The 72089-nt window shown below is 43.8% G+C and overlaps 1 protein-coding gene across 1 annotated transcript; it reads left to right on the forward strand.

The window, feature by feature from the left end:
* Positions 1-17506: 17506 nt before the first annotated feature.
* LOC120920542 (embryonic protein UVS.2-like) lies at positions 17507-44484 on the forward strand. Its single transcript, XM_040332681.1, has 13 exons — positions 17507-17667; positions 18145-18172; positions 20214-20279; positions 23413-23547; positions 23630-23747; positions 25321-25496; positions 25580-25661; positions 25760-25887; positions 28928-29043; positions 30053-30278; positions 32058-32176; positions 41600-41810; positions 44297-44484. Exons 1-13 carry the CDS (start codon positions 17587-17589, stop codon positions 44302-44304), a joined length of 1494 nt encoding a protein of 497 aa, XP_040188615.1. The 5' UTR covers positions 17507-17586; the 3' UTR covers positions 44305-44484.
* Positions 44485-72089: the final 27605 nt, after the last annotated feature.

Consider the following 72089-nt stretch of genomic DNA (forward strand, 5'->3'; position numbering starts at 1 on the left):
TTATTAGTGTTTTTGACATCACGTGGATGAACTGTGTGTTTAGATTTCTGTGGATTTACAGTATGTATGTTGGTTGAATGCGATCAGCTGGTGAACCAGAAGGCATATTGTGTGCATATTACTATAAAAAATGATTGAAAATAAATGTTATGTATTTAATAATTTTTTTATCTGAATCAAAATCTGTAGCCTTAAAATGTATGCCCCCCAGAGAGATTTATCATCTACAAAATAATTCTAGGACATTCAACAATCAATTATTTTTTTTATTTTTTATTACCACTTCAGCTTTAGCCGAGCACTAGAGACCAGCCCATAGTATAATGCTTGCCTTCGTCTCCATTTACAGTTTTGCATCATCTGTGGTAATTTACATAATGTTTATTTCTCTCTCTTATTTTTTTTTTTTCCTTTCTGCAAGGTACTTTTTTCTTAGAAGTAGTTCGCTAATACCTTCTCTTTACTGAAGTTCTACATAATCAAACCCCAAAACAGTATTACCTTCCACCCCACTCACCCCAACCTCCGCCCCCCCCCCCCCACGTCGTGACTCCCAGGACTCTATAAACATTCTAATACAATTAATTCCGTATGTATTATTATTGTTATGTTTTGCCGTTATGGTAGCCCTATCCAAAAATGTTCTTAGTTGAATGGGCCTGGGTCGTTATATTCTCAAAATGTTTCAACAACCTACCCTCAATTTTTCCACGTAACGCTATGTTTTTTTATACTCTTGCCACTTTTTCCATTTTTCCTTAGTGTCTTTATTTATCTCAACAACACTCTACTTTAACTCTTCCATCCTATGGGTTTCCTCTACTGCATCGATCCATTCCCATATCTGAGGGCTTTCAGCTTCCTGACACTTTTTTGGTATAAGACTTTTCGCAGCGTTAAGTAAGTGAGGTGTGAGGGACTGCTTGTACTTTTTAATTCCCTCTTGAGTTCCATGAAAGAGGACAACCCAGGGATCTTTTTTGATCCCTTTTCCTGTGATCTCTTTTATTTGGCTTAATATGAGATCCCAGAATTTTGGGATTTTCGGGCAGGTCCACCACAGGTGGGCCATCGTTCCCCTGTCTGGGCATCCTCGCCAACACTCAGCCGGCTGACCTGTTCTAAACTTGCTGATTTTGTCAGGTGTGGTATACCAACCCAATATACATTTGTAGTTTGTCTCGGAAGTACGCATATCAATAGCAGAGGAGTGGGTCAGTTGCATTAATCTTTCAAAAGTGTTTTTCCTTCTACCCATACCCAACTCCCTTTCCCATTTCTGGACAAAAGGGGGTTCACCCCGTGCCTCTATCTTTATAAGTAATTTATATAATTTTGAAACAGTTCCCTTTGAATTTTCTGTTTTACATAATTTCTCTAATGGTGTCAACTTCTCCCCCGTCCTTAATGGGCGGGGGAGGTGTCGCACAAAATGCTGTAACTGGGAGTACCGCCACCTGTTGAGATTCCAGATATCGGTACTAGATTTCAACTCTTCATAGGTCCAGATTTCACCATCTTTTATTATATCACCCAAGTGTAATTTATCTTTTCTAATCCAGTTCCCCCCAATTTGTTTCCCCCCCCGTGCAAAATAAGCATTATCTTTTAAATTAATTAATGGAGAGTTGAATTTCATATCCAATTGTGTCTGTGTCCTATCCCACAGTCTCAAAGTGTCTCGTGTTAAATCGAAATCCTTGTTATTCAGTGCCCTAAATTGTGCAGTATCCAAATTATGTTACTTAATTGTGCATTAGCTTGTGCTTTTTCTATTTGTACCCATCTTTTCCCTTGCCTATCCCTGGCCCACTCTTCCACTCATGACAAAATCTATTCTATCCATTCTGGCAGTTCTATGGTCGGAATGCCTAATTTATGACAAAATGCTTCAAGATCTTCAGGAAATATTAATCTGGCCGATACTCATTCTTTCTTCCCGATGAGGCAAGCGGGGAAGCCACATTGGTATTCAATCCCCAATAACTGCATCTGTACCAAAAGTGGTTTCAGATGTCTCCTTCGTGCCAAGGTTTCCCAAGCCAGGTCTGTAAAAATCGGAATTTCTGCTCCATTATAGCTCAGAGGTGTTTTTCGTCTTAAGCATGACCATATTTCAGCTTTGTCTTCGTAAAATCTAAATATGACTATTATGTCCCTTGGCCACTCGCTCTCTCGGTTCTTTGCCCTTCCTATACGGTGTACTCGCTCTATTTTAAGATGGTCCTTGGTGTTGTTTTCCAAGATGGGTAGAAAAAGGGTGTTCATAATATCCCTCAAATTTTCCCCTCTTTCTTCTTTAATTGAGCGTATTCTTACATTTTTCCTTCTATTACGATTTTCTTGATCCTCTAACCGATACTGTAACCTCCTCTGATCCTGTTTAATTGCGAGATATTGCTCTTTTAATAGATTTAATTCCAAAGCTTGTTGTTCAGACCTTGCCTCCGCCTCCTCTACCCGTGTTAAGAGATGACCTATATCTGCTCTCAGTGCGCTAATTTCCATTTTTATTGCCTCTTCTAGTTTCCTTAGCATGACACTCATTTCTCCCTTTGATGGAGCTTGTGTATCTGTTCTTGATGCCTCCATGTGGCTCATGTCTTGTATCCCTTCTGTCGATGTATCTGTATTAAAGGGGTTAAGTTCTCCAGTTCCTTTTTTAGTCGTCCCCTTTTTTTCAGTTTTTTTAACGGTGCCCGGGCTCTAAGCACTCCCCTCCTGGGTCAAGTATTGTCTTATTGTGCTAGTGGGGGCCTTATCCTGGGGGATCTTTGGGGCCGAACCCCTTGTTGTCTTGCTCATATTATCTTTATTCCTGGCTCTTATACGTTTCCCCAGTTTTGAAAAAGTTTAGGGATTTATTGTATGAGAGCGGGTGGAAAATTCCAGTGCCCCGCGGACATATATTAGTATTAATTGGTGGCAACGGGCTTGCTGTAAGCTCTTATTGGGGGGCACCAGGGTGTTGTTTTCCCACCCCAGGGCCTGGGGTTTCTCCCGACTATGAGGGAGCACTTCTCTACTCGCCGTCTTAGGGGCTTCTGATCCCTATACAGACCCCCCGCCCCAGAGTCCTTCTGACCCAGGGTCTCTGCTGTGGTCCATATTTTACCCCACACCCGGCATATTACAGCTTCCAATCAATAGTCCATCAAAACAATGGCCCCATGGGTAGAAAAAACCGAGAGAGACAAGAAAAAGAAAAGAAACACTTGCACTTGTCAGGGCTTTTTGCTTAAGCCACCTAAGAGAGCCGATAGAGGTACATACAGGGGAGGGAGCAAAACACAGAGCCAAACGTTAAATCAATGAGCAGCATTAATATCCTTGGTCCTCATATGTTTTTTTTTACAATAAAGGGTTAATGAGGGCTCTTCCATTATAGCCCAACCTTGAATTCACAATAGAGAGCAAGACGATATTGAGCCTAGGGAATGCAGGCAGCGCTATAAAACACCAACAGCCCAGTTAAATAGTTAATTTCATGCATGTAGCCAATGCATCCATCCGCTAGTGACAGTCAGAAACTCATATCTTAATCAAAGGAAAAACACATCGGACCTATCATATCCATCCATCTTAAGAAACACTGGGCCTAATCCACAAAGCAGATGCGCCGACTTAACTCGAGATACGCGGCGTAATTGAAATTTGCGCCGCGCGTATCTTTGCGCCTGATCCTCAAAATGAGTTGCGCATGAAATCCAGGTTTTTCCGTCCTACCTAAAAAAATTACACCAGCACTTCTTCGCGTGCAAATTACGCTAGACACGCCGCTGTTTTGATAGGCAAAGATGCAAATGAGGGAGATAGGGCGATCCACAAAATTAAGTGTGTGCGGCGTAGGCTACGCCCTGTGCGCTTCTGTTAGTTTCCCGGAGCAATTATCCACTTTATAAAAGCTGCCCTAATTTTACACCAGCCGTGTAAAGGTCTGCTACAGCAACACCATTAAGGAAGAGCTGAGCACACACACTTGCCAGACTACAATCTGTCTGCCAACATGCCAGGGCCATCCATGATCATAACTGCACTAGTGACTTTAGACGCGCAAAGAAGGAGGAGGGAACAGAGGAGGAGGATGAGGGCACAGGAGAGGGTTTACCGCAGACGCCTAGATGTGTTTGGCGTGACTGCTTCTGAGGTGTATGGCACCTTCAGATTCAACCGTGAAGCCATCCTGGAATTAACCACAATCCTGCATGATGATCTCACCAGCCCAACACAACGCTCACATGCAGTGCAGCCACTGATCAAGGTAATGGCAACACTGCATTTCCTGGCCACTGGCTCTTTTCAGCGCACAAGTGGAGGTGTGGCTGGGATGGCACAATCCTCCATGAGCAGATGTGTGCACCAGGTTGTCCCTGCAATCCTCAGATGCATGGCCAATCAATTCATCAAACCCTCCCAGGAGGTCCAGCGAATGGACACAATGACCGATTTTTTCCAAATTGCTGGATTCCCGTGCACCATCGGGGCAATTGATTGCACCCATGTGGCACTACAACCCCCCCATGAGACAGAGCACATGTACCGAAATAGGAAGCACTGGCATTCAATCAATGTACAGGTGATTGTGGATGCCAAATGCCTCATATGGCACGTCTGTGCCAAATTCCCAGGATCCAGCCATGACAGCTATATATTCCATCACAGCAACATCTCCAGAGAATTGGAACAGAACATGTATGGGGACAGCTGGCTGGTTGGTGAGTGACATGGGTGTCAGGTATGACTGTCCCCCCCATGATGCAGACATCACGAGGGGCACATGCATGACTAACATCCTTCTGGCTTTTCCCTTCCAGGTGACTCTGCATATGCACTGGGACCCCATCTAATGACTCCATACCGGAACCCCCAAACCCCAGGAGAAGAAAGATACAATGCTGCACACATAAGTACCCGTGGAGTGGTGGAACGCACATTTGGCCTCCTGAAGTCACGTTTCAGATGCCTGGATAAGTCTGGGGGGACCCTGTTGTATTCCCCAGACTTTGTGTGCCAGATCTTCGGTGCATGTTGTATTCTACACAACTTCGCAGTGAGAAGGGGCCTGGAGATTGACATATGTGATGACCTGACCCCTGAACCAGACAATCCCCCCCCCCCAACCAACTCTACCCGGTCTGCTGAGGGAACAGCAGCCAGGAGACGCCTCGCAGAAGGCATCTTTGCACAGTAAACGCACATTAAACATGTCACAATGAGAATGTATCTTTGCAGAGTAAACGCACATTAAACATGTCACAATGAGAATGTTTCTTTGCACAGTAAACACACACATTAATTATGTCACAATGAGAATGCATGAATGCACACCACTGTGGTCCCTAGCACAGACACATCACATGCACATCGAATTGGATTAGATCCAAGTACCCCCCCCCCCCATTGGTACTTTGGAGCCGTGGCGGGGCGTTACTGCTCCCATTATGTCACTGTGCATTCATACACCATTCAGGGACCTGGGATCACTTCTCCCTGGTCCTGGGGATCCCTTCTCCACCAAAACTGAGGATGACACCCTTATTTAATCAGGAATGCCACCCCCCCACATTCACACATCATTCACACACATAAACCAAATCATAAGTACAGTATACCAAACAAAATCATAAAAATAAAAAACAAAAGTACCCCTGCAAAATTAATAGCGTCAGCGTTTGCTACGCCTGGGCCGCCCACGGGCACGGCCACGGCCAACCGGAGGATCTTCATGGGGGGGGTGTTAGCAGGGGAGGGAGTATCTTCATGGGGGGTGGGTGAGCAGGGGAGGGATTATCTTCATGGGGGGGTGGGTGAGCAGGGGAGGGAGCATCTTCATGGGGGGGTGGGTGAGCATGGGAAGGAGGAGCCTCCCTTGGTGACTGTCCTCCTGCTGGCCTTCCCTCCAAGGCCACTGCTATCCTTGTGAGACACATTGTGAGGGCAGCCGTATTGGCCTGGCCAGCCCTGGTATTGTCCTGCACAGCATGGGTCAGGGCAGTCACCTCCTGGGCCACGCCTGGTGTGGCGGTTTGCAGCTCACACAAGCATGTGATGACCGCAAATGAGTTTGTGGCCCCATCACTGAGTGACTCCTTCATTGCACCCAGGCTGTGCTCCATCTGGGTCAGAGTCTCTTTTATCTGACCCAGATGGCGGGTCTGCCGGGCATTGTCCCTCTGCAGACTGCCCGGCAGACGCTCGGCCACCCCCTGGTCTCCTGAGTCGCCATCCTGCCTGCCGCTGAGGCTTGTGGCCCTGGAGGAGGGGAGAGAGTGACCCTTGTGGGTTGAGGGAGGAGTGGGAGGGGCTACCCCTGATGGTGGCCTGACTGCTGCCAGCCTCAGGGGTAGCCTCAAGGGTAGCCTCAAGGGTCGCCTCAAGGGTCAACCTATCCGAGGCCAAAAGGACTTCCCGGCCAATCTGCAGATCTTCTTCCTCCACCCCCTCATCCTCCTCCCCCTCATCCTCCTCAAGAGGGGAGGGTTGGCCACTCCCCTCCCCTGGGGAATCCTGCCCTTCTTGGGACTCATCAGCAGCCTCTTGTCCTTGGGGTGGTGCAGCAGCCTGGCCTGATGGGCCAGCAACCTCCTGGCCTGATGGGCCTGCAATCTCCTGGTCATCTGTGGAGGACACAAAACAATCACAGGTTTGAGGATCCACACACTTGGCACATCTTCCCTTCCCCCACCCACACATGCTAATCACCAGATAGAAAAAACAAAAACTTACCTGGCCTCACAGGAACATCAGATTGATATCCACGCAGGCCCACCACCTGCTCTGGCTGGAAACACTGGGCCACTGCCCATTCCTCCTCACTGAGCCTGATGGGGCAGGGTCCCCCTCCTCCAGTGCCCGTGGTATGGGCATTTTTTTGTGCCACCTTGTTACGGACCACGCTCTTTAGATCGTTAATCTTGTTTTGAATGCCAGCAGGGGTCCTCGTCTCCCCCCCCCGCGCCGCATTGATCTGATCCGTAATCTTTTTTATTATCGCCTTCCTTTGGGCCGGGGAGGTGTTCCGGCTATCAGGGCCATGCAAATATCGCCCATATAGGACGATGGCCTGAGCAAGAATTTGCTTCTCTATCAAAGAAAAATTTAGCTTCCTGCGCTTGGGTGCCATCACAGACACCACTCAGCAACAAGAATAAACTCACAGGACAAACAAACAAAAATACACACACAACAAACAAACAAAAAAACTCACAGAAGAAACACACACAAAAATCAAAACACACAAGCAGACAGCTACTACAAATTCAAAAACAAACACGCAAAAAACAAACACAAAATACAATCAGAAAAAAACAAACAGAAAATACACTTAGCAGAAACAAACACCAACTACAATCTAATACGCCTCCAACACTTTTCTATCACACACAACTCACCAACAAACACCAACAAACGTTCAGAGCAGAAGCAACTTGCTCTAGGAAGGGGAACTTTTCTATCACACACAACTCACCAACAAACACCAACAAACGTTCAGAGCAGAAGCAACTTGCTCTAGGAAGGGAAACATTTTGCAAGGGAAGTGTGTTTGTGTGGGGCTTTTTATACACAAGGCGATCCTCAAACTAAGTACGCTTGGCCTTTTACCTATGTCACTGATTGCGCCAAGCCAAGTTCTGCACATGCCCAGTGAGCAGCAGATTTGTGCGCGCATGCGCAGTACGGCCGGCCCTTCATTTGCATGGGGTCACGGCTCATTACAATGAAGCACGCTCACTTCCTTCCCACTTGCAATAACCCCGCCTTACGCCTCAGGATTTAAGTTACGCTTGCGCAATTTTATGCGCCAATGCGCTGTGGATACGGCACTTACGACACCAAATTAGGGCGCCGTAATTTAAATGACATAAGTTTTGACTAACTTAATTTGCGCCGCTGTTTGTGGATTAGGCCCATTGTTTAAATTGCACAATTCTGTACTTTCTCACCACTCCACTGTTCTCGTCTTCTCTGCGTGTGGGACATCCGCATGGGCTACTTCTTACCCAGGGATCTGTGAATAGACTGTGAGTAGGTTACCTGGTCTCTCCGGAGTATGGGGGGGGTCTGGAGAGTCCGATGGGTGCGAGTAGGTGACCGCTGATCCTTGGTTTCCTGGCTCTGAATCCGCTCCTGGCAGCGGTAGATAGAAGGAAGGAGGGTGGATTCCGCGTTGGTACTGCGGGTGGGCAGCGATCAAATGTCAGCGTTGCAGCCTCTCACGCTGCACTAACGCCGCCGGCTTACCATAGCTCCGCTCATCCGGATCGCTCCGACCTTCCTTCCCTGGCCTCCAGCGTGGCGCGGTCCAACCCCCTCCCTCAGCGTGCGTGCATGCGTCACATGCCGTCCTCCCACATTCCCACCCCCTCAACAATCAATTTTAATGCTGTGTACACGCAATTGGAAATTCCGACAAGAAAACCATGGGTTTTTTTCCGACAGAATGTTGGCTCAAACTTGTGTTCCATACTACACGGTTATACAAAATTCCGACCGTCAAGAACGCAGTGACATACAAAATTACAACGAGCGAAGAAAAATGAAGTTAATGATTTCAAACATGCTGCAAATTGATTCCGAGCATGCGTCAAATTGATTCCGAGCATGCGTGTTTTTTTGCCTGGCAGAATTGCATACAGACGAAAGAACTTTTCCCATCGGAAAAATTGAGAACCAGCTCTCAAATTTTTGCTGTCGGAAATTCCGACACAAAAAGTCAGGTGGAGCCTACACACGGTCGGAATTTCCGACCAAAAGCTCTCATCGGACTTTTCTTGTTGGAAATTCCGACGGTGTGTACGAGGCATAAGGGAATGAAAATTACATTTTTACATAATGTGAATTATAGGGCTTTGAAATCTACAGATCATGTCTTATATTTCACACTGAGTACAGATTTAAACTTCCCACTAGGAGTATTCCATTTAAAAGAACTGCACTGCGGTGAACATAGCCTAATTGTAACCACTATTGGGGAAATGCCAGCTAAAATATTTCCAGTCCTAATTATTATAGCAGTTTATCAGCCTACTCTTCATTAGTAGGGATGAGATTAAGGTTTGAAACGATGGAAAATTTGATACAAACTCTAGCTGTTTAAAGTTTACCAAATGAGGGTACTAAGGGCCTGATCCACAAAAGGGATACGCCGGCGTATCCCTGTTTCTATCTATGGAACTGATCCACAGAATCAGTTTCACATAGATAGGCAGAAGATCCGACATGTGTAAGGGACTTACACTGTCGGATCTTAGGATGCAGTACCACAGCTGCCGCTGGGGGCATTTCTCGTTGAAATCCAGCGTCGGGTATGCAAATTAGCAGTTACGGAGATTCACGAAGCGTTTACGCTTCGTTTTTTCTCCGTAAGTATTAGTTTGCCGTTGCAAAATTAGGGCTGCTTTTACAAGGTCTAAACTGAGGGCGGAGCCACGCACCGAACGTCATTGCGTTTTACGTGACCCCGGATGCACGGGCGCACGTTTTTTATTTGTATCTGTTTGCTTGTTTTAGCCGGCAATTTTAAATTATATGTACCGCTGTGTATATGTTGCACAATTTTTAATAAATATTTGACGGTACTTCACATTCTGAGCCTATTTCTTCCCCTGGTTCGCCGGATGGACGTGGAGCCGTTAAACACATTGGAGAGGATATTCTGCCTGTCAGCTGTGACCGAGTTTTCTCCATGACCTGAGTGGATCGACACGCTTTTTATGATCGTGGATCTGGTAAGAGCACACCCTTACTTACCTCTCGGTGGGAATATATGTTTCTTCTGACCAGAGACCAGAGGCTGTTCAATATTTGGATCATTTTATTACTCTGCAACTGTTTTTTGCCCATCTATTTGGACATTCATATGTTTTGGGGTTCTGCTGTTGATTTCCCCTCTCATTTTGGACTGCCTAACAATTGATTAGTATGCAATTCTAATGGACTAACAAAGTTTTTTAAGCGTTTGGTCCCAAATAGCAGATTGTTGTAATTACCCCGAAAGGTTTTTCCCATGACTGTTTGGGCATCATCCCTTTTTTTTTGCTATTTTTTGCACTAGCACTTTATTCATTTATTCATTTATGCATTTATTTATTTATATTATTTTCGCATTAAGTTGCGACTCCTAGCGCAACTCATCTTTTTTCTTTTTACTTTTTGCGTGTATATCACATGTTTAGCGTTGCTGCTGGAATTACTCACTATTTATTTATTCACTTATCCATTTGAAATTCATTTATATTCATTCTCCTAGCGCAAGGAAAACCCCCCCTCTTTCCTAAACTGTTTACACCTTGTAAAAGTATACCCTTCTATCCCGCGTCGCTGTCATTTTTTTTTTTTTTTTTTTTATTTCCTGCCGCAACTCTTTTTTTTATTTTACGCCCGTTGCGATTCTCAAAACCCGGCGCAACGTAAAACCGGGCAAAACACGTTGGGAAAATAACGTCGGGAGAATGCGCAGTACGTCCGGCGCGGGAGCGCGCCTAATTTAAATGGGACTCGCCCCATTAGATTAGGAACGCCTTGCGCCGGACGGATTTAAGTTACACCGCTCAAAATTTCTAGGTAAGTGCTTTGTGGATCGGGGACTTAGGTAGAGATTTTGCGGCGGTGTAACTTAAACGGGAAAAATTAAGTTACGCCGGGTTTTTGTGGATCAGGCCCTGTATGTCCAGCTTTGGCCTGTTTGCCCAAGCCAAATCTTTAGCCAGAAGTCATTATATTTTAAACTGGGCTTCCAGATTCCAACAGTCCCTCCTCGCAGGCCCTCATATCCATCTGTAGCGCAGGCATTTTTGCCTTTTAATATGTTAATGTTGTGCAGAGTTGTTTCATGACTAATGCTATAAATTGGTATTTGGCACCATCTAGTGGCTAAAACGTGAAATGGACTTTTTCCAGAGCACAGTAAAATATTATGCACCTACCCATGAACACTCGGGCTGAAGTGCATGCTGGGTAGGATATAAAAGGCCTTGTTGTGGCCATCTTGGGTCTCTTGTGCCTGGGACGCATGGCCTGCCAGCAGAGCTCTGTATGTGTGTGTGTTTCATAGAGCTCGGGCCTACATCGTGCGGAGCAGAACAGCAGCCTGTGATTCTGCTTTACACCACAGCATGCTGGATTAGCAGTGTGGTCAAACCAGAGACCCTTGAAGAAAGTAACTGAGGACTCCCGGTCGTCTGTGAAACCACAGAGACCAGCTTTATCTTTACGCCGGCATATCTCTAACGTAAACGGCGTAACTAATTGCGACGGGCGCACGTACGTTCGTGAATCGGCGTATCTAGTCATTTGCATATTCTACGCCAAACTCAACGGAAGCGCCACCTAGCGGCCAGCGTAAATATGCACCCTAAGATACGACGGCGTAGGAGACTTACGCCGCTCGTATCTTAGCCTAATTTAAGCGTATCTGGTTTCCAGAATACGCTTAAATGTACGACGGCGCGGATTTGGACTTACAACGGCATATCTACTGATACACCGACATAAGTCTGAGAATCTGGCCCTTTGTCTCACAATAGCTAGCAGAAGACAGAAGAAAGAAGACCAGAGACTATACTGTATTCCTACCGCAAGGCCTTGCGGTGCTGTTCCCACTTACTAGAGACTGTAGGGGGAATATTGAGTTAATTATACTGTGATATATCATTCTTGCCGAATATTCTGTGCCGCATAGTGGGTTTCATAGTGTCTACATGGTGTGCTGAAAGTGGGAAGGTGCCCAGTGCTGAGGTTGTTGCCTGAGCATTAGTCCCACTTGGAGACACTCCTGCTGAAGCAATACAGGTGGCTCTCAGGCGATTGCCACCTACAATCTCTTGTCTCATTATTGTATACCAATTGTGGTTCCATGTTAACGATAAAACCTGTTCTAGTAAATTTACCTTTTGTTTTAACACAATTTGTTGTGAGGCTTGTTAATTCTCTAAACAGGTGTAGCAGTGTATGCCCGGGTAACAACACAGGTAAAGAGAATATAATCTGTGTCTATTCACCTGTCTTTTATTATTGAGCTTCACACCAGCATTGCACCACAGCTGTGTCGAGGGGAGTGAGACCAAATTATTGGGGGTGTTAAAGCAGAGTACAGGCCCAATCAATTATCAGCGGCTCCTTCGGGGTGAGCGCTACACATCCAAAAAGATGTGGGTGTAGCAGCCCGTTTGTTTGCATCAAAAGTCTCCCCTGCCGTTTTGTCATAAGAATTCATGGCCATGATGACTCCCCCCACCTCCTTCCTTTACTTTATACAATACACAAACTGTTAACTGATGCCAGGACCTTATCAATCCATTGATCAGTCACATAGACCTCTCCATTACCCAATCTACAATTTAAGTCTGGAAATCCTATTTAAACTCTCACCTTTGCAACCTTAAACAATCCAGAGAACTTACCGATACTGGTCGTAAATAGCTCAGTTGATGGGATGGGCCAATAATCATCTCTGCTAGACTGGTTAGCAGTTATAACTCTGGAACTTCACAGCATGTTTCATAACTCATTAAATAATAATTTCTTACTTTAATGTGTTTCTAAATGCAAGGATATATATATATATATATATATATATATATATATATATATATATATATATATATATATATATATATACACACACAGTATATCCAAACAAGTTCTTAGCGCTTATTTAAAAACTTAGGCAGCATTTCCCAAGATCTATGAATTTATTGTGATATCTCTTTATAGGCTCTGGTAATCCTTAAGTTTACCTGTATGATGAGACAGGTAATAATAGATGTTTCCTAGTACCATGTATACATTCACAGATTTTACTTTAGCTAGTAGCTATTACAGGCATGTAATCGCGTTACATGTGACATGGCCATTATGATGGTAAGGTAACTGAGTTCATCTATTTTTTGATTTTTTTAATGGCTTTGGGACTTTCCCATGTTATTATGTAACACTGTTAATATCTAGTTGCATTTTGTATGCAATAGAATTGTTTTTTTTCACAGTTGACATTTAATTACATGTTTTTCAAGAAGGCTATGAATAACATCTCTAAGCTACAGGGCAAGAACATTTTTTTTTTTCATGGAAATGGGAGTTAAAGAAAAAAACGACATGTAAATCTTTAATTACAGCAGAACTTCACTCTTTCAATCAGCATTGACTATTTTAAATTCCTATGCTGCCACCATTAATAAACAGGGGGGGTAATCGCGCTAAACCAAAATAGTTATTTCATAGGAAAAAAAACATGTGATGGGCATATAGCCCAAATTGTGTGTCGTATTAAGGTAGTGACCTTAATGGCAATCAAATGAAATTGATATATCACAAAGTGTAATAATGTCTCTAAACAGAGGGGGCCGCCACCACCCATCTGCTTAAATGTGAGTTGTTTACTTACTTGCTAGTTTTTAAATAAATCATCTTTGGTTTTATGCTATGTGGAGCATTTTTCTTCCATATACCCATGTTATTGAGCCCTATGTGAAGTCATACCCTGCTGTGGACACAACATTTCCAGTCCCTTGGCACGGACATATCAACATCTAGCCCCTAATGTGGAGTGAAATGCTGGGTTTGGTCCATTAGGACCTTTTCATCTGGTAAGCAGATTTTAACACGGTGGTGGATTCACATGTGGTGACTGGGACCCTTTACCAGTTGGATTGTGCACGGGTGTTCTTTCTTCATTTGAACCCTTCACAAACTGTTTTTGTATTCATCCAGACAAACATATGGACTTTGGTTTAATACGTCTGAATCTCTTTACATATTCACTCTTTGATTTGTGTTTTTATAATTTACACTGTTTATGATAATTTATTTGTGGATTTGTGATCATTCACTGAAATCCTCACAATAGTGTCTCACTTTGGGCATGCGAGTAATGCACTCACCCAATCACTCTATTTGGGTGGTGGCGGCCCCCTCTGTTTCGAGACATTATTACACTTTGTGATATATCAATTTCATTTGATTGCCATTAAGGTCACTACCTTAATACGACACACAATTTGGGCTATATGCCCATCACATGTTTTTTTCCCTATGAAATAACTATTTTGGTTTAGCGCAATTCGAACCTAGCGCAGTTGTCCCCACTCTTTTTTAACCATTAATAAACAGAGAGGAAAGTATATTGTATTTATTTGTTTGAAACTTTATTTATTTTGAATAATTTTTTACGTTTTTCATTTGCTTCCTGGATTCCAGGCCTAGGAAAATGGTGTCATACATCACAAGAGTCTTTAGAAGGGGAGGATTGGTTTTCTCAGCTAAGCAGGCCCTCCTGCCTGCATGCCTGAGATAATGGCAGATAGATTCTAGAAAGAAAATGCTACATCAATGATGTTTCCTTACTCAAGATGACCATGGCCAGAAATGCTAGGGGGCTAGATGGGTGCTTTTCAAAGTGATTTCTAAGCAAAATAAAGCATGCATACATGGATGGATGGGTGAGCTTGCTTAGTGTCTTATTGGTGAATCCATTGGAGCATTCTGTACCTAAGGAACTCCATGGTCAGAATATAACCCAGGCCCAAAAAGCCTTAGTAGGCTCTCTGCCCAACATGGTCCATGCTGATTTGAAGTTGCCACTTCATGACATACTATCCCTAGGTCCATGGTGGCTGTCATAAGGTTCCCAGTCATCCCCCTTACATCCTCATCTAGAAGAGGTGGTCTATGCATGAGTGGACTCATCCTGACAAAGTGTGTGTTCCACCAAAAAGGTTTGCATAGCTATACCCTATGCCTTCAGTGAATTCAACAATCTCTTATCTTAATAAGAGTCCTACCTGTACTGTGGATGATGTCCCAGTCTTTAAGGATCTAGCTGATAAAAAAATGGAAACGTTGTTTAAGGCATCTTTTGCTGTGGTATTGGATGCTATGCAGCCGCAAGTAACACTAATTGGCATCTACCAAAGCTTTAAGGGGGAATGTAGTGACTTTCTAGGAGAGTGTGATCTGAAAGAAGGTTTAGCCAACTTCATTTGGGGTCTTTGTTTTTTAAGGCAAACTTGAGAAAAAGAGAGACGTGCCCTTCAAATTGTTTCCGAGCATGCGTCGGATTTTGCGCGTTGGAATTGCTACAGACAAACGGAATTTGCAGTCGGAATTTTATCCGTTATAAAATTTGAGAACCAGCTCTCAATCTTTTGTTGGTGGAAATTTTGACAGCAAAAGTCTGATGAAGCATACACACGGTCAGAATTTCAGACCAAAAGTTCACATCGGACTTTTCTTGTTAGAAATTTCTGATCGTGTGTACCGGGGCATTAGAAGCTGTTGGCAGGCAGGTTTTCCCTTTCATAGGGAATATTTGTTTGGGCCAGGTTTGGTTTTGTATACAATATCCATAAGATATCAGGAGGGAAGAGTTATCGTTTACCTCTGTGTAAGAAGGGTAAGCATGCATCACAAAGGGCACCTATGCCTTCTACTTCTCCAGGAGACAGTCTTTTTGTCACTCACAGACTTTGTCCTCTGGGGGGAAAACTCTGGTTACATAAGAATTCTTGACTCCTGGGCCTCTAGACCAAAAAAGTTGGATGACAAGTCTCTCTCGCAATGAAGGGTTGCCCCCACTTGTTTGGGCAATGGAGCGTTTTCAGACATTTGTGGAAGTGTGGCAGGGGAAGAAACAAACGTATGTGTCAATTGTATGCTTGCTCAGGTTTATAGAATAGAATTCTGAGAATTTCCCCTTCGCATTTTATGCTTTTAAATGTTTATATGAATGTACAAAGATTGTTGCAATTAGAATTAGAAAGGGAATGTATAGTATGTAAATCACTTCTTATATTGATGGCGCAATCAGATTTTAATATAATAGTTAGTGTTGCTCACGAATATTCGTACTGCGAATATTCGGCTCGAATATGGCATATTCGAGTATTCGCGATATATTTCGAATTTCGCGGTGAATATTCGCTATTCCGAATATTCGCATTTTTTCAATTTTATTTTTAAAACAGATCACATCCTATCGACGTCTAAAAGCATTGCTGGTATGATTAGAGACCCTGGGCCGAGTAGCTAAGCTGAGGCGATCCTTTTATGTTGCCGAATATAAAAAAATAAAAATTGCGAAATTTCGCTAATGCGAAAATGATTGCGAATTTTCGATAACTGTGGTAGGAGAACTCTGATTGTCTCTGATGCAAAAGGGGGGGGGGCTTTGTGTATGTTTCTGTTATGAATATTTGTATGTTTGTTATTATTTTTTTTTGTAAGAAGGAAAAAATTGCGCATACCTTAAAAAAAGGGGAGAATACAGCAGCAACTCAAAAATGTTATACAACATAAATTAATACAAGACAGAAAATGGAGTCGCTCTACAAGAATAAAAAATATGTCTAGTGACAAGACATGTGGGCAAATTATAAAATAAGCAAGCGCAAATAACTTGTGAAATACACAGTGAAACAAATATATAAAGAAATATAGTCCCAATAATAGAAAAATAATCTTTCATAAAAATGTCTTTGATATGTGAAGTGAAAAAAAGTCCAAAGCATGCAGCATGAACGTGTTCAATCTTCAAGGTGTTTGATTGACAAACGGCTGTGACAGATGGATAGAGTAAAGAATCACCACCAATGCAAAACACTTTTTATTTTCTATTGTAAAATATCAAGAATATTCTGAGCCAATCAGAGTGCTCCTTCCGCATTTGCCGAATATTCGCAATTATTTTGTATTGTAAAATATCACGAATATTCTGAGCCAATCAGAGTGCTCCTTCCGCATTTGTCGAAATTTCGCAATTATTTTGTATTGTAAAATATCACGAATATTCTGAGCCAATCAGAGTGCTCCTTCCGAAATTTCGCCATCAATATCGCATTCGCATTTTGCGAAATTTCGATACAATATCACGAATATTCTGAGCCAATCAGAGTGCAAAATATCACGAATATTCTGAGCCAATCAGAGTGCTCCTTCCGCTGTTGTCAAAATTTCGCAATTATTTTCGCATTCGCAATAGCGAAATTTCGCAAAAATTTCATTTCGATAAAATATCACGAATATTCGAATTTAGCGAATATTTCTCGAATATTCGGCTATATATTCGTGATATATCGCGAAATCGAATATGGCGTATTCTGCTCAACACTAATAATAGTGTCAGATTTCATATTAGAAGAATTATTGCTAGTTTACTATGGGTTTTTGTGTTTTACAAAATATTAATGGTAGAATGGGTATAACCATGAATACAAAAATAAATAAAAAATACATTGCCAGTCCCAATTCATTTAGATTTCAGCTGGACAAAAAAAAACAGTTGATGATATCACTTACAGATAAACGTGTCTATGTCATTATAGACAATGGTCAGGAGGTCATGACAATCATTTACAAGCTGGACAGTGGAACTTCAAAATAATAATGACTATAGTGTCACACATGAAATAATTATACATTTCTAATTCCCGTACACGTCCACTTAGGTCATTCTTGAGGTCAGCTTCCCTGTTTTATGATTGGTCAGATCTTCTCTGGTACCTGTATAAAAGGTGATAGAGAAGATGAGTGTCACACCAAGCTTCAGAGAGAAGATATTTCACATTACAGTGAAGGAGAATTCTGAACAAGATGAATGAAAAAGTCTTCCTCCTGCTTCTGGGCTGTGTGACGGGGCTGGTGACCAGTCTACCTCTATCTGCACAAATACAGGTGAGATGATGAGCTGACATGAACAGTACAGGGGACAGGTCAAAACCATATTTAGGAATATGTTACTGACAGCTAGTAGTACAGTGTAAATCTAGCCAACATTTCCCCCCCTTTAGTTTTGGATAAAGTAGCAGGGGGTTAGGAATCCTGTTAGATTCTAACACAGTCACTTTCTTATTATTGAGTCCCCTGTAGGAAGATTTGACCATTGTCATGGCCATTGCCATTAGGTCAGAAAGGGAGGAGAAATCCAAAATGTTATAAATGTGAACAGAACAGGGAATACGGTAAAATCTTCCAATGATGACTGTTGTGGTAACATTTGTCTAAGAAAGGATTTTACCACACTTTTGAGAGATTCCCAGTAGGGCTGAGGAGGGCTCTGCCGGATGTAGAAGAGTTGGGGCCAAGACTTGTTAACTCTTATTATTGTATTTCATTTGAAATAAGATATTGATACAAAACTTTACTTTTCAGTACAATCTACTTGGAGTGAACAAAGATGGTAAGCTTTTTAACATTCTTATTTAAAAAAAAGAAAATCTGTTATCTATAAGCTGTTTTGTTTATTGTGCTTTTTCTCCAGTTGATTAGTCCTTCTTTTATAACATTCCTAATCCTAAATCATAATTTCCAAGTCAATACTTGCTTGTACTGCTCCATTGGCCCTAATCAGCCTGGGGAGATAATACATAAAAAGATGTTTCTTTGTCCATCTAGATTTAGTCTCTAAGGAATATCATTCCACATTTTTATAGCTCTTATGGTAAACATCCCTTACCTTAAAGAGACCCTGTCACCAATTTAAAACATTGAAGATAAAGCCATAGAAAAATCTCCCTCCCTTCTTCTGGGAGTGTCAAATTACTGTCTGTGCTGGCCCAGCATCTCTGCCCCTCCCCTCACCTCCCCACAGTATCTTTCATTTAGCTGCTGGGGAGGAGTGAAGAGGAATACTATAAAGTGTTACTTGAGCGAAAGCTCTGAGTCTGCAGGGGCTGATGACATCACATCCAAGATGACAGCAATCAGCAACAGTTTGGAGCTTTTGGCTGTTTAGGGAGGTTTTCACAGTTAACCACTTATGGACTGCCAGAATATGCCGCTACTTTGAAGAGGAATACCGTTTTTATTGTAGCAGCTAGCTACCATAACCCCAGTACCCTCTTTCAAGAGCGGGCGGTCCGCTCTCAGATAAAAGTGGTCTCTGTGACGGATTCGCCGCAAGATCACTTTTATCGGTGGAGGGAGAGGGCCCCCCGCGCTCTCTGGTGCCCTCTGCCGCTTACCGGAGCCGTCGGCAGCAGCGGAGGCAATCGGATGCTGTCCCTGGCTGGGTATGGAGACGAGTGAGGGGAAGATGGGCCGCCACCCAATCCTCATATCACTGCAGGGCAGAATCAACGTCAAAACGTCACTTCCGCCCAATGCTCTTAAAGGGACAATTTTTTTTTTTAAATGACAGAAAATGTATTATATTTTTTGACTGCATTTTAGTCTAAATATGAGATCTGAGGTCTTTTTGACCCCAGATCTCATTTAAGAGGTCCTGTTATGCTTTTTGTCTATTACAAGGGATGTTTACATTCCTTGTATTAGGAATAAAAGTGACCCAAAGTAAAATAAATACGATTATTTTATTTTTTTAAAACACCCTGTCCCTCGTGCGTAGAAGCGAGCGAATAGGTGAGCAACGTCCGCATATGAAAACGGTGTTTAACCCACACATGTGAGGTATCGCCCCAATCGTTAGAGTGAGAGCAATAATTCTAGCCCTAAACCTCCTCTGTAACTCATAAAATGCAACCTGTAGAATTTTTTAAACGTCACCTATGGAGATTTTTAAAGGTAAACGTTTGTCGCCATTCCACGAGAGGGCACAACTTTGAAGCGTGACATGTTGGGTATCAATTTACTCAGCGTAATATTATCTTTCATAATATTAAAAAAATTGGGCTAACTTTACTGTTGTCTTATTTTTTAATTCAAAAAAGTGTTTTTTTTTTCCAAAAAAGTGCGCTTGTAAGACTGTTTCGCAAATATGGTTTGACAAAAAGTATTGCAACAACTGCCATTTTATTCTCTAGGGTGTTAGAAAAAATATATATACTGTCTTTGGGTTCTAGGTAATTTTCTAGCAAAAAAAAAATGTTTTTAACTTGTAAACACCAAATCTCAGAAGGAGGCTTGGTCCTTAAGTGGTTAATGACATGCCTAAAATATGTTAAATGCATATATAATTGTCTGTATGTTTTTTGGTAAAATGAATGGCCTGGCAGCAGAGTCTCTTTAAAGTCATCTCCCTTTACTAAGGTGACAATGTCAATGGCACTCAGGGTGATTCAGGCAAGACTACAAGATTAAAAATGTATCCAACCAGAAGTTTCACAGATCAGGGATAGCTTTGTAGAGCTACTCTTTTTTTATTAATATATAATTACATTTTTGTAAAATGGATTCAATATTTACACAAAATTACGGCACTTTCACTTTTTTGGTTGCAATTATTTGACTAGATGTGTCTAATGCCTATTTTGTATGCACAGCCCCAAAAAGTGAAGACTCAGAAATACCAAAGGGGAACTTCGGCAAAATTATTCAAGCTAACAAAGGTAATTATTCTAAACCACAGGATTCTTTACTGCATTATGAGGGTGCTAAATCAAGGCAAGGGAACAGACAATGGGGTTGATTTACTAACGTTGAAAATGCTAAATATGGTGTAGCTCTGCATTAAAACCTAATCAGCCTCCATGTTTTTTTTTTATTCTCAAAGCTTATTTAACCACTTCCATACAGGGCATTTTCACCCCCTTCCTGCCCAGACCAATTTTTAGTTTTCAGCGCTGTCGCACTTTGAATGACAATTGCGCGGTCGTGCGTCGTGGCTCCCAAACAAATTTGATGCCCTTTTTTTTCCACAAATAGAGCTTTCTTTTGGTGGTATTTGTTCACCCCTGCAGTTTTTATTTTTTGTGCTATAAACAAAAGAAGAGCGACAATTTTGAAAAAAAACACAATGGGCCAGATTAACATATAACTGCGGTGGCGTAACGTATCGTCAATACGTTACACCACCGCAAGTTTTCAGCGCAAGTGCCTGATTCACCAAGCACTTGCGTGTAAACTTACGGCGGTGTAACGTAAAGGCGTCCGGCGCAAGCCCGCCTAATTCAAATGGGGCGTGTACCATTTAAATTAGGCGCGCTCCCGCGCCGGACGTACTGCGCATGCTCCGTTTTGAAATTCCCGCCGTGCTTTTCGCGAAGTGACATCATTTTTATGAACGGCGATGTGCGTAACGTGCTTTCGTATTCCCGGACGTCTTACGCAAAAAAAAAATTGAAATTCGACACGGGAACGACGGCCATACTTTAACATGGCTCGTCTAAATTTAAGCCATGTTAAAGCAGGCCTAACTTTGCGACGGGAAAAAACGACTAGCGACGACTTAACGAACGCGAAAACCTTCGTGGATCGCCGTAAAAGCTCATTTGCATACCCGATGCTGGAAAACGACGCAAACTCCACCCAGCGGCGGCCGAAGTATTGCATCCTAAGATCCGACGGTGTAAGTCAATTACACCTGTCGGATCTTAGGGCTATCTATGCGTAACTGATTCTATGAATCAGCCGCATAGATACTCTCAGAGATACGCCGGCGTATCAGGAGATACGCCGGCGTATCAGGAGATACGCCGGCGTATCAGGAGATACGCCGTCGTATCTCTTCTGTGAATCTGGCCCAATATCTTTTACTTTTTGATTTAATAAATATCATCATTTAAAAAAAAAAAACTTTTATTTTCCTCAGTTTAGACCGATACGTATTCTTCTACATATTTTTGGTAAAATAAATTGCAATAAGCGTTTTTTTTACTAGTAATGGCGGCGATCTGCGAAATTTATTGTGACCGTGACATTGCAACGGACATATTGGACACTTTTGACACATTTTTGGGACCATTCACATTTATACAGCGATTAGTGCTATAAAACTGCACTGATTACTGTGTAAATGTGACTGGCAGGGAAGGGGGTTAACACTAGGGGGCGCTGAAGGGGTTAAATATGTTCCCTAAAGTGTGTTCTAACTGTAGGGGGAGGGGGACTCACAAAGGGGAGGAGATCGATGTGTGTTCCTCTGTACTGGGAACACACATCAGTCTCCTCACCGCTGACAGGACATGGATCTGTGTGTTTACACACACAGATCCATGGTCCTGCCGTGATTGCGGGCAATCGCGGGTGCCTGGCGGACATCACGGCCACCGGGCACAAGCACCGGGTCCCGAGCAATGTGGCGGGGGCACGCGCCCCCTAGCGGCCAGAAAAGCAAGGACGTCATATGACGTCCAGTCTGAAAGACAAAAGGTTCCCGCCGGCGTCATTTTACTATGACTCGGTAGGGAAGAGGTTAAACAAGCTAAAGTTAGAAGCGTATTGGCAACCATGCACTGCTGCAGACGATTTTGCCCTCTCTAGTTTTAGTAAATCTAGTAAATTTAGTAAAAAGCAATTATAATGAATAGGTTATGGGTATCAGGATCCTTTAAATCATGGACTAGCCAATAGCATACGCTCTTCTCTTATGGTAATAGCTTTTCATGATTGCTGAATGATTCTTTAAAATCAGTATTCCATTTCTAAAAAAGGAGATTGCACTTTGCATGAGAATTTAGAAGAAAATCAGCATCAATATCTCTAGTAAAAGTGTGCATACTTTCTTTTGCAATTTCTATTTCTGGAGATACAATTAAAGCTGAACTCCAGGCTGATAGAAAATTTCAGAAATTGATGCAACTCTGTAGTCCTTACTGCATCATAATTGTACTCTTTTAAATGTAATCGATGTAAGTACCTTAATTGGGGTAGAAGAAGTAGCACAAGGAGTATGTTAGCTGTACTGTAGTGAATGCTTCATTGTAATAGGAGGAGAGAGCAGAGTGACAGAGACATGAGATTATCAGACCTGTAATGCCTTGTACACATGATCGGATTTTCCGTCGGCATATGCTCCGACGTATTTTTCAAACGGAATTCCGTTCAAGCTGTCTTGCATACACACTGTCATACCAAATTCCGACAGTCAAGAACGCTGTACAACACTACGATGAGTCGAGAAAAATTAAGTTCAATGCTTCCGAGCATGCGTCGACTTGATTCTGAGCATGCATGTTTTTTTCTCCGTCTGAGTTCCCTACAGACGAACGGAATTTCCCCAAAAAAAAAATTCTGTCGGAAAAAAAGAGAACATGCTCTCTTTCTAAATTCCGACGGAAAAAAGTCAGATGGGGCACACACACAGTCAGAATATCCGATGAAAAAATTCTGTCTGACTTCCGATCGTGTGTACAAGGCATAAGTGTTACTTCACTGCAGCATAGCAAAATCAGGTCTCCTTCCCTGCCAAACAGGGCTGTGCTGTGTCACGGAACTGAGTAAAGCTGGGCCTGTGGACTGCATGAATATATCTAAAAGATTCTTCCAGATGGACAAATCTTCTGCTGTGCCTATTTTATTCTGCTGTATATCCCAACACTGTACTGTACTACATATGATTAGATTCAGCCGCTGTTAGTTTCTAAAATTGTCTGTCTGAAACCGTCCATTTTTTTTCAATCAAAGGATTTCAGGTGAGAGAAGACTGACAATGGCACTCATATAGCAAACTTCAGCCAGTTCACGATGCATGGGAAGAATACGTTTTAGTGTATTAACTGTAACCATTTTCTGTATTTTCAGATAGCAAAACACCCATGTATGGAGGAGATATTCTGGTACAGAATGAGCGCAGTGCTATGAACTGTCCTGATTGCCTTTGGCCTAAAAGTGATAATGGTAGTGTTCCTGTTCCCTACATCATAGATTCCCGCTACAGTGAGTTCTCTTTTTTTTTCTCTTGTATTGAAGTATTTGTTGCTATTTATTTGTAGAAACCCAACCTTCTATCTGTTTCTAGGTCCCAGTGACCTGAATAACATTGTGCTCGCCATGGCCGAGTTTGAGACATTGACTTGTGTGAGGTTTGTGCTTCGTACAACAGAAGAAAGTTATCTTAACATCACACCTGATAGAGGGTAAGGCTGTCTATTGTCCATTACAATTCTCTACATAAAGAGAAACAGTAGGGAGCATCTAAAACATTAACGCCTTAGACTTTACTGCACCTGTGCGTGACAGATTCTCTTTTTTATTTTCTCCAAAAAACAAACTATAGAACTGCTCTGTACATTTGCAAATATATGGGAAAGTCACAAGCCAACAACAAGGTTCTTCTTGGTTGTCTTTGTTTTCTGTGTACCTAGCAGAAACAGCACAGGGACTTTTATCCCAGTGCTGCTTACATTGAGTAGATAAATGGCAGCGACTGAAAGGGGGAGAGACTTGGTGTCAACAGACTCAAAGGATTCCAATGAATAAAATCCATATTTTACAATCAAAATAAAACCAAATATGTGTGTTCAAAGATGAGCAGTGGATCCAATGCTAGGAAGCAAGCACAACATTACTTAGCTTCCAAACTCCATACCTCTTATTAGAACTGGGCACATACATAGGGCTACACCTGCCGATATGAGTTAAAAAGTTCAAAAGCTTAAAGTGGAGGTTCACCCAAAAACTAAATTTTTAACATTAGATTGAGGCTCATTTTGTCAAGGGGAATCGGGTGTTTTTTTTTTAATCAAAGCCGTACTTACCGTTTTAGAGATAGATCTTCTCCGCCGCTTCCGGGTATGGGCTGCGGGACTGGGCGTTCCTATTTGATTGACAGGCTTCCGACGGTCGAATACATCGCGTCACGATTTTCCGAAAGTAGCCGAACGTCGGTGCACATGCGCCGTATAGACCCGCACCGACGTTCGGCTTCTTTCGGCTACTCGTGACGCGTTGTATGCGACCGTCGGAAGCCTGTCAATCAAATAGGAACGCCCAGTCCCGAAGACCATACCCGGAAGCGGCGCAGAAGATCTATCTCTAAAACGGTAAGTACTTCTTCGATTTAAAAAAAAAACACCCGATTCCCCTTCACAAAATGAGCCTCAATCTAATGTTTAAATATCTGTTTGTGTTAAAGCGGGAGTTCACCCGAAAAACAATTTTTAACATTAGATTGAGGCTCATTTTGTCAAGGGGAATCGGGTGTTTTTTTTTAAATCAAAGAAGTACTTACCGTTTTAGAGAGCGATCTTCTTCCGGGTATGGTCTTCGGGACTGGGCGTTCCTATTTGATTGACAGGCTTCCGACGGTCGCATACAACGCGTCACGAGTAGCCGAAAGAAGCCGAACGTCGGTGCGGGTCTATACGGCGCATGTGCACCGACGTTCGGCTACTTTCGGAAAGCCTGTCAATCAAATAGGAACGCCCAGTCCCGCAGCCCATACCCGGAAGCGGCGGAGAAGATCTATCTCTAAAACGGTAAGTACGGCTTTGATTTAAAAAAAAACACCCGATTCCCCTTGACAAAATGAGCCTCAATCTAATGTTAAAAATTGTTTTTCGGGTGAACTCCCGCTTTAACACAAACAGATATTTATTGTTTTCTTTCTGTAGCTCAGATTCGATCATCGTTTCTATTAAAACTGTTGTCTTTGGCTCTTAAATGGTATTAAAGCATAACTCTTTTGAACTGAACATTTACAATTTCTAGCTGTTACTCATATCTTGGAAGAACTGGTGGAAGCCAGACAGTTTCATTGGGTGGAGGCTGCGTCTACATGAAGACTATACAACATGAACTAGAACATGCCCTGGGCTTCCACCATGAGCATATGAGGAGTGACCGTGACAATTATGTGGACATCAATTACCAGTATATCCCTGAAGGTACTGAGAACATTTATACAAAGAGAATTTTATCGCTTATTTAAAAAAACAGAGACATTACCACTGCTTTGGTCTTGTTACAGGACACTGGGGAAATTTTGGTAAAGCGGACACTAATAACCTGGGCAGTCCATATGATTACGGTTCAGTGATGCATTATGATGCGTAAGTCATGACTTTTGTGCTAGCTGGCGAATTAATGATAAATGATAACCTATTTTAATAGTAATATGTTGATCGTATCTCCATTCAACATTTTTCAGCTATGCATTCAGCAACACTTCAGACAAACCCACAATTGTCCCCAAGCCTGACCCCAATGTGCCTATTGGGCAGGCAGTTGGATTGAGCGTCTTGGATGTCACTAAAATTAACCGACTTTATCAATGCAGTAAGTTTCTGTACATTCCGTGTTACGTGTTAGAAGTTTGAAACATTAGAAATAATATTTAATATTTGTATTTTAAGTGGATTTCTAATGTTTGGAAAAACAATGTTTTGATAAAAAATGTGCACCTTTTTCTGGGCCCTACTATGGGTGTGCACAATAAATAATGTATACATATGTGGTATCCCCAATGCATCTAAAATGCATTTTTGGTCATTTGTTGGTGCTGGGTCATGGTAATGATAACAAAGATACAAAGATACAGCTAAATTAACCACTTAACGCCCGCCGCACGACTATTTACGTCCAAAGAATGGCACGTACAGGCAGATGGGCGTATATATACGTCGCTGCCTTCTAGCGGGTCGGGGGTCCGATCGGGACCCCCTCCGCTGCGTGCGGCGGGCGGCTTACCTCCGGGAGCGATCCGACTCGAGGGGACGGCTGTTCGTTTTTGTCCGCCCCCTCGTGATCGCTTCCAGCCAATCCTGTGAGCCGCCGCCGTGTCACTTCCTCTGCCTGTAAAATGTAAACATAGGCAGAGGAAGTGATGCAGCTCTCATCTCGGCGGTATTTTCAAACCGCCGAGATGAGAGAAGAGTCGCACCTAACACTACACTGACACCAGTACATTTAACCCCTTCCGATCACCACCCCCCCACCGCCCTGTCACGCTGTCACTGAATGCAGTGATCATATATGTACTGATCACTACATTTAGTGTCAGTGTGACAGTTAGTGCGACAGCCAGTTAATGTTAGGTCCAGGGTAGCCCCTTACCCCCCCCCTAATAACGTTTTAAACCCCTTGATCACCGCCCTAGTTATCCCTATTGCCAGTGTCAGATGAGGTTTAATGTTGATAAATATAAAGTTATGCACTTGGGGGCTAAGAATATGCATGCATCATACATACTAGGGGGATTACAACTGGGGGGATCTGTAGTGGAGAAGGATCTTGGGGTTTTGGTAGATCATAAGCTCAATAATGGCATGCAATGCCAAGCTGCGGTTTCCAAAGCGAGCAAAGTCCTTTCTTGTATTAAGAGAGGTATGGACTCCAGAGACAGAGATATCATTTTGCCCCCCTGTACAAATCATTAGTAAGACTTCATCTGGAATATGCAGTTCAGTTTTGGGCCCCAGTTCTCAAAAAGGATATCGGGATACTGGAGAAAGTGCAGAGAAGGGCAACCAAACTGATAAGAGGAATGGAGGAGCACAGCTATGAGAAAAGATTAGAGGAACTGAATTTAAACGTTATTTCACTGCATAGCTTGGTGTCATCTGCAAAGACAGAAATTTTACTTTTGATCTCAGACCCAATATCATTTATAAAGATATTAAAAAGTAAGGGTCCCAGCACTGAACCTTGGGGTACACAGCTGATAACCTTGGACCATTCAGAGTAAGAATCATTAACCACGACTCTCTGAATTCTGGGCCAGATTCACAAAGGAGATACGACGGAGTATCTCAGATACTCTGTCGTATCTCTCAGAGTATCTATGCGACTGATTAATAGAATCAGTTTCTCATAGATAGCCAGAAGATCCGACAGGTGTAATGGACTTACACTGTCGGATCTTAGGATGCAATACCGCGGCCGCCGCTGGGGGGAGTTTGCGTCGTAAACCAGCGTCGGGTATGGAAATTAGGAGTAACGGCGATCCACGAAGATTTTTCCCGTCGTTATGTCGTCGCAAGTGTTAGATTTCCGTCGCAAAGATAGGGCACCTTTAACATGGTGTAAAAGTACTCCACCATGTTAAAGTATGCCTGTCTTTCCCGCGTCGCTTTTGAATTTTTTTTGTATTTTTTTTTTCCCAGCGTAAGTGCTTTGTTGACGTCACGATTCACTAAACGTTGGCGCGTTGTAATTTCGCGCAAAGCATGTCGGGAAATTTGCGACGGGAGAATGCGCAGTACGTCCGGCGCAGGAGCGCGCCTAATTTAAATGGTACCCACCCCATTTGAATTGGGCCGCCTTGCGCCGGACGTGTTTACGATACACCGCTGCAAATTTCCAGGTAAGTGCTTTGTGGATCGGGCACTAAATCGGAAAACTTGCGGCGGTGTAACGTAAACTGGTTACGTTACGCTGAACCGCCTGTATGTGAATCTGGCCCCCTTTTAGCCAGTTTTCTATCCATTTACAAACTGATATTAGTAGTAGTATTATATTGTGTTTGTGTGCAGGAAAAAAACTGCTGTGCAAATATTGTGTGACATAAAAAATTGCAACTGCCGAAACTTTTTTTCTCCAGAGCCTTTTCTTTCAGAAAATGTATAATGTTTGGGTATTGTAAGTAATTCTCTAGTAAAAAATATTTTTACATGCATATGGAAGTGTCAGAATAGGCTTGGTCAAGTGATTAGGTTTTAAGTTTTAAGTTCCAGCTGTTTTAATCTACCGTATATACTCGAGTATAAGCCGACCCGAATATAAGCCAAGGCACCCAATTTTACCACAAAAAAATGTGAAAACTTATTGACATGAGTATAAGCCTAGGGTGTCCATCTGCATGCCTCACTGTGCCTCACTTTGCCTCACTGTGTCTATGTCAATGCCTCACTGTGTCTATGCCTCACTGTGCCCATGCCTCACTATGCCCATGCCTCACTGTGTCCATGACTAGACTGACGTTTAACATAGGAGTCTATGGAAGGGGTGCTCGGTTTGAAAAATCGGTGCTCCCCAGCAATAGGTCCCCCAGACAACAAACTTTGCACACTTATAGCGGAGAAATTGGGCTATATGTGTGCCAAGTTTCAGGTCCAGGAGACCTACGACCGGCCAGTACCGGTTTCCCAAAGTCCGGGAGATCAGGCGCAAAAAGGTGACTCGGGTATAAGCCAAGGGGGGCATTTTCAGCACAAAAAATGTGCTTGAAAACTCGGCTAATACTCGAGTATATACTGTATACGGTAATAACAATTTATTACCCCCTGCCCTATTTCCCACCATTTAATTATGAATAGTATTATTAGTCCATTTATCCAGTCAGTAAATACAATTTATATTCCTATTTCTTACTTCTCAGATGTCTTTTCTACTTTGCTAAATAATGAGACAGGAATGTTCACTTCTGAAAATTATCCCTCTGCTTATCCCAATAATGTGGACTGGGTTTGGCTGATCAGGGTTCCGTCAGGGCAGGTAAGGAAACAGAAATGTAGACAGGTAAAATGCAACCCTAAATGTCTAGCAACCTAGCTGTGAAACTTAACTGCCATCTATAGATTGTTTTGTACACCACCTGAATTTTACATTAATTAAAAAAAAAATGACTTGACTAGTATGCTGTCAAAATGCATCATACTTTTGTACATTGAAATAAACATAAGACTACAGCATCTTGTTTTGTCATATTTTGCTATGGTGAAAGGTTTTTAGAGATACAGAGCCATAGCAGTGGTTTGACTATATGGCTGGCTCAGAGGTATAGAGAAGGTCTTTTAAGATATAAATGTCTCTGAACCTCATACTCTGCTTCAACCACCAATTGCTCCATATGTTGGAATAATACTTCCCTTCATTATGGCCCACTTTATAGTCTTCAGACTATCATTACCACTTCATTGCTGGGTTCCTATTTTGGCAACTCTGATGTGCTACATTTTTTTTTACCCCACATCTGGTGGTGAGGTCATTGTAGGAAAGGGGATTTTAGTACAAACAAAATGGGTCTTGGATTTATTTGTGGCTCTGCTTCTTCTAAAAAAAAAAAATACCAATAGTAATGGTTTTGCAATATCCACAGAAACAGGTTGATTTGATATTTTCAATAAAGCATTTAACTGAAAACTTTTTCTCAAAAGTTTCTTCCCCCAAATATGTCTTGTTTAAGCTTATTTGTTGCATTGAAGAAACTACAAGCTACAAATCAGGAGGGAGCAGAAGAGTTCTGTCAACTGGAAAATCAATGGCAAACGCACACATGTTTCAAGAGACATCTTAGCTAGAAATATCTATAGCTGTGAGATCTTTTAATAGAAATTAGAACCCTAACATTTCTTGTGTTTTTGTTTTTTTCTGAAGGACTGTCTATGCATTTCCTCGGTTGTATTATATTGCAACTACATAAAAACCCAGCTTGTTGTTACAAATATGTGAAGTTTGGGGTTAGATAGATAAGATAATACATTTTCCTTGTGTCACTTTTTAGGCTTCACTAAATTTCAATAGGTTTAAGATCCAATCCACTCCAAACTGCAAATCTGACTACATGAGGATCTATGACGGTCCCTCTAAGAACTCTCCTGTGTTGTTGGATAAAATGTGTGGCAGTAAAACCATCCCTCCAATCATCGCTTCCACAAGCCAGATGCTGGTCCAGTTTGTCAGTGACAAGGCTGTTGCTGGGGTCGGCTTCCAAGCTACGTATAGCTCAGGTATGCTGATTTATTTTAATGGTAAAGAAAGTGTTCAGAGAAAGACATTGATAAATCATAGTTACAGAGCCAAGGAGGGACCGGTGACACAACAGTTTGATGTCCTCTAACCTCTGTTTGCAACCTTTGAGGTAACCCATGAAGCTGATTACATAAATATAAAAAATCAGAATTACCATTCACACTATAAAGTTGTGGATAGATTGTTCAATGTGTATATTGGTCAACATTAGGGGGCAGATCCACAGAGATCTGCACCCGCGCAGCGTATCAGAGATACGCTACGCCGCCGTACCTTACCTGGCTTTAAATCGAATCCATAAAGATTTTGCACCGTAAGTTACGGCGGCGTAGTGTATCTCAAGCGGCATAACGGCGCGGAATTAAAATGCGGCAAGTAGGGGGCATGTTTCATTTAAATGAAGCGCGTCCCCTCGCCGAACGAACTGCGCATGCTCCGTTCCTAAATTTACCGCCGTGCATTGCGCTAAATGATGTCGCAAGGATGTCATTGTTTTGACGTGGACGTAAATTACGTCCATCCCGATTCACGGACCACTTACGCAAACGAAAAAAATGTTTTAAATTAAACGCGGGAACGACGGCCATACTTCACATAGCAGGTGTAACTATAGGCCACAAAATAGCAGCTTTAACTATACACCGGAAAAAGCCGAACAGAAACGATGTAAAAGAATTTGCATACTCGACGCGGAAAACGACGTGAACGCCACCCAGCGGACCCCGAAGAATTGCATCTTAGATCCGAAGGCGTATGAAGACGTAAGCCTGTCGGATCTAACCCAGATGCCGTCGTATCTTGTTTGCTCAGTAGATACGCCGGCGTACTCGCTCTGTGGATCTGGCCCTAGGAGTGTTAACACTTACCTCTTTGGCTTATTTTGGATCAGATACTGTAAAAATAAATCTCCTTTGCTATATATGCCTGCTCTCTGCCCTACTGCAAAACCAAGAGGTTGGCAAATTCCCATGGATTTCTATGAGGTCGACAATGTCACCCAAATTTCTCCAGGGTAGATTGCAGGAACCAGACTCTCTTTTCCCAGCCAGCACTGCATGGATTACATTTTTGCTTACTTAGGGCAGTTTGGAATAAAATAAGTACAAAAACTTACCCTGGTAGCCAGTACTCCCCAATGTCCTGGTATGTGGATGAGCACTCAACATGTTAACGTACAATCATGACTGATGATCCTGTGTTATATTTGATGACATCTGAGAGCCTGTAGCAAAAGGAAGCAGCTTCAAGGACCAGTAGTACAGCATTGAAGAAGTCTATGGGAGGGCGAAATAAGGTAAGCATTTTAACATAATTATCACCTTGTAGACTAAAGACACATCAAACCCAAGCAGTGCAGTGGGGGAGAGCAAGGTGGATACAGCAGCCTGAATTAGTGTTTTGCACTTACATCATTTAGGACAAAATAATAGGTTTGTATGGTAGCCCACCCACCTCAACTACACTAAGTTACCATCACCACACTCCTCTTTTCTCACAAGTTCCCTGTGACATGCTTCTGGCAGATCATATGACTCTCTCCCCTTCCTGCCCTGAAGGAGCATTTGGTGCCTGAGTGTCCGATCTCTAGGTCTGCGTACTGCTATGAGGGTTGGAGAGTGGGGTCCTAGCCTAAGACCAACCTGGAACTCCGAAAGGGAGGATGAACTATGTATATACAGTATACACATAAACATAAAATGATGTCATATACTATTATAAATCTCCTTGCTTTATTGACTATATCTATATTCTCACAGTTCAGTGTGGAGGAACATTCTTTAACTCTCAAGGCAACTTTACATCTCCGGGATACCCAGAGTACTACAATCCAGACATGAATTGTAACTTCACCATCAAAGCTCCTGTTGGATATAAGGTAAAACAAGATACCCCAATGACTTTCCCTAATTAGTGGACTTTAAAGTGTCAAACAAGCAAAATGTTATGGAAGACAGACACATTACAATCTGAATGTATAACCCCCTTTAAATTCACCAGTGTTCACCAGGGCCTGCCTGAAATGATTGAAACTAAATGTATTGTTTAGGGTATTACACTGTTAGCAAATCTAAAAATCTGGAAAAAAAAATTGCATGGCGTCACAGAGACACTCCCCTTTGCCCTAAGTGTAATGGTGGCCCAGATAACCTAATCCACATGTTGTGGGAATGCCCCAAACTCCATCAATACTGAAAAGTAGTTCTAACTATTATAAACAGGGTTATACGGGGGGCGCATGCACGGCGCAAATGGAGATGGACGCATGTTAGACCAGCTCCTGAACTAATTCTTCCTTTCGGGGGCTATAATCTTTCTGCTGATCTTCCAGACTACCACCCTCCGACCCCGGTTACCACGGTGCATGTCGGCGACGAAGAAAAAGAACAAGGGAGCGGCCCAATCCTCTCTCACCCATTATCTTCTCCGTACACGGGAGCAGTGCAACATGTCCCAAAATGGCGCTGCGGCTCCGGCCTTGCCTCCTGAGCTGAGCTCCTCTCCACATCCCACCAACTGTGAGTACCCTGGTACACTCTCTAAGGCCGATCTGGACGCCAGCCTTGAGGCCATGTACACTAGACTAGCCTCGAAGTTCCAATCAGAACTGAACAAGACCTCACACACTCTATCTCAGGAGATCTCTTCCTTGGGCTCCCGTATGGACCTGCTCGAGACGAAGCACGATGAGCTTGCCCTAGCTTACAGCGACTTAAGCAGGGAACATGAAAGCCTGGCTGCGGCATTTAATCAATTACAATCCCAAGTCGAGGATCTCGACAATCGGAATCGCCGCCATAATTTGCGTCTGAGGGGGATCCCTGAAACGGTTGTGGAACTGATCCCGGCGGTCATCAGACTCTTTAAATCCCTACTCCCTGATAGGGAGGCCGCAGCTTTTACGTGCGATAGGATCCATAGAGCCCTGAGACCTAAACCCCCTGATGACAAGCCTCCTAGGGACATAGTCCTGTGCCTTAAGGACTTTCTGGTTAAAGAAGACATCCTTAGAGCTGCCAGGAACACTCAGAGGATCACCCTGGATGAGTTCACAGTGCAAATCTTCCCAGACCTGTCCCCCGCCACTCTGGATAGACGACGGGGGATGAAAGAAGTCACGGCTGTCCTGCAAGCTGCACGGATTCGCTACCGCTGGGGGTTCCCATTTAAATTATCCATCCCCCACAATGGAACTACGTATGTTGCCACCACGGTATTCGAGGGAAAAGAGATCCTAGTCAAGCTGGGCCTGCTGGATGCTGAAGAGATTCGCCGTCCTCCCTTAACACCTCGCCCTTCTCAGATCTGGCAGACGCCACCCTCTAGACGTGACAGGAGGAGGATTCGGTACGGTCAAGGTTCTCCTAGAAAGTGATTAGCCATTGCTCCGGCTCTCGACTCTGAATCTCCCTGCTTTGCTACTGGAGTCCCTCTCGGTTGCTGAAGTTTTTACCCTTTGCTCTGAATTCGCTAAAATGGGCTCCCTGGTTAAAGTGATTTACTGTGTTCTGTTTTTCTTCCTAGCCTATGGCACCCGGACTCGGGATTTGTTTTCTCTATATTGTTCCGCTCCATGACGCCAAGGCATGTTTCCCCCCCCCCTCTGGTGATCCCAGTGACGGCATCTAGATCTTTGGTTGCAGCTCCCTGTTTTTTTGGACTGCAGGCTGCGATTTCCTGGAGGTGAGACGTGAATGTCTCAGGAGTTCGGTTTTCTTTTGTCAGGAGTTATTCTTTTCCTGATCCACTTTTTGATGACTCTGCTTTCTTTTCCTCAATTTTTCTTTTCTTTACATTTTTTTTGTGCATTTTTGATTCCACGACTGTATAACCTCTGGTTGTCATTTATTTTATATTATTATGTTTTTTTTATTTTCGTCATTTGTCATTGTCAATGTCAGGTTAATTTGCTCTCATGCCAACATCTTGGTGTCTCTACATTGATCACCACGATCCTTGGCCCTTACTTTGTAACCCAAATGCAACATACTGGGCTTGGCCTTCAACTTTCGATGCGAGGAGATTGGTTTGATGGGGATGGGGTGCCTGCCTGGAGGGGTTCTAGTTTTGGGCTTCCGGGTCTGGTTGACCTCCGGATCTATCTGGTTAACCCCTTTTTTTTCAATTTATTTTTTTTGTTATATTTTTTAACCACTAATTGCTATGGCGATTAAATGTATATCACATAATGTTAAGGGATTCAACTCCCCTCTGAAACGCAAGAAGGCGTTCTCCCAATACAAACAACTCGGAGCGAAAATTATTCTATTGCAGGAGACCCACTTCTCGCAGGCATCCCATCCAAAGTTTTTTAACAGGCATTTCCCTCAGGCTTATTACTCCCTTCATACTACTAAATGCAGGGGTGCGGCTATATTTTTACATTCCCCTCTCCATTTTGATGTTCAACACACGTACAGAGATAAAGACAGTAGATTTGTTATTATTAAAGGCCTTCTCCACAATAGGGAATGCACAATTGCTAGCGTTTATGCCCCTAATGAGGCTCCAGCCTCTTTCTTTTCTTCATTTTTTACAGTCCTGGAAAGGTTTCTGTCCCCCCATATGATGGTTGGTGGGGACTTTAACTTAGTCTCTACCCCCTCCCTGGATAGGAGCCATGTCTCCCCTTTTTCTAAGGCCTTTCCCAAAACTCTAGCCCGCAAACTGACAGATTTACAACTTATTGATACCTGGCATGCCCTTAACGTAGGGGCTAGGGAATTTACATTTTTTTCTCATCCACACCGAAGTTATGCTAGGCTGGATTACATCTTTTCTACCCCAGTTATTCTTGCCAATTCTAGCTCTGCCAGGATACATAATTGTGTATGGTCAGATCATCACATCACCTCCTTCTCTACAGAATTTATTAGACTCCCTCCCTCTGCATTCACATGGCGGTTGAACGAAGCCCTTCTCTCCGATCCAATGGTCGAATGTGAGGTCACCAAGGCCATCGAGTCCTACTTTTCCATCAATGATATTCCCGAGACTCCAATTCCCACTCTCTGGGTAGCACATAAGGCAGTGCTCAGGGGAGTCCTAATTAAATTAGCCACTGCTCGTAACAATATGAACAAGCTCCAGATTGTGCAACTTTCTTCCGAACTTGATAAATTATATAAAAACCCCACCTCCTTACTATCAGATTCTACAAGGGCCCTAATTGAGCAGAAGAGGTTGGAGTTGGATGCTCTGCTTTCTGCCAAAACTGAAAAGGCCTTACGGTGGTCTAAAGCCAAGTATTTGCTCCATAGTAATGCGGCGTCCACTATGTTTGCAAGAAAGTTGAACCAATCTTATAGGCCCCCCATAGTTATAAATTATCTTCCCCTTCCGGTGGGATGGTTTCCCATCCTCAAGAGGTCTTGGCTATTTTTCAAGACTTCTGGGCCCTCAGCACTCTCCCCCTCCAGAACCCTCCCTCTCTTGGTTCATAAATCTCCCGTTACCTTCTCTTTCCCCTGCACAATTACAGAAGCTTAACGACCCAATATCGATCACTGAGGTCCTCACTGTGATTAGTTCCCTCAAAAATTCTTCCTCCCCGGGCCCCGATGGATTCTCTGCCCCATATTATAAGAAATGTTCAGCCCTCCTCTCCCCCAAACTGGCACGCCTCTTTAATTCAATCTTAAAGGGTGGCTCCTTTCCTGATGAAATGCTTTTGGCAAATATGTCCCTGATTCCCAAGCCCAATAGAGACCATACTATGCCCCAAAACTACAGACCTATCTCGGTTATGAATAATGATGTGAAAATTTTTAGTAGAATTATGGCGGATAGATTAGGCTCCATTATTTCTTCTTTGATTTCCCCCTATCAGGCAGGTTTCATTCCCCATAGATTTATCACTGATAACATTCGTTTAACCACAAATATTTTACAAGATGCCAACCTCAATTCTAGGAAATTATTCATGCTAAGTTTAGATATAAATAAGGCCTTTGACTGTGTTTCTTGGAATTATGTCTCTCTTTTGCTACAGCGTTTCGGCTTCAAAGGGGAATTTCTTAATGTGTTTAGAGCCCTATATTCCAACCCCTGCTCTAGAATTAGGATTCCCGGGTGCAATTCCGAATTTTTCCAGCTTGGTAGAGGTACAAGACAGGGTTGTCCACTCTCCCCTTTAATCTTTGCCCTGGCAATTGAGCCATTAGCTGTTGCAATATTGAGTCACCCTTTGATTTCTGGATACACCAAGGCAGGTTCGGACTATAAGCTCTGTATGTATGCAGATGATGTGTTGCTTTTTTTGACCGACCCTGAAGTAACACTGCCGAACCTTCTGGAGACCCTCTCTATTTTTGCGGGCATCTCAGGTCTTACAGTCAACGTCTCTAAGTCATTGGCCCTCCCGGTGGGTTTTTCCCAGGCAGAATTGACTCCTATCAAACAATCATTCCCTTTCTCTTGGGCCGGGCCTGCCCTCCCCTACCTCCCCTACCTCGGAATAAAGCTCTCTGGAGATTATAGTGAATTGTTCAACCTTAACTATCCCCCTCTGATTACCTCAAAAAATTGTTGAAATCCTGGTCCCTTTATAATATCTCCTTTATGGGTAAAATTACAGCTGTCAAAATGACCATCCTCCCCAAGCTATTATACCTATTCCGTGCCCTTCCCTCTCCGGTCCCTAAAAAATTTATCCTTAAGTTTCAATCCTGTATCAACAGATTTATTTGGAGTGACAAACCGGCTAGGTTCTCGAGGGAGGTTCTTTATAGATCTGGTAAACTCGGGGGTTTGGGAGTCCCACAGCTGTGGCTTTACTATTTGGCAAGTAGGTTCTCCCAGCAAGCACAATGGTCTATTAGAAGACCTAGAGTCCCTTGGGTCAGGTTCGAACATGACTCTATTCATCCCTTATACTTACCAGGCCTTTTGTGGTTTTCGGGCCCTCGTCCTCCGGAGTTGGCGGTTCGCAATCTTTTGGTGGCTCAGGGTTTGAATCTTTGGAGAAGGTATTTCTCCTCTCTTTCTTTGGCCTCAGCTGCTCCCCCGGGATCTTCCTTTCTGGGGGACCCCAGACTGCCCTCTGCCTTTTTGAACCCTGAGTCATTTGATTGGTGGATTTCCTCCGACCTGACAACTCTGGAGGACTTTCAACATAATGATGCATTCATTTCTTTTACCCACCTGCAAACTACTAAGGGGGTCCCAGTTGGTGAGTTCTATAGGTTTATGCAGCTTAGACACTTCTTTTTGACCCATTACTCGCTGACCCTCTCTCCCACTTGCTCATCCTTTGAGTCGATTTGCAGGTCTGGTCCTAGACAGAGGGGCCTGATCTCCCTACTGTATAATGTTTTATCTGGTGATCAGAACCGGGACAAATTGAAATATATGACCAAATGGGAGTCTGATTTGGGCTTGGAGTATGAGCTGGAGGATTGGGAGAGGAACTGGCTGAATCTTCGTCAAAGTACAGTTTCACTGTCATTCAGGGAGACAGCGCTTAAATTCTACACTCGCTGGTATTATACACCTCAACGCCTACACCAGATTTTCCCCCAGACTTCCCCAAATTGTTTCAGGGTTGCCCTACCCTCGGCTCTTTTTTTCATATTTTTTGGGAATGCGGGCAAGTCTCCCAGGTCTGGAAGGGGGTCTTTGATCTCATAGACAAGTTGGGAAGCGGTCCCACAGTCTTGTCATATAGACATTGCCTACTCTTTGAAAAAATCCCAGACACTCCTGGACCTTTTAGACGCCTGATATACACCTTCTGCACGGCAGTCCTTTGGGTGGTGGCTCTCAACTGGAAGTCCCCTGCTGTCCCCCTTTCTCAGGTTTTGTCCAGGATGGATCAGATTATGCTTTCTGAAAGGATATTCCATAAATTACATGACTCAATGCCTATATTTGAAGCTAAGTGGAACCCATGGTGGTTGTTTCGTATTCAATCCCAAGTTGCAAATGACCTGCTTTGATTTATAATAACAATGCATGACAACTTTTCTTTTTTTTTTTTTTTTTTTTTTTATTATGATTATTTTGTACTTTTCCTGCTGTCACAGCTTGATAGTCTGTGCCTCTTTGATTCTCTCTTTTCTGCTCCTTTCCTTCTCTTCTTTACTTTTTAACCTGTATATTCTGCTCTTTGGGTTTGCATTGCAATTCTCCTCCCAAATTATTTGCTTACATGGATACGGATAGTCTTACAAGCTTGTCCCACTGCATGGTATTGGATTTGTTTTATATTATTTTTTTTTTCCTTTCTTGTTGATGGTTTTACATGTCTCAGACCCGGTTTGGTCAATTGGGGTTTATCGAATCTGTATGCCATGCACTATTTTATGTACAAATATGGGTAGTGCTTTGTTTTAGACGCAATGTAACCCTCTGTATTTTTCATTATTTTGCAAATAAAAAAATTTTGAAAGTAAAAAAATAAAATAAACAGGGTTATACAAGTAACCTTGGCAGAAGATCCAGGCTTGTATCCAGTAAATAGTTAAATAGTTACATACTTACTCGAGTTAGTTGAGAAAAGACATAAGTCTATCTAGTTCAACCATAAAAATAAAAATAAAATGATATCATACAATCCCATATACACAATCCTATACCCACAGTTGATCCAGAGGAAGGGGAAAAACCCCAGCAAAGCATGATCCAATTTGCTACAGGAGGGGAAAAATGTCCTGCCTGATCCCCTGAGAGGCAATCGGATTTTCTCTGAATCAACTTTACCTATTAATATTAGTACCCAGTTATATATTATGTACACTTAGGAAAGAATCCAGGCCTTTCTTAAAGCAATCTACTGAGCTGGCCAGAGCCACCTATGGAGAGAGTCTGTTCAAAATTTTTACAGCTCTTACTATGAATAAATCTTCCGTAAAGTGAATAACTCAACACCAAGTTCACTATATGGACCCCTTATATATTTGTACATATTGATCATATTTCCCCTTAATCTCCTCTTCTCAAGAGAGAATAAGTTCAGTTCCTCTAATCGTTCCTCATAACTGAGCTCCTCCATGCCTCTTATCAGTTTGGTTGCCCTTCTTTACACTTTCTCCAGTTCACCAATATCATTTTTGAGTATGATAGAGGAGACTGCCTTACCAGAGGACACATACATTCCTATCATCGGGGTACTATTTTAGGCTCCTAAACAAATTGCCCAGAAATGGTTGTCCCCAAAAACTCCAACTTTGGAGGAATTGAACACTGAAACTAACAACACCCTATCTAGAGAGAAACTAATCTTTCAACACAGACACTGCCCTATGAAATTTGAAAGGTTATGGGACATGTAGCTCGCTATCCCAGGCCTGGCCCCAACATTACTCATTATACATCGATTCTTTTCATGAGCGGTAGAGAACTGATTAGCATGCCTTGCTTATCATGGAAACAGTAAACTGTGTACCCCCAAAGGCTTGATCAATCCTGAGATCCTCATTTGTTGTTTGCAATTATCACACAAGTCGTGTGGCATGGTAAATGTGATACTTTATTGTCCCAAAAGTTAAAATACATATTGTACACTGTTGGAATTGTGTTACACAGCAGTTTTTATGATACAGTATGTGCAGGTCTTGACAATAGGAAATACACATACAGTATCTCACAAAAGTGACTACACCCCTCACATTTTTGTAAATATGTTTGTAGCATTCTCTACCTTAGGTAGGTAGGTACTAGAGTAGTGTGTTTTTGGTACAGCCAGTGCATGTACATTTAGACAGGCCTAGCTGTGAGCTAGGCCTGTTTGTTTTTGATCTGGGGGCTGGGGAGTGGTTTAGTGTAGCAGCAGGTGACTAACATGTACTTTATCTCTCTGGCACCTCCTTTATTTCCAGAGGGTTCTGGAAAAGAGGCAGGGCAGAGAGCAAGAGTGATGGAGTGTATCTGGAAGCCTTGACCAATCCCCAACTAGGATTAGCAGGGGCCAGGCCTCCTATATACTCATTGTCAGCCTGCTAGAGGAGGAGTTGTTGGGTAGAAGAACTGAATGATGGGGGGTTAGACTGTTGTGGCCCTTGAGGGAACCCCCTTTCTGGGGAGGTGAATTTGGGTCTGGAGCTCGGGACGTGGGAGGGAGCCTCTCTCTGCACGGTCATTGAAAGGTGTCCTGGAACATGAGCAGGAGGAGGACAGTTGGGTGCACTGCCGGGCAAGTCATTCAGGAGGGATCCGAGCCCGGCTTGGTGAGTGAGAAGCACAGTGAAAATCTCTGGGAGAGACATGCCTGGATTGGATGTGAAGCCAGAGGGAGAGACTGTGGTGTCGTTGAAGTCAAGTTGCTGCAGCCAGGAGGGTTGGCAGGATTGGCACTGGACTTGCTGGAATCAGTAATCCACCAAGTATCAGTTGGCACAACTATTATTTTCATGTGGTTGCTACCACAGAAGGGACTGCAGACCCCCACCTGCAAATGGCTACTAGGAAAATGTTAGGACTTATTCAGAGTAAGGCGTAACAATGTGCTAATGGTGATAGGAATCTAGAATTGGACAGTAGAGGAAAGCAAGTGATCTCAAGTAGTGTGCTGGTGGAGATGTGAAGTAGGATTGATTGTCAATTTAGATTTAACTACCTTAATTTCAACTAAGAAAGATTCATCATTTGGGCATCCCATGTCCTTTTTCCCCATCCAAGTTTAATCCCCTAATAAAAACAACAAAAACAAGTAAAACACTGTTCATTGACTGGAGAAAGTGTGCCTGAAATGGATGTTTGACCAAGCAGGGTGATGTGTGGAGCTGAAACACGCAGCGACCCCACGGGGGCACCACTACATTTTATTATATCTTTTCATGTGACAACACTGAAGAAATTACACTTTGTTACAATGTAAAATATTGAGTGTACAGCTTGTATAACAGTGTCAATTTGCTGTCCCCTCAAAATAACTAAAAACACAGGCATTAATGTCTAAACTACTGGCAACAAAAGTGAGTACACCCCTAAGCGAAAATGTCCAAATTGGGCCCAATTAGCCATTTTTGATCCCTGGTGTCATGTGACTCGTTAGTGTTACAAGGTCTCAGGTGTGAATGGGGAGCAGGTGTGTTAAATTTGGTATTATCGCTCTCACTCTGTCATACTGGTCACTGGAAGTTCAACATGGCACTTCATGGCAAAGATCTTTCTGAGGATCTGAGAAACAAATGGTTACTCTACATAAAGATGGCCTAGGCTATAAGAAAATTGCCAAGACCCTGAAACGTATTGAATAATAAGCAACATTATACTCACTTGCTTTTATACCATAAAATGATGTGTTTGTTTATTGCATGAACACACCACTGTAATGTTAGTCATAATTTTATTTATTTTTCAGATTGCTCTGACCATAAGTGACTTCCATTTAGAGTCTTCTGGATTATGTGAAAACGACTATCTAAAACTCTTCATGGATGGTAAACAAACGGGTCCTTTCTGTGGTGATCGCACCATCCCTGTGTATTACTCCAAAGGCAATTCTATGGTTCTCGAGTTCCACAGTGATGATTCTACCGTGGCAAAGGGCTTCCAAGTCTCTTACACCTTCTGTAAGTAACTCAGTTCTATCTGCTTATATCTAATAACAGAAATGGACGTTATAAGATAATAGAAGTATAATTTTTTTTAAATAATATTTATCTTGAATTATATTGCCTTGATAGTTTTACACTACCAAAAGTATTGTGATGCCTGCCTTTACGTGCACATGAACTTTAATGTCATCCCAGTCTTAGTCCGTGAGTTGGCCCACCCTTTGCAGCTATAAAAGCTTCAACTCTTCTGGGAAGGCTGTCCACAAGGTTTAGGAGTGTGTCTATGGGAATGTTTGAACATTCCTCCAGAAGCGCATTTGTGAGGGATAGCCCCTTTCTGTTCCAACATGGTGCTCACCAGTGCATAAACAGGGTCCATACAGACTTGGATCAACAAGTTTGGTCTGGAGGAACTTAACTGGCCTGCATAGAGTCTTAACCCCAACTCAATAGAACACCTTTGGGATGAATTAGAGTGACTGTGAGCCAGGCCTTCTTCTTCTTCTTCCACATCAGTGCCTGACCTCACAAATGCACTTCTGGAAGAATGGTCAAACATTCCCATAGACACACTCCTATGCCTTGTGGACAGCCTTCCCAGAAGAGTTGAAGCTGTTATAGCTGCAAAGGGTGGGCCAACTCAATATTGATCCCTACAGACTAAGACTGGGATGCCTTTAAAATAGCGTGCATGTCAAGGCAGGGATCCGAATACCTTTGGTAATATACAAATAATTATAGTAAGCTTATCATATGTGGGTATATACTTTATTAGGTTGACCACAGTGTTGCCGACCGACAAAATTGAAATTTACTGGCACGACACCCGAAATTTACTGGTGCAGCCACGTTTTTACTGCCATTTCACAAAAGTTACTAAATTACATTTTTAGGTGCAAATTTCAGTTTTTAGGCTACAAACAAGTACGATAGGCAAATAGCATTGTGATTTGAGGTAGATATTAAGGTAAAAAACATATTTTTGTTATTTTCGATATAAGGGCAAATTATTTAGTCACATCACCCCCTGCCTCCATCCCTCTCTGCCACCAACACCCCCTGCCTTCACCCCCCTTCTACGGTGCCACCAACACCCCCTCTCTCCATCCCCCACCCTCTGCGGTGCCACCAACACCCCCTGCCTCCAATCACCCCCTGCCACTAACACCCCCTGCCTCCAATCTCCCCCTGCCTCCATTGCCCCCTGCCTCCATACCCCTCTGTGGTGCCACAGCAGCCACCATCACCCCCTGCCTCCAATCACCCCTTGCCTCCAATCTCCAAGCCGGACCGATCTCGGCTATTTTTACTGGCACATTCCCACAACCACAGACATACAGACATTTACGAACGGGGGGAAAAAGTGCCCGTTTTTACGAACTGTCCATAAAAATACAGACGGTTGGCAACATTGGTCGGCCACACACGGTGCAAATTTCTTTCCTGCAACCACGGGTTGACAGGGGAATCAGCAATTGTCTTTTCCTGGTGGGGGGCCCTACCGGGAGAAAAACATTCAGCCTGCCCATTAATGGTTTAAATCTTGGTCGGTACAGCAAGAACTGTTTATGGCTGGCATAAGTATGTGGTACAGTTTTAGAAATCTTGTATGTTTTAATCATGTTTAACTATATGTTTAACAATGTGTACATAAGGGGGAGCCATATTTGCTCATCACAGTTGTAGATTGTACTTCCAGGTTTCTTATGCTACACAGTCAGTGTGATTGACCGCTGCTCTCTAACCTTGCAGGTCTATGGTCAGGGCTGACTACATGAAAACTACTGACTGTTAATAAGGTTGCCTGTGCTTATAGTTATTTATTATAATCATGAGCAAAAAATAATAATAATGCTCATTTCTTTCAACCTTCCTAATAAAATAAAAAAATCATATTGCATAAAAAATGTAATATTGTTTTTAATAGCAGGATCTCAGGTTACACACACAGCTGAATGATCTTCCATTATAATTTACAAGTGCAGAACTGGTGCTAGGCTTTCCTATTAGAGAATCCAGCAAGCAGAGAACACACTGATAATTAAAAACAGCATACAGTATAATAAATGTATTTATGTAAAATAAAGATTTCATACAATTAAAATAATAACAATATAAAATAAATTGAAATGCAATTCACCAAAACCCATTATAGTCCACATTTAAGCAGACATGATATTCACATGACCTCTAGTGAAATTAAAATCTGTTAATGAATTACAGCGTATCAAAAAAAAGACCAACAAGCAAGCAAAGATAACAACGCAAAGTGCAAATAATCATTATTTTACCCTTTTTTATTTTTAGTAGATATATTTAAAAGTTTATTATGGGCAGATACCTGTTGAGTATGCATCATTAATACAGAATATATGAATTCATGTAAATCTATTTGGTTTCTTTTTGTTATTGATCAATGAGAAAGCATAAAACAAAAAGGTCTAGGTATTATTTAAATATGGTTTTAAGATTTACTGAAATTAACCTCTCTTTGATTACAGTTCAATAGATGAGCAACAGATGGGACAACGAGAAAATCTACCGGTTCTGGAAGGAAGCCGGCATCTCTACAGGACACAATGTGAACTTGAAGGAGCACGAATATAAAAGTTCATACATTTTTAAATGCCTATATAAAGGTTAAATGCACATCGGATCATGTTAGTGTTTACAATCACATTTAAGAATACAAAAAAAAATCATAATTGTTTTATAAATTGATACCTATTGATTGGTATCTTGATTGGCTTGGTTAGGATCAGGGGAGCTTATTTTGGCATCCTATGGTGTCAGTTTGATTACATTTATTCCATAGTAATAATTTTTATTTCTTTATGTTCCCCTTTCCTACTCATTATTTTGAGGGGGTGGTTGGCCATTTCTTTTGTGCTATATATGACATTCTGATCTGATGTTTCCATATCCTTATTAAAAATAAAATATATTAAGGCATTAATCCATTGGTGTTCTTATTTTTGAGTGGCATAGTCCCTGTTTCCTCAATGTGACCTAAAGTGGTACTATAGGTTCATTTTTTTGTTTTTGTTTTTTTAAACAAACATGTCATACTAAAGCCTCGTACACACGATCAGACTTCAAACAAACTTTTCCCTGGATTTTTGTTTGAAGGGAGTTGGCCGGGCACACCCATAGCATACCCACGGCAGAACGTTTCTGCAAACTTTCCCAAAACTTTCCCAACATCATGTGGTTTTTCTGCTCTGTTCTGCTCTTTACCGCCACCCTTTGGTCAACTTCTGCTATTCTTGGTTGATTTTAACATTGGTTCTGGGCATGCGTGTTTGTACTTCGGACAAAAGTCCGATGGATTTCTGTACACACGATAGGACTTTGCATCGTAGGACTTTTGTTGCCGAAAAGTTTGTCAGTTTGCAGAGCGAACTTTTGTCCGCTGAAAACCGAAAAAGTTTGACCGTACACACGGTAGAATTTTTTTTAAAACTTGCTCATTTTGAAGTTTGTTGTCAAAAAGTCCTACCGTGTACGGGGCTTTACTGTCAGAGATCAGCGTCTAAGGTGACCAGACACGTAGCTACACAAGGGAACTGAGACCAAACAAAGTATATAAAGTGATATTTATTTACAGTGAGAAATAGCAAACAATGAACACAGCAAACAATGAACACAGCAAACAGAACCAAAAACCCCACTAACAACAGCTGTTGAACCTGAAAAACTAAATACATATAAATACAGACCAAGCTAGGGAGAAGGGTACAAGGGTTGCAAGGATGGGGGGATCATGGCTGGGGACAAAACAGAGGGAGGCAGGAGCAAGGCACAAGGGTGCAGACTGGACAGAATAAGCAGCAAGGCAGGGACCAAAATCGTGACGCACCGGGGAAGGGAGGAGAAGCCTTAAATAGCCCCTAGGCAGATGGACACTAATTAGCCTGATTACAATAGCCTGCTGGGTCCTGGGAGACACCTGCTGGTGGACACTGGAACTGCAGAAAACAACCCAGAGCAGGATAGTGCCACCAGCAGGTGAACCTAATCCTAACACTTACCTCCACTGTGCAGTTCTCTTCTGGGGTCCCACGGTGGCTCTCGCGGCTCCTATCTGCAAGAGCTAACCCCCTCTGTGAAGCTCTCTCCTGAGGGGGTTACCTTGAGGGCGTGCTCCTGTGTGATACAGTTGGCGGCCATAACGCTGAGTGTATAACTCGGGCCCGCCCCCCGGCACGCTGCGTCATTGGCCTGATTGACCGCAGCGGAAGCCAATGGCTGTGCAGCTATCAATCTAACCAATGAAGAGCCGACAAGCCATTTGGAAAACGACACAGGATCGCGTCCACAGAAGTTCGGGGCTCAGGTGAGTAAAACGGGGGCTCGGCGGGGCAGGAGAGTGCATAGGATGACTTAAGGTGAAAAAAAACACGAAAGTTTACAACCCCTTTAAAGTGGACATGGCAGTGAAATGTGAAGTCCATTTATTAGTTTCAGCCCCTTACCCTGTGAAATGCACTGCCTAATAGTAGTTAAAAAATGGACCTGTAAAGAAAAAAGGTGGAGCAGCCAAAATCTGTGTCAAGTCTGGAGTGTCTTCTTTGGAAGATTTGGTGTACTTATCACTCCCAAGAAATCTCACAAGAAGGATGGGGATGTCATACCATGCAAAGTGGAGCACAGAGATGAGGAAAGCATGTAATCTACACAACTGTGGCAGGGCCAATTGGTTGGTACCCAAGGTGGAGAAAAGGGATCTGTGATTTATGTCAGTTGGTTGACTTTTCTTGATTGGTTTTCTCAACCCTGAAAACAAGTGTGCTACACAACACAAATTTGTAATAAACTAATTAGTGCTACTTGGACAGCTGCTGCCACAAGATACCCAAGCAAACCTATAAATTATCAATATAGAAAATACAGTGCTATCCATCCAAACTATGCTCACTTAATGCATACTTAAATAGGAAACAAAAAAATCAAACTCAATATCCATATAAAATAACTACACACATTAAGTACTCAATGTTGCATGCTGTTCCCCATTGGTCCAAGCCAAGTGCAAAAAAGGAATGATATCTCATGGTATACTCCATATCCTTGCTTCAGTGTGCAATCCTTGTGACCCCAGACTTTTCCCACACTCACCAGAAGTATATGACTCCTTTAAGGCCCCTTTCACACTGAGGCATATTTCAGGCGTTTGAGCTCTAAAAATAGTGCATTAATAAAGCCTGAAATACTCCTGCCCAAGCATTCACACTGAGGCGATGCGCTGGCGGGAGAAAAAAAATCTGTGTATATTGCTCCTTCAACGCTCCTTCCCATTGAAAACAATGGGACACCACGGTAATACCGTCGACAATGCGCCTCTGCAGAGGCGCATTGCCGGCAGTATTGACCCTTTTTCGGCCGCTAGCGGGGTTAATACAAATACAAATACAAATACCGCCACAATTCCGCTGCAATTCCAACGGTATAGCGCCGCTAAAAATATTGGCGCTATACCGCCACCGCACATACTGCCCCAGTGTGAAAGGGGCCTAACATGAGAGTCTGACATTCGTCTGGTAATCCCTAAGAATGGCTGGTGTGAGTTTCTCAATCCTGTCATGATAAAACTTTCTCAATCCTGTCCTGATATTATAGCCGAAGGATTTGGGCTAATAACAAGGGTTTCCTTCCCTATTTCTCTGTGCCTACCATGTCCCCCTTGCTTAATATATGAACAAATGGAGTCTTATGTCACAGTGCTGGAGAACATTGGAACCAGATATCCCTGGGGATTACCAGACTTTCTTGGTAGTGCAAGGAGTCATATACTTCTGGTGAATGTGGGAAAAGTTAGGGGGGGGTGTCACAAAGTGCTGAACCACAAAATACAGAGTATACCACAAGAAATCATTACATTTTTTGCTATTGGTTTGTACTAATGGGGAACAGCATGCAAAACTGAACACTTAATGTATGGACTAATTTTATAAAGACTTTGAGTTTGAATGTATCCCATTTTTTATTTCTTATTTAAGTATGCTTTAAAGTGGTCGTAAAACCCCCCAAAAAAAAAAAAAATGCAAGACAAAGGCATAATGAGCTAGTATGACTAGCATACTAGCTCATTATGAATTACTTACCTTAAATCGAAGCCCCCATAGCGACCCTCGTTCATCTCCTCCACCGCCGCCATGATACCCAAAGTGACTTCCAGGTATAGCCGCTCCGGCGTTGTTACTGGCCAGAGTGGCGATGATGTCACTCCTGCGCATGCGCGCGTGACCGGCACGATCCCCACGCATGATTGCTTTTCCGGCACTATCCCATTCAAGAATCAGTACGCTCAGTGCGCCTGCGCCGTAGACATTGGTGCTCGATTTTCTGCAAATATCTCCTTAACCGTGTAGGTTAGGGGGATAGTGCAAGCACCTACAGGTACGGCTTAATCTAGGCTTACATGTAGGTACAAGTAGTATCAGATGGTTTACAACCACTTCAAGTGAGCATAGTTTGGGTGACTAGCACTGTATTTTCTGTATTGTTAATTGTTGTAACCACTATTGTGTAAAGACAACTAAAATATCACCCATTCCTATTATTATAACATGCTCCTTGTAGACGTGAGATTTTTGTTCGGGGCTATGGAGTGTTCAACACAAACTCTAGCTGTTTGAGGTTCACCAAATGAGGATACTAATAGCTTAGAGAAAAGATTTGGGACTTTATATGAAGTATGTGGCCGAATTGGCAATGTGAACGTGAAGTGGCTGGCAAATATGAAATACACCTAATAACATTATGTCATCTTGTATATATAATGGCATAACATAAACACATTATATAAAATTGTAATTGAGTTTATTGAATAAACATCATATAATAGCAGATAGCATAAGTAGCATGTAAATTAATAAAAATCACACCAGACACAAAAATCCATTGTCATGAATATGCAATAAAGTCTGGCAGCTTACCTGTCTCCATGTGTTCATTAGAGGCCTGACTCTTTTCCTGGCTGTCTTTTGTCACCTTCCTCCCTGTATGGCTCCACCCCAGGCCATCCCAGGAAGCCTATATTAACCACTGCACTGCTGGTCTGCTTTGCTGTTCAACCTTTGTTTGTAGCTTGAGTTCCTGTCTGCTGTGTGCTAAGTTTACATTCCTGTGTACCGATTTTGGCTCGTATCTGACCACTTCTGCTTGCCAGTTTCCCTGACCTTTTGCCTGTCCCTCGGTTACCCTTGTCCGCCTGTTGCCCTGACTTCGGCTTACCCATCACTATCGCTTTTCCTGGTTGCTGCTTCCTCTCTATCCCTGTGGAGCGTGACCTAGGGGACCCCAGGGGTCGCAACCTGAATCCAGCTGCAGCGAAGGCCATCCTCACCACCAGAGGCTCTGGTGAACACCAAGCTGGGTCTTAGACTCTGGTCCTGGGGTATCTTGGGCTCACGTTTCCTCTTTGTTCGCAGCAGTCGGCTATAGGGTTCACTACCCTGTAGTTTATCCCTGACCCTAACGGGGTGCACTTGTCATCTGGCCACAGGTGACCTGACATCCATGTACACATACATATAGCAAAATCATAGCATATTGGTCTACGCCAGTTTAGCATAATGTAATAATAAGTTGATAACACTCTTGATTTAATGATCATAAAAGGCATCTATATAGCTTCACGCGTTTCATGGATACCTCCAATCTTCAGGAGCAGATGCAGTATCACTGTCTATGAAAGATATGTAGAATAATTTAGGGGCTAGCCAGAGGTCAGGCAGAGAAAGATAAAAATAATAAATCTTGGACTAAGGACGGTAGCCTTAAAATATCCATTATTACTTACAAAGGACCTGTATGTTCAGGTGACGGACACCAAAGGCAAAAATCATTAAAGGGGTTGTAAAGGTAAAGAAAAAAATCCCTAAATAGCTTCCTTTACCTTAGTGGAGTCCTCCTTCACTTACCTTATCCTTTGATTTTGCTTTTAAATGTCCTTATTTCTTCTGACAAATCCTCACTTCCTGTTCTTCTGTCTGTAACTCCACACAATAATGTGACACATTCTCCCTGGTGTGGAGAAAGCCTCTTAAAGGGGGCGTATTGCATATTGCGATTTTTTTTCGGAAAATGCCCTGTAATGAAGCGGTTAAACACTCATGATGAGGCTTGAAACTTATGTTCGGTGTTTATGATAAGAGGGGCTGCTTACCAGATAAGGTGGATCTCAGATTATAGAGATCAAACTCGCTCAGCAAAAGGTCATTCAGCCTGTGAATACTCCTTCTGGGACTCCTCCAAATCCGGTATCCCTCCTGATCCAGTGAACTGCTGTGCTCATAGATATTCCTTGCGAATGCGATGGCAGATCCTTCTGCATGGTCTCCCACATTGGAATATGTTTACAAGGTAAAAAAGAAGAAGAGGCTTCATGGTGCAGTATCTCCATTTAAAAGATTTATTACAGGCTTCACAGGCACTGACTTCCAAAAGTGAAGAAAAGGGGGAGGTAAAATCTCGCGCCATTTTAAACTGATAAACCAAAAATAAATAAATAAACTGCTACCCCAAAATTACAGTGATATGTAACAATGGGCCAGATTCACAAAGAGATACGACGGTGTATCTACAGATACACCATCGTATCTCTGACTTACACTGGTCCTATCTATGCGCCTGATTCATAGAATCAGATACGCATAGATAGGGCTTAGATCTGACAGGTGTAACTGTGTTACACTGTCGGATCTTTTTTTCGATTTAAAAATGGCGCCGGGGGCGTTCCCGCTGATTTACGATAAATAATATGTAAATCAGCGAGATACGCAAATTCACGTACGTACGCGGACCCGAAGCAGTCTTCTTACGACGTTTCCGTAGCGGCGTACTTGTCGTATACTTACCCCTGCTTTCATCAGGCGCAGCCAATGTTAAGTATAGCCGACGTTCCCACGTCGAATTTAAATTTTTTAACGTCGTTTGCGTAAGTTGTTCTAGAATACGGATGGACGTCGTTTACGTAAGCGTCGAAACCACTGACGTCCTAGCGACGTCAGTGGGAGCAATGCACGCCGGGAAATTCCCCGGACGGCGCATGCGCATTTAAATCGGCACGGGAACGCGCCTGATTTAAATAGTACACTCCCCTAGCCGCGGAATTTGAATTCCGCCGGGGGATTTAGGATCCGCCGTCGCAAGTTTGGAGGTAAGTGGTTTGTGAATTAGCCACTTGCCTCCTAAACTTGCGGGAGCGGATCTTAATTCACGTAGATCGAGCGGATCTATAGATCCGCTGAGCTATGTGAATCTGGCCCAATGTGTATAAGTGAAGAAAAAAGGGAGCGCTAAGTAAATTGGATAATAATCACCTAAGTAAAGATAATCAAAATGAATAAATAAATACACAGCAATAATTCGTTATAAATGGTGAAAAAACACAAGGTGAATAAAGTAACAGCAACAATTGTTGGTGAAGTCCATATTGAATGCAGACTCCCAAAGGGAGATGTCTTAATCCAACAGTGTGTATAAAAATAAAGTCCAAACAGTGAATAAACAACAAGTGCTTGAAAGATGATTTCACTTATTCAATAAAGGTTTCCACCTCCACTGCAAACAGAAGAAAATCACCACAAACAAGTGCTCATGGATGGCACCTTACCGCAAGATGTTGACCACTTTAGTTAAAAAGAGGTCAAAATGCGCATTTGGAATAGCCATAGATTCCAAAAGCATTAAAAGGATTTCAAACAGCCGTGGCTCAAGCCAGCCAGCTAATGCGTGGTGACGTCAAAGACTGGTGCTCCACCCGACACGTTTTCCCATACAAGCGATTGACTGGGAACGGAGGCTAGGTCTAGGCGTCATACACGATGCTCTAAATACACCTACTGCAGGAGAGACACCGGAAATGTCTTTACAGTCAGACCCCGTTTGGTGTCATCTATACCAATGGATTCAATATGTGTTTTACATATTAAAAACCATAGTAAACTTTCATATGCATTTAAAGTATATACTATAACATATTATTGGTACAATTAATTATCAATTTTATACATAAAACATTATTATATTATAAAAATTACATTTAAAAATCAGTTCATTTAAACCACATTTAGTATCAGTACATCCCCACTGTTATACCGGCATTGCCTCCTGGGTTGTACTTATGACAATTAAAATAAAAAATGCTAATTATTAATTAGAAGACCTTATTCAAAGGTGACATGCTATTTACTGTATCAGAAATATTAGCCATGTCTCTTATACCCTTCAATACCATAATGGATGGCCCATCCCGCAAGGAATTTTTCTGGGAAGGGGGGGTGAGAGGAAGAAGATAAAAGCCAGGGGCTATTGATTGACTATATAGAAATTGATATCGATTGATAGAAATTGATATCCCATTCAACGTTAAGCCCCAAGGGGCTATAACATTGGATGTCAAATAGCCATCTGGTTTCCCTACGTAAGATGTGTCTTTTAACCACTTGGCAAATGCACGCCGTCAAATGAGGGTGGGCGGAAGACTCCATTGTTCTGACAGGACGTCATATGATGTCCTGTCATTTCAACCCGGCGTGTTACTGGGAACACAATGCGCGTGCCTGGCGGCCGCGATTGCCCAGTAACTGAGCAGTCCTGCCCAGTAACTGAGCAGGACCGTGGATCTCTGTGTGTAAACACAGAGATCCACGTCCTGTCAGGGAGAGGAGACCGATGCTGTGTCCCTTGTACATAGGGACACAGATCGATCACTTCCCCCGGTCACCCCCCTCCCCCTACAGTTAGAACGCTCATTAGGCTACACCAGGGGTGGCTAACCAGTGGCCCGGGGGCCACATTTGGCCCGCGGAGCACTCTGATGTGGCCCGTGACCTCCTGCTCTGGAATAGGGGGTTGGCAAGCCCAGATCACAGGTTGCCAACCCTCCATACCTCAGCATTAGTGTTGTGAATGAAGCTGGTGGTAGAGGAAGAAAGCGGCTGCAGAGCAGAGCCCCATAAGCCAATGCTTCCTGTACAGCGCTGGCTTTTGCCACAGGCGGAGTCTATGGCAAAGTTCAGCTAACCCATTGGATAGACACAGGTGCGCAGTACGCTGTACCAGCGGTGTGGTAAACCGCAGCACATCCGTGCGAAAGCATTTTTAGGCCCTTTTCACAGGATCGGCCCCACCCAATCGGACCCTCAATTCACCTCTATAGAGCGGCAGATGTAAACAGACTTTTGTCTGTTCCGACCTGCTAAAAAAAAACAGAAGGGAATTTGTCCTCTTCCATCTGGGCAGATCGGATCGGAGGGCCTATAGAATAGCTTTGACCTTTCATCCACATGCTCCGCTCATTGTGGCCTTCAAGTTGCTTAAGTGGCCCTCGCTATTCCAAAGGTTGGGCACCCCTGGGCTACACATTTAACCCCTTCCCCGCCCCCTAGTGGTTAACCCCTTCCCTGCCAGTTTATACAGTAATCAATGCATATTTATAGCACTGTTCACTGTATAAATGTGAATGGTCCCAAAAATGTGTCAAAAGTGTCTGCTATAATGTCGCATTCCCGAAAAAAATCGCAGATTGCCGCCAATCATAATTATGTCCCCTATTTTGTAGGCAATATAACTTTTGCGTAAACCAGTCACTATACGGTTATTGCGATTTTTTTATTTAATTTTTTTACCAAAAATATGTAGAATACGTATCGGCCTAAACTGAGATAAAAAAAAAATGGGATATTTATTATAGCAAAAAGTAAAAAATATTGGGCCAGATTCTGAAAGGACTTACGACGGCGCAGCGCTATCTACGCCGTTGTAAGTCCTAAACCGACCCGTATCTATGCGCCTGATTCTTATAATCAGTTACGCATAGATATCCATTAGATCTGACAGGCGTAAGTCTTTTACGCCGTCGAATCTTAACTGCATTTTTATTTTATCCGCTAGGTGGCGCTTCCGTCGAATTCCGCGTCGAGTATGCAAATTAGCTAGATACACGAATTCCCGAACGTACGCGCGGCCGACGCAGTAAAGTTACGACGTTTACGTTAGGCTTTTCCCGGCGTATAGTTTCCCCTGCTATATGAGGCGTATATGCGGCGCACCAATGTTAAGTATGGCCGTCGTTCCCGCGTCAAAATTTGAAAAAGTTACGTTGTTTGCGTAAGTCGTCCTTGAATGTGGCTGGACGTCATTTACGTTCACGTTGAAACCAATGACGTCCTTGCGGCGTACTTTGGAGCAATGCACACTGGGAAATTCCACGGACGGCGCATGCGCCGTTCCGCAAAAACGTTAATCACGTCGGGTCACAGTAGTTTTACATAAAACACGCCCCCCTGATCCAAATTTAAATTAGGCGGGCTTACGCCGGCCGATTTACGCTACGCCGCCGCAACTTACGGAGCAAGTGCTTTGAGAATACTGCACTTGCCTGTGTAAGTTGCGGAGGCGTAATGTAAATCAGATACGTTACGCCCGCACAAAGTTATGAGAATCTGGCCCATTGTGTTTTTTTTTCAAAATGTACGCTCTTTTTTTGTTTATAGCCCATAAAATAAAAAAAAACGTACAGGCGATCAAATACCATCAAATGAAATCTCTATTTGTGGGGAAAAAAAGGACGTCAATTTTGTTTGGGAGCCACGTCGCACGACCGCGCAATTGTCAGTTAAAGTGACGCAGTGCCGGAAGCTAACATTTTGTCTGGGGGTATATGTGCACAGTAGGCAAGTGGTTAAGGTTATTTCCTCTCCAATGTGGGGAATACCTCTCTATAGCAATAACCTGAAGAAGAAAAGGATCCCTCTAATGGTGAAGGTGGAAATGTTTAGAAACACTATGCCCAATAAACCCCCTCCTTATGTTGGCTAAATGTTCCCCTATTTTTATGTTAAGTGCCCTAGTGGTCCTCACATATTGGAGGCCACACGGACACCTCAGGAGATAAATAACCCCTACAGTTCCGCTTGTGATGAAATCAGTAATATTGTACACCTTTGAAGTAACTTGTATCAGGAGGGATACCGGCTTTGGAGGATTCCCAGGAGGAGTATTCACAGGCTGAATGACCCTTTTGCTGAGCGAGTTTGATCTCTATAATCTGAGATTAACCTGATCTGGTAATCTGCCCCTCTTATCATATACACAAACAGAAGTTTCAAGCCTCATCCTAAGTGTTAAACATCAGACATTTTTTACTGAAGCACTATTTGGATTTGAATACATACACCATTTAATTTGTATTTGTTTATTATTGTATTTTGTTGCGCAATTTGACTTCTTTCCACAAATTTATGAGCTGAATATTAATGCTATTTATGTTGCCGCACCTAACACATAGTCACATATGTTTTTTGTATTCTAATTATTATTTTTCACTATCCCTATACATTAATATATTTATTGCAAGACCCGGGACATCGCATATTTTCCACTTTACAGTATTTATTTATTCACTTACTGGCTTCTTAGGGTTAGGTGAAGGTTGTAGCATGAGACAGACTATAATAAACATTAAAAATGCTTCTGATAGGTATAAGCTCTCAGATGTATTTCATCTGTGTATTTAACTGTTTACCTGCAGTTCAGCTTCAACCCCTTCCCACCCACCCTGGCATCCTCTTTAAAAGTCCTTAAAGCCCAGGGGGTGGAAAGGATAGTCGATCATATGGCCAATGTGATTGGATGTCACAGAGGTCACATGATCGGAAGCCAGTCCTGCCAGCTACTGATGTCTTCTCAGGACCAACACTCATATTTGGCAGCTTGGTCTTTGTGCTGGGAGCACACTCCCAGCACATAAACATTACCCATCCAGAAACACATATGTGCAGCATTAGAGCGTTAAAGCCCAGCTTTTTATCATTGCACATATGAGTTATTGCGGCATAAGGGGGTTAAAGAATATATTATATTATAATCTGTCATTGGCTCACCATCTTCTAGAGCAGATTCTGCTAAACCCTTGGTCACTGAAGGCCACTGGTGGTTCAGATCAGATTGGTCATCCACCCCGCCTCCTGCATCCACCACAGGGGAAGGGCACTCGTAAAAACTTGAAAAGAAGATATGGACAGCCTCACACCAATAAACCTTAAAAAGGTGGCCTTTAATGGTAAAAAAGGAAAAGGCACTACAAAGCTTTGTAGTGCCTTTTCCATTTTTACCATTAAAGGCCACCTTTTTAAGGTTTATTGGTGTGCGGCTGTCCATATCTTCTTTTCAAGTTTTTGCTTCATGCATTGCCGGCACCCATCTGGTTCTGAGAGGTCACTGATTGTGCGGTGCACTCACCTGGAGCGGCAGTCTTCCCATTCCGGAAGGGCACTCGTGTTGGGGTCTGGGCTTCATCCTCCTCCATCCCTTCTGGTTCCTCCAGGAGAACATCAGGTTTGTGAGATTATTATTATTATTATTATTATTATACAGGATTTATATAGCGCCAACAGTTTGCGCAGCGCTTTACATTAGGGAAGACAGTACAGTCACAATACAATCAATACAGGAGGGATCAGAGGGCCCTGCTCGTTAGAGCTTACAATCTAGAAGGGAGGGTCAAGTGGAACAAAGGGTAGTTAGCTGTGGGGGATGGTCAGATGGACTCAAATGAAAATACAGTTATGTGTGGGAAGGGTAGGCTTCTCTGAAGAGAAGGGTTTTCAGGGATCCTCTAAAAGCTGATAGAGAAGGAGATAGATGGATAGATTGGGGTAAGGAGTTCCATAGGCATGGAGAGGCTCTAGAAAAGTCCTGGAGACGAGCATGGGAGCAGGTGATGAGAGAGCTAGATAGTAGGAGGTCTTGAGAAGAACGAAGAGAACGTACAGGTTGGTATTTAGAAACTAGGTCAGTGATGTAGCTGGGGGCAGAGTTGTGGATGGCTTTGTAGGTAATTGTTAGTATTTTGAATTTAATTTGTTGGATGAGCGGAAGCCAGTGGAGGGATTGACAGAGAGGAGTAGCAGAGACAGAGCGGTTGGTAAGGTGGATTAGTCTGGCAGCAGCATTCATGATGGACTGAAGGGGGGATAGCGTATGCAGAGGTAAGCCAATGAGGAGGGAGTTGCAGTAATCAAGGCGAGAGATGACCAGGGAGTGAATTAAGAGTTTTGTGGTGTCATTGGTTAGAAATGGGAGTATTTTGGAGATGTTGCGAAGGTTGAGGCGGCAAGATTTGGACAGTGATTGAACGTGAGGCTTAAAGGAGAGTTCAGAGTCCAGGACTACTCCTAGGACCTTGACATGTGGGGATGGGCAGATAGTTGTACCATTAATTTTGACAGAGAGATCAGGGGAAGAGGCACGTGGGGGAGGAAAAATTATAAGTTCCGTTTTGGATAGGTTGAGTTTGAGGAAGTGGTGTGACATCCAAACTGATATATCTGATAGTAAATTAGTGATACGTGAGGAGAATGAAGAAGTGAGTTGAGGGGTAGAGAAATAGATTTGAGTGTCATCAGCGTAAAGATGGTATTGGAAGCCGTGGGAGGCTATCAGCTGACCCAGGGAGGAGGTGTAGATAGAAAATAGGAGAGGTCCAAGAACAGAACCTTGGGGGACCCCAACAGAGAATGGAAGAGGAGAGGAGGAAGTAGAGTTGTAAGCAACGCTGAAGGTGCGGTTGGATAAGTAGGTGGAGAACCAGCGAAGAGTACAGTCACGGAGACCAAAATTGTGGAGTTTTTTGAGGAGGAGTGGGTGGTCAACCGTATCGAAGGCGGCAGAGAGGTCCAGGAGTAGGAGCACAGAATAGTGTCCCTTAGTTTTGGCTGTTAGTATATCGTTTGTTAGTTTTAGGAGAGCAGTTTCTGTGGAATGTTGAGGACGAAATCCAGACTGAAGGGGATCATGGAGGTTATTTTGAGCAAGGTGGACGCTCAGTTGGTTGTAGACTAGACGTTCAAGGAGTTTGGATAAAAAGGGGAGCAAGGAGATGGGGCGTAGGTTGTCAAGATTGGACGGGTCCAGTGAGGGCTTTTTAAGTATGGGGCTGACTAGTGCATGTTTCAAAGAGTTAGGGAAGATGCCAGAAGAGAGGGAGAGATTGAAGATGTGGGTTAGAGTGTGTAGAATCGAGCCAGAGGGTGAACGTAGCATTTGCGAGGGAACAGGATCCAGAGCACAGGTGGTAAGATGGACGTTAGCAAGTAATTTAGCGACCTCCTCTATAGTGGTGGGGTTGAAAGAGGGAAGTAATGACTGTACCTGTAGGCATGAGGCGTGAGGCGTGGAGGGTATCTGAACAGTAGAGATCTCGTTGCGAATTGTATCAATTTTCCGCTTGAAGTGATTGGCGATCTCCTGGGCGGTGAGTGAGTTAGCAGGTGGAGGCAATGGAGGACGAAGGAGAGAGTTGAAGGTAGAGAAGAGTTGACGGGGGCGGGATGATAAGTTTTTAATAAGGGTGATAAAATAGGTCTGCTTGGCAGTGAAGAGGCTAGAATTGTATATTTGGAGGGCAGATTTATACTGGGCGAAGTCTTCCTGGGACTTCGTCTTGCGCCACAGGCGCTCGAGAGCATGGCTATGTTTTTTCAGACTTCTAGTATCATTTGTTTGCCAGGGTTGAAGGGGACGGGGCCTTATTCTGCGTGTAGTGAGAGGGGCCAGTCTGTCCAGTGATGCTAGAAGTGAAGTGTTGTAGACTGAAGTGGCTAGGTCGGTGCAGGACAGGGGTGCAATTTTGTCATAGAGGTGGTCAGTCTCAGAGTATAGAAGAGAAGGGTTGATATGGTCAAGGTTTCTACGAGTAACTGTTAGGCATTTGGGGGGAGAGGATGTGGAGGAGAGTGAGAGAGTAAAATTAATAAGGTAGTGATCAGAGAGGGGGTAAGGATAATTGGAGAGGTTGCATAGAGTGCATAGGTGGGAAAAGACAAGGTCAAGAGTATTGCCTTCAGAGTGAGTAGGAGCATGTATCCATTGCTTCAGGTCAAAAGAGGAGGTGAGACTGAGAAGTTTGGAAGTTGCAGGAGTGTTAGCATTAGTAGGGATGTTGAAGTCGCCAAGAATGATTGTGGGGATTTCAGAAGAGAGAAAGTAGGGTAGCCAGGCAGAGAAGTCATCAAGAAAGGAGGATACTGGACCGGGGGGGGCGATAGATGACAGCTATCCTTAGAGAAACTGGGGAGAAGAGACGAATGCAATGCGCCTCAAATGAGGAGAGGGACAGAGAGGGAGGTGGCTGAAGCACCTGAAAGGTGCTATGTGGGGCCAATAGGATTCCAACACCCCCTCCTTTGCGTCCACTGGGTCTGGGGGAGTGAGTCCAAAGAAGACCACCGTGGGATAGAGCAGCAGAAGACGCGGTGTCGGATTCATGAAGCCAGGTTTCAGTAATGGCGAGTAGATTAAATGAGTTAGCGATAAAGAGATCATGGAGGGGGGAGACACTGAGCACTCCCCTCCAGGATACACATGCAGGACAAAAGATCCAAATTTTCAGAGATTGAAGAAGAAGTCATTGTGACCGTCATCTGCAGGAACAAATGGTTAGTGGTAGGCTATAGTAAGCCAACCTACCCATGCACTGACATGCTGACAGAAGAAAGAAGAAGAAGGAAAGAGAAAGAAAGGGGGAGGATGGAAGAAGAAGGAAAGAAGAAGAAAGAAGGAAAAAGGAAAGAGGGAGAAAGAAGGTGGAAAGAAGAAGACAGAGGGAGGAAGGAAGAAGAAACAAGGAAGGACGAAGGAAGGAGGAAGAAGAAAAAGGAGGAAGGAGGAAGAAAGAGGGACGAAGGAAGAAGAAAGCGGGAGGAAGTGTGGCGATCAGTGGTGTGTCACTCTGACACACCACAACTCAGATCGTGGTAAAGGGCCTATAAAGTAGGCTTTTCACCACGTGATCAGCTGGGACCAACCACAGCTGGACACAGCATGTAATCAGGAAGTGCCGGCAAACGCCTTTCCTCATTTCACGCTTACAGGAGAGCTGATCGGCGGCTCTCCTCTCAGAGGGGGGGTCTGCGCTGATAATCAGCGCATTGATTATCAGCTCAGCCCCCATCAGAGGTGCTTACCACATCCGCCAATCACTGCCTATCAGTGCCCACCAAAGTGCTAGTCAGTGCCAAAAGTGCCAATTAGTGCCCATCAGTAATGACTGTCAGTGCCCTTCACAGATACCAAACAGTGCACATCAGTAATGACTGTCAGTACCTCATCATCAGTGCTGCCCATTGGTGCCATCTATTTTTGCCCATCAGTGCCACCTGTCATTGTCCATCGGTGCCGCCGATTAGTGTCCATCAGTTCCACCTTTCAGTGCCCATCAGTGCTGCATATCAGTTCCCATCAATTCTATATATTAGTGCCTCCTCATCAGTGCCCATCAGTGCCACCTTATCATTGTCAACTAATCAGCCCTTTTTTCATCAGTGCAGCCTCATCAGTGCCTGCCAGTGAAAGAGAAAACAAAATATTAAAACAGAAATTAAAAAAGACTGACATTTTTGAAAAACATTTTTTTTTGTTTGTTTAGCAAAAAATAAAAACTCCAGTGGTGATCAAATACCACCAAATAAAAGCTTTATGTCTGGGAAGAAACTGTAAGGCCTCGTACACACGACCGGACATGTCCGCTGAAACTGGTCCGCGGACCAGTTTCAGAGGACAGATCCGATCGTGTGTACAGGCTAGCGGACAGATTTCCAGCGGACTAAAGTTTCTTAGCATGCTAAGAAACTTGTCCGCTGGAGAGCTGTCCATCGGACATGTCCGCTGGTTAGTACGTTAGTACGTGGAAGCATTGAACTCGCGCGAGAGAGAACGTCGGTGTCGTCTACGTCACCGTGTTCTCTGTCCGCGGGGATTTCGGTTTGATGGTGTGTACAGCCATCAGACCGAAATCTCCGAGCGGACATGTCCGATGAAAACGGTCCGTGGACCGTTTTCATCGGACATGTCCCCTCGTCTGTACGGGGCCTAATAGTCATAAAACTCCTACTCTAGTCTACGCAAACTGGGAAACTTTATATGACAGACAGATATGGTTAACTGAGCTTATTGTATCAACTTTCAGAAGAGACACTGAGCACTCCCCTCCAGGATACACATGCAGGACAAAAGATCCAATGAAACATGAAACCATTGAAAAGAAAACAAAAAGTGAAAGTAGCATAAAAAAAACTTCACATAAATATTACAACATTAACTCCGTAACAACCGAAAAGCACAAAAATCTTTAAAATTACTTAAATACACTACACCTAAATATGAATGTAGCCTCAAGGGTGCTTGGTGCATAAAACTTAAACCAAAACAGTAAGTTAGGCCTCATACACACGACCGAGTTTCTTGGCAAAAACCAGCAAGAACCTTGCTGGGAGATATTTTTTTGCCGAGGAAACCGGTCGTGTGTACATTTTCGTTGAGGAAATTGTCGAGAACCTCGACGAGCCAAAAAGAGAGCAAGTTCTCCTCTACGGGAGTCTGATTTGGCTCGTGGAGTTTCTGGCCGGGCTGGTTTTTGACGAGAAACTCGAACGTCTGTATGCTAAGAAATCCGCGCTTGCTCAGATTAAAGTATGAGACGGGAGTAAAAGTAGCATTTGTAATGGACATAACACATTTTTAAAGCTGTAACAGACTGAAAAGTGCTAATCGTCTCTTATCAAACTTTTATTTAACACGCAAACACATGAAATTAGCAAAAGCAGCCCCAAGAGTTTAGCCAGTGGAATCGAACTTCCCCTGCCATTGTATGTGTTGTATGTCACCGCGTTTGAAAACGAGGAGATTTTGGCTTGACTGTGTGTACGCAAAGCAAGCGTGTCGAGTTCCTCGACAAGCCTAACAAGGAACTCGACGCCCGTCGAGTTTCTCAGTCGTGTGTACGAGGCCTTATAGGTATAATTTACCTGCTGAGAGATCATCAATATTGCTTCTGATGGCAAAAGTATCCTGTAGCACTGAACTGAAAGACCAAGAAAAATGGGCAATATGTCAAGACATAATATCATTGGCCCGGATTCAGGTAGATTTGCCCCTTAGTTACGGAGGCGCAGGGCAGCGTTTTTGCTGCGCTACCCGCGATTCACGGAGCAGTAGCTCCGTAAATTGCGTGTGCGCTGTGTAAACTTGCCCTGCGTAAGGGCGCCTAATGTAAATGATCCCGTAGGGGGCGGGAATCATTTAAATTAGGCACGCTCCCGCGCCGAGCGTAGAGCGCATGCTCCGTCGGGAAACTTTCCCGACGTGCATTGCGGCAAATGACGTCGCAAGGACGTCATTTGCTTCAAAGTGAACGTGAATGGCGTCCAGCGCCATTCACGAATCACTTACGCAAATTACGTAAAATTCGAACTTCGCGACGCGGGAACGACGGGTATACTTTAGCATTGGCTGCCCCTGCTATTAGAAGGGGCAGCCTTACGCTAAACTCGCCGTATGGAAATGGCGTAAATTGCGTACGCAGGGCTCGCGCAACATTGTGAATCGGTGTTAGTATGCAATTTGCATACTATACACTGAGCACAATGGGAGTGCCCCCTAGCGGTCATCGCAAGAATGCAGCCTAAGATATGCGTGGCATAAGAGCCTTATGCCACGCAGATTTTAGGCTGCAGTCGGCGTTACAATGTTCCTGAATCAGGAGCATTTGTAACGCCAGTGCAAGTAAGCAATTGCGCTGTGTAACCTATGGTTACACAGGCGCAATTGCTTCTTGAATCCGGGCCATTGATTTGTTACTTTTAAGATGAAAAACTAGACAACATCAATTATATCATCAGCAATTTCTGAAAGCAACCATCTTCAGACAAAGAGCTAGTGGGTTGACTGATGTGATATCTGATCATTATTTAGTAGAATCTGAGAGTAATAAAATGGACCTAATCGAGATTAAAGTCCAAGAAATAATAAAACCAGTCAGGCTTTCCTTGCTGTCTATGATTCCACTTACTTCCAATGACGACTTCTAATGGTCAATAGTCCTATACAGTCATGTTAAATAGGCACTGTGACCTTGTCCATGGAGGACAAGCCGACAGTGTCTGTGGAAAGGGTATCCAATGACCTGCTTATACTCATCTTATCTGCACTCCCTCACAAAGAACATCACAAGCTCTCCTCCTCCATTCACATAGCACTGTGTATTAATTGAAGAGAAGGCAAGGCTTTTTATGAATAGAGAAGGCGCCAAACAAGCCATGCTTCAACTTTAAAGTGAACCTTTTGCTGATTTGGACACAAAGGGGCTGATTTACTATGCTCTGTGTGCTGCGCTGGTTCATGCGTTAATTAGTACTCCGGGTGAAGCCTTAATTAGGCGCATGAACCAGCGTAGCAGCCGGCGCATTGAAAGTAATATGTAAAGCCGCGCCGATCTCCCTATAGAAGTCTATGGGAGAAATCAAGAGTGTTATTATTAAAGGCTAATCTGCAAGTTTTGTCCTAAAAAGTGTTTGGGGACCTCAGTCCTGCCCCAGGGAACATGTATCAATGTTGTTGTTTTTTTTTAAAACGGCCGTTTTTTCGGGAGCAGTGAAATTAATAATTCTTAAAGTGAAAGAATAAAAGTGAAATATTCCTTTAAATTTCGTACCTAGGGGGGGTGTAATATCAGCATGTGAAATAGCGCATTTTTCCCCCACTTAGAACTGCCCCTGCACAAAGTGACATTCAGAAGGAAAAAAAGCCATTTAAAATTCACACGCGGCTCTAATGAATTGTCGGCTCTGACAATTCTGACAGGATTAATTCCTAAAACAAAAAAAAAAATGTGTAGGGGTTCCCCCAAATTAAATGACCAGGCCCTTCAGGTCTGATATGGATATTAAGGGGAACCCCGCCGTAAAAAAAAAAAAAAAAAAAAGACGTGCGGTTCCCGGCAAATATCCATACCAGGCCCTTCAGGTCTGGTGTGGATTTTAAGGGGAACTCCACGCCATTTTTTTTTTAAATTTGGGGTGGAGTCCCCCTAAAAATCCACACCAGACCCTTATCTGAGCACGTTGACCTGGCCGGCCGCAGAAAAGAGGGGGGGACAGAGTGCGGCCCCCCCCTCTCCTGAACCACACCAGGCCACATGCCCTCAACATGGGGAGGATGTCCCCATGTTGATGGGGACAAGGGCCTCATCCCCACAACCCTTGCCCGGTGGTTGTGGGGGTCTGCGGGTGGGGGGCTTATCAGAATCTGGAAGACCCCTTAAACAAAGGGGACCCCCAGATCCTGCCCCCCCTATGTGAATTGGTAATGGGGTACATTGTACCTCTACCATTTCACCCCCAAAAAATGTCAAAAGTGTTAAAAATGACAGTAGCCGGTTTTTGACAAATCTTTTATTAAAATCTTCTTTTCTTCTTCCATTCGGGTTTCTTCCGCTGCTTCTTTCTTGGGTCTTCTCGTCTACATCTTGCCCGACGTCTTCTTCTATCTTCTCCGTCCGTCCTTCAGCCTCCTCGTCTGCCCGGTGTCTTCTCCTATCTTCTTCTCCTTCCGTCGGCCTCCTCGTCCGCATCTTGTGTCTTCTCCGGTCTTCTTCTCGGTCCGCCAGCCTTCTCGTCCACATCTTTTTCTTCCCCGGACCCAGCGCTTGAATTTGAATTGGCCGCCGTGTTCCGCTCCTGGGACCCGCCCCCCTCTGACGCCACAAGTAAACTCCTTAGAAGGTCATGTGCGTCAGAGGGGGGCGGGGTCACAGAGCGTCACACGGTGGGGGAATTCGATTTCAAGCGCGACGTCCGGAGAAGAAAAAGCCGCCGCAGCTTCCAATTGAAGTTCCCGCCGTGTCACACTCATGTGACCCCGCCCCCCTCTGACGCACATATGCCACACGCGGACTTTCAGATGAGTTAACCTGTGGCGTCAGAGGGGGGCGGGTCCCAGGAGCGGGAACACGGCGGGATCTACAATTTCAAGCGCAGCGCCCAGAAGATGAAGAAGATGCGGGACGAGAAGGTCGACGGACAGAGAAGAAGATGGGAGAAGACGGCAAGATGTGGACGAGAAGACCCAAGAAAGAAGCAGAGGAAGAAACCCGAATGAAAGAAGAAGGAACCGCGGAAAGAAGATTTTATTAAAGGAATTGTCAAAAACCGGCTACTGTCATTTTTCACACTTTTGTCACTTTTTTTTTGTAAAATGGTAGGGGTACAATGTACCCCATTACCATTTCACACAGGGGGGGGGGCAGGATCTGGGGGTCCCCTTTGTTAAAGGGGTCTTCCAGATTCTGATAAGCCCCCCGCCCGCAGACCCCCACAACCACCGGGCAAGGGTTGTGGGGATGAGGCCCTTGTCATCCTCCCCATGTTAAGGGCATGTGGCCTGGTACGGTTCAGGAGAGGGGGGGCCGCACTCTGTCCCCCCCTCTTTTCTGCGGCCGGCCAGGTTAACGTGCTCGGATAAGGGTCTGGTGTGGATTTTTAAGAGGACTCCATGCCATTTGTTTTTAAATTTGGGGTGGAGTTCCCCTTAAAATCCACACCAGACCTGAAGGGCCTGGTATGGATATTTGGGGGGACCCCACGCCATTTTTTTTTTGTTTTTACGGCGGGGTTCCCCTTAATATCCATTCCAGACCTGAAGGGCCTGGTAATTTAATTTGGGGGGACCCCCATACATTTTTTTTTTTTTAGTTTTAATGAGCAATGACTGTATTCTTTATAGCCATGAGTACTTTAAACTTACTTTTTTTTCACTTCAGAAATGACATCTTGTACAGGGACAGTTCTAAGCATGGGAAACATGCGTGTAAACCCCCTCCCCCCTGTATGAAATTTAAAGGAATATTTCACTTTTATTATTTCACTTTAACCACTTCCATACCGCGCCTATTCTGGCACTTCTCTCCTTCATGTAAAAATTATATTTTGTTCCTGGGAAATTACTCAGGACCCCCAAACATTATATATCATTTTTTAGCAGACACCCTAGGGAATAAAGTGGCGGACATTTTTTATTTGATTTCCAACGACATTTGCGCAATAATTATTTGCCCAAAAAAAACCCACGGTCCATGAATTTAAAAATAACCAAACAGTAAAGTTAGCCCAATTTTTATGGATAATGTGAAAGATGATGTTACACAGAGTAAATAGATACCGACTTGTCACACAATCATGGATTGGCGCCAAACTTCGGGACATAAAAATATCCATAGGCGATGCTTGTTTTTTTTTTTTTACAGGTGACCAGTTCAGAGTTACAGAGGAGGTCTAGGGCTAGAATTATTGCTCTCGCTCTAGCGCATGCGTCAATACCTCACATGTGTGGTTTGAATGGTGTTTACATATGTGGGACTTACATGCATATTCGCTTCTGAGTGCGAGCTTCTAGGGACAGGGCCGTTTATTTTTTTGTGTTTTTTAGCTCATATTTTTCTTCTTTCACTTTTTTGTCACTTTTTTTGATTTCGGATCACTTTTCTTCCTATTACAAGGAATGTAAACATCCCTTGTAATAGTACTAGTGTGTGACAGGTCCTCTTTATGGAGAGAGGCGGGGTCAATAAGGCTGGAAAGCATGGTATTGGGAAAAAAAAAAGATGTATATAGTGTATAGCACTTTGACCTAGCAGCAAAAGAGTCGTTGGTTCGAATCCCGCCCGTGACAGCATCTGCATGGAGTTTGCATGTTCTCCCTGTGCCTGTGTGGGTTTCCTCCCACAATATAAAAACATGCTGTACATCAGTTCCGGTCTAAATAAGCCCTAATATGCAGTAGTATATTTAGGTTTTGTGCTGCCTTAGGCCTGACTACATTTCTGCACCTCCTAATAGAAAAATGACCCACCCCTTCCTGTCAAAGCCACACCCTGTTTTTGTATCACCCGCCCAGGAATTTTCAGGGCACACACACGCACTAGTTCTGGGGGGGGGGTTACTGGACTCCCTTAATTTGCATAGTTTTTCTCTCACTTCCTGTTTGGCTATGGGGCAGGAAGTGAAGGCAAATCTCCCCAATTGGACACAGATAATACAAAAGAAACTGACAGGGCCTATAACCCTCCCTCACTCTATCCAAAATTAAAGAAAATAAAAAGTGTTGATTATAGTTCTAGTCAGGGGCGGACTGACCATTGAGTCACTCGGGCACTGCCCGAGGGCCACATGCCACTAGGGGGCCCCCATCAGGGTTGCCAGGCTCAGTAAAACCAGGGACAGTATGTAAAAATCTGAGTTTTTTTTAGATCTGTCCCTGATATGTCCGAAACTGACATGCTTTTAATGTGAATATCCCAAGATTTTAGCTGCCCTGCCTCTGCACTGCCTCCTGGCGTGGTGGCCATCTGTAAGCCAGAGGGGCCCCATAATCTTCTATTGCCCGGGGGCCCCATGAGTTGTCAGTCCGCCCCTGGTTCTAGTTTAAGCACAAATTTCATAGAGTTTTATTGAGAGGCCTAAGAAAATATAACCATGACAATAGGCCAGGATACAGCGTGGCTAATATGTATGAATGTGTTAGAGCACCCCACCCAATGTTAACTAAAAAATTATTAATTTGCAAATAAGTATTATCTGCTCATTTTTTTGGGGATGTCTGCACCCCTGATAGTGACAACATTTGTGAGGTGTCTTCACCCTTTCTAATTCATTCACTTCCTGTCACATAGCCAAACAGGAAGTGAGGGTAAAACCTTACTAATATCTTTTCTTGGGGACACAGAGATCAATCTAAATAGTTTCCCATTATGTAAATTGCACTCTAGCATTTTGCTGTGTACACCCCAAATTATTAGGGATCTTGGACTTTGGGGTCCATTTACTAAAGGCAACTCCACTTTGCACTACAAGTGCAAAGCAAGGAAGAAAACAAAACAACTTTGCTTCTACAGGATTGGATGTTAAAACCATCAGTGCTTCCTCTCTGATTTTCAGCAACTATGCTTGTACTGCAGAGTGGCTTTGCCTTTACTAAACCCCAAACTAAATAATCATTTGGGGCAGGGATCCTCAAACTACAGCCCTCCAGCTGTTGTAGAACTACACATCCCATGAGGCCTTGTATTGCACTGACATTCACAGACATGACTAGGCATGATGGGAATTGTAGTTCCTGAACAACTGGAGGGCCGTAGTTTGAAGACCCATGATTTGGGGTGTACACAGCAGTGCTGGAGTGCAATTTGCTTAATGGGGACACTAGTTAGATTGACCTGTGTCCCCAAGAAAAGACACTGGTAGGGTTTTAACCTCACTTCCTGTTTAGCTGTGTGACAGGAAGTGAAGCCAATTTTAAGAAAAGGGACACAAAGCTCAACCCCAAAAAAAAACCACAAAGCAGGGGTTCTAACACTCACTTGGCTTCCCTCAAACACCCACAATTAGAATAGGATTGCCTTGCGCTAGATTTAAGCACAGTGCTGTAAATCAGCACGTCAAGCCTGTCCACCAATAGCAAACCCCCCCCCCCCCCACAGGCCATGTTTGCAGGTTTTACTTCATCTTGCACATGTGCTTTAAAAGACAGTCTGGACAGCAATTCTTGATAAGAGAAATCCACAAAACATGTCCTGTCGGGGGTACTTGAGGCCTGAGGACCACTGCAGAAAAAAGAAAATACTTACCAGTTTGTCTTTAATTTCCTCGAGATTAAACATGGCAAACATTTCATGCCTACACACCAGGAAAGAAGCTTAGACAAAAATCACACATAATTTGTTAGGCCCAAACCTATTTCAGCTGCAGCTGTCAAAATATAGCATGAAAAAGTAACAAAAAACAAACTTCCAAATTTTAAAGCAGTTTTTATTGGTCAACAAAACAAGGAAAGCAAAAAAAGACAAACAAACACACAAACAAAAATACATTTCAAAAATCAAAATAAACATAGTTTTAACCTCACAACATCTTGACAAATGTTTCATAAAATAAGGCCGCATAGACAAATACATCAAAGTGAACATCATTTAAAAATAAACAAAAACCATTGGCAAAATAAAAAAAAACATGCAACAAACCACATTTGTGTTTAGCAACAGCATTTCTGCCAGCCTGCCCCTTCTGAGGGCAGCTGAGGAATGATCGATCCATGCTTTTTATAACAGTGCTAGTAATGAAGCAATTGAAATCACATGAACAAATTGCAGTCTCTAGTTTGGGTGAGCTTGTAATTGCGCACACCTGGTATTAACCCAAACCACGCTCTATGAGCATCCAAGTGATTTTCACCTTTTAAAAAGAAAGGATAATTTTTTTCTAAGTGTCTGAGCAGACTCAGTTCATCACACATGCAGGAACAAAGCTGCAATGGCATGAGAGCTTTTTTTTTTTTTTTCCCTGATCTGATGCTTTCCAGCCTGAAGGGGAGTTGTTAAAGACAGAAGTGAACACGCACATTTAATAATCTATTTGTGGGAAAAAAAAAGGATGCCAATTTTGTTTGGGAGCCACGTCGCACGACTGCGCAATTGTCAGTTAAAGTGACGCCGTGCCGAATCACAAAAACTGGCCCGGTCATTGACCAGCAATATGGTCCGGGCTCAAGTGGTTAAAAATTCACAAAACACTAAAGTTAGCCCAATTTTTGGTGATAATGTGAAAGATGATGTTACATCGAGTAAATAGATACCTTACATGTCACGCTTTACTATTGAAAACACTCCTGCAATGGGGCCAAAATTCAGTACTTGAAATTCCCCATAGGCGACCTTTTTTTTTTCAGGTTTCTGCAGGGGGGGGGGGGTGCCACGTCTTCAGCGCCGTCTTTCACCGGGACCCCCTTCACCAGTGAGACTCCTTGCCTTTGGGGGAGGGTCCCGGGCTGGCTTCGTCGGTTTCTGCGGGGGGTGCAGTGCCATCTTTCACCGGGACCCCCTTCACCAGTGAGGCTCCTTGCCTTTGGGGGAGGGTCCCGGGCTTCGTCGGTTTCTGCGGGGGGGTGCCCCGTCTTCAGCGCCGTCTTTCCCGGGCTTCTACGGTGTTTTCCGCCGGGGGGCGACACCCGCGGGCTTCTGCGATGCCTTCTGCTTCTGCCTGTCTCCTCTGCAGAGCACAGGGCTTGTCTCCGCTGTGTTCTCCCTTCTCTTCCATTCGATGTTGACACGACGAGGTTCCGCGCTGGAATGCCGTCTGAGCAGCGGGCATCGACTTATATAGGGCAATGCCATCATGTGACCTCAACCCATGTGACATCACATTCCCATCATATCCAGGGAATGTGATGTCACATGGGTTGAGGTCACATGGTGGCATGGCCCTATATAAGTCGATGCCCGCCGCTGACACGGCATGTCAGCGCGGAACATCGTCGTGTCAACATCCAATGGAAGAGAAGGGAGAGGACAGCGCAGACAAGCCCTGTGCTCCCAGAGGAGACAGGCAGAAGAAGGAAGAGAGAAGAAAGAAGACGGAAGAAAGCCCTGGCTCCGTGGGGGAGCCAGGCAGAAGAGGGAGCAGAGAAAAGACCGGGGAGTTGGGGCACCACCGGCAGAAGACCAGGAAGACCGGAACCCTGGCGGAAGGCACCGGAAAGACCGGGGGATAGGCGCCATCCCCCGGCAGAAGTCGCCGAAGTCCGGATGGCCCCCCCTAATGTAAAAGAGCTTAAATGGGGTGGGGGCCCCCGGCGGAAGGCTCCGGAGAGGACCGAGGGATGGCGCCCTCCCCCGGCAGAAATCACCGAAGCCCAGGGTCCCGGCAGAAGATCGGGAGAGAAGAAACCCCCCCTTGTGAAAGAGCTAAAGAAGAAAGGGGGGGCTCCGGAGCTGATTAATAAAATATTTTATTCTGTGTGGTGTTTTATTTAACTTTACATTTCCCCCAGGTGAATGGGTAGAGGTACGATGTACCCCATACTCATTCACATAGGGTGGGGGGCCGGCATCTGGGGCCCCCCTTATTAAAGGGGGCTCGCAGATTCCGATTAGCCCCGCCCGCATACACCGACAACCAATGGCAAGGGTTGTCGGGAAGAGGCTCTTGTCCCTATCGACATGGGGGCAAGAGTGCTGTGGGGTGGGAGGGCAGTGCCCCCCTCCCCCACAGCACACACTCCCCCATGTTGAGGGCATGCGGTCTGGTACGGCTCAGGAGGGGGGGGCGCTCGCTCGTCCCCACCCCCATTCCTGTCCGGGCCAGACTGCGTGCTTGGGATGAGGGCTTGGTTTGGATCTGGGGAGGAACCCCGCGCCGAATCGGCGCGGGTTTAACCCCTCACGTTCCGGACCAAGCCTAAGAGCCTAATGTAGCCCTGGAGGGGGACCCGCGCCGATTTCAAGTTTGAAATTTGGCGCGGAGTTCCCCTTCATGGCTGAAAACAGCTCGGAGATTCCCGTGCGCCGCGTCACGCAGCGCAATCACGGGTACGCCGCTTGGTATTTACCAAGATTTTCACGGCGTACTGACACGGCGCACGGGAAGCTCCGAAATGTCTCTCTACGCATGCCCAGTATGCAAATGAACCTCCCGAGGTTCAGGCGCACTGTGCAAGCGTATGGGGATCTGTTTTCAAAAAACACTTTCACTTTCAATTCGGCCCGCCAAACACATTCAAACACATGTCACTTCACTTCCCCTGCATCCCCCCACCTCCCCCCTAATAAACTCCCGCCCAAACGCCCGCAATTTACATTTCAATGTGCCGTGTGCCAGGTCTGTACTGGTGCACAATGCACCCTCTCCTGGGCGCACGGAGCACATTAGTAACTAGGGAAATACACTGCACTAGCAGCGTATTTCTTTAGTAAATGTCAAAACGGCTGCTACTCCTGCTTTTACTCCATGAGTCATGGAGTAAAGGCTTGGTAAATCAGCCCCAAAGTCATCACACCCCGAGCTTGGGCAAAAAGACTTCAATTGTCCTCTAACACAGAACCAGATAGATCGTGTCCTGCTACTAGCATATAAATACTCAATTTCCAAAGGGTTGAGGAATCGGAATATAAATGACTTACATGCTGGTATACCATTCCAGATTTACTTCACAGGATGGGCAGCACAGTGACTAAGTGGTTAGCACTTCTACCTAGCAGCACTGGGGTAGTCAGTTCAAACCCCAATCATGGCACTACCCGCACAGTGTGTGCATGTTCTTCATGTGCCTATTTGGGTTTCCTCCGGACACTCCAGTTTCTTCCTACACGCCAAAGACATTCTGGCAAATTAACTGACCTTAATATGTGTATGTATGAATGTGAAGTTAGGGACCTTAGATTGTAGGCTCCCTAAGGGCAGGGACTGATGTGAATGCAAAAATATATGTACCGTATTTATCGCGGTATAACGCGCTCCCGTGTATACCGCGCACCCCTAAAGTTGCCCCGAATCCTGTGGAAAAAAACGTTTTTACTTGTACAGTTTTGGTGTCTTGCGCGGCGTCCATCGGCGGCCTCATCGGGTCCGGCGTCCGTCTGCGGCTTTGGGTGTCCTCTTCGTCGGGTCCGATGCCCTTCTG

Source organism: Rana temporaria, chromosome 13 (assembly GCF_905171775.1).
Source record: "Rana temporaria chromosome 13, aRanTem1.1, whole genome shotgun sequence".
Lineage (NCBI taxonomy): Eukaryota > Metazoa > Chordata > Amphibia > Anura > Ranidae > Rana > Rana temporaria.

Coding starts and splice junctions, on each gene's coding strand:
- LOC120920542 (XM_040332681.1), top strand. CDS start 17,587: ATGAATGAAAAAGTCTTCCTCCTGCTTCTGGGCTGTGTGACGGGGCTG. Junction 18,173..20,213: donor ACTTGGAGTGAACAAAGATG/GTAAGCTTTTTA, acceptor TTGTATGCACAG/CCCCAAAAAGTGAAGACTCA. Junction 29,044..30,052: donor TCAGGGTTCCGTCAGGGCAG/GTAAGGAAACAG, acceptor GTCACTTTTTAG/GCTTCACTAAATTTCAATAG.